The sequence below is a fragment of the Vitis vinifera genome, chromosome 5 (genome assembly GCF_030704535.1).
Source record: "Vitis vinifera cultivar Pinot Noir 40024 chromosome 5, ASM3070453v1".
NCBI classification, from domain to species: domain Eukaryota; kingdom Viridiplantae; phylum Streptophyta; class Magnoliopsida; order Vitales; family Vitaceae; genus Vitis; species Vitis vinifera.
Window position 1 is genome coordinate 12,716,792 of NC_081809.1, and position 60,948 is coordinate 12,777,739.

Below are 60,948 nucleotides of genomic sequence, written 5' to 3' on the forward strand. Positions count from 1 at the left end.
ATCAAGTACATGATGCAAGACTCCAAGAAGGGTTTGCTACCTTTTAGCTTTGGAGTTAACCTTTCTAAGGATCGATGTCCTTAGACATTTGAGGAGAAAGATTACATTTAAGCAGTACCTTATGCCTTTGAAATAATTAGCCTAATGTATGCGATGCTATGTATTAAATCAAATATTTATTTGATTGTAGGTATTGTGAGTATATCAGTCAAATCCAAGTCTAGAATATTAGACATTTGTCAAGAATATACTCTAAGTATCTTTGGAGAACGAGGGATTATGTGTTTGTGTTCCAAAGTGCTAAGATAGTTTAAAGGGGAGACGTGACAATTAGATGGATACCTTCTGTGGAGAACCCAATAGAACCCTTCACTAGGACATTAACTGAGAGAGTCTTTGTTGGTTATACAAATAGCATAGGTTTCAGATGAGTACTTAGTATTCTTTGATAGCATAATGCTTTAAGAAGTAGTATGAGAATGTTAAGATAAAGCCCTTAAAAGCATGACATGATGTAATAGATTTGGGATACATTATTCATTTAATGATATTCCAAGTTCACTTTTATCTATCCTTAATTCATGAATTATATTTTATGAGCATTTTGGCTTAGCATCTCTTGCATTTTACATGACTTGGGTGCCTTAGGAGTTGCACAAAAGATTCAAATCATGGGTTCTTTGCAAGTAGATGATTTGTTCACAACCGTTTCATGGATTTAGGCAATCTATTTGAGGTTATAGTGCACTACCTCCTAATTGGAGGAATGGTTGGTCTTAGTCATCGAGATGAGGTTCCCATGGTGAGTGCACTAGCATGTATGGTTACACGTTGGACAAGACCTACACTAAGTCATTACATAAGGCTAACGAGTTGTCATGACTTCACCAAACTGCTATATTGTATAGTCTCTCAACCTTGAGAGAATATTGAACTTGTGCAAAAGTTAGCAATGGCTTTGACTTATGAGTGAAATTTTTTTCTTTGTTGTAGTAGTCTAAGATTTACAAATTTATACTTTATTTTTGTGTTTATTGATTTTTTTAACTATTTTTATATCATTTAATATTTTTCTAAACTTGCATTTAAATCATTTCTCCTTAAATAATATCTTTTGAAGGATGTTAATATTAATTTTATGATGACTAATTGTTTGTGTTTATTTTTTCTTGAGAATTTTATAAGAAAATGACTTTTTATTTGAATAAGAGAAAACTAAAATAATTGATTTTAGTTTTTTTTTTTTTTTTTACTACATTCTAAAATTTAGAACTCTCTTATTTTTTTTAGTATTTTTCACGATTTTCTCCAAATAACAAAAATGTTTAGGAGAAAAGGTATTTTGATGTTTTTCTATTTTTATTTAGTTCATCAATATGTTACATGTTTATATCGATCTTTTTATAGGAATTTGTGTTGCTATTAATCTTCATATAAGATTTTGTGGTATATCAATGATTTATAAATAATATCAATAAGTTAACGTGATTTATTTTTATAAAATCAATTTTTTTTATTATGAGATATTTTATTTTTATAAAAAAAATGCACATAAGGCAAATAGTATATACAGATAGTAAATATTTTTACATGATTATTTGTTAATCATAACAATTCTATAGTAAACTTATATAGTATTAAATTTTCAAAGTTTGCTATAATTATATTTTTCTTTGTTTTTTGAACTTTAATTGAATCTCATCTTTTATTTATTTATTTATTTACTTTGCCTTGGAAGTATTAAAACATATTATGAATTGAGGCACAAATAGGCTAATGCTTTCTCCCTAATGAGCACTTTAGCTATGGTATCCATCTTTTCTCTTGAAAAGTCGTCAATCTTGAGTCTTGCATTCCAATAAATAAGCTTCATTCCACATTATCTTTCTTTCTTCCACGTAAAAATAAAAAATGGATGTTCCAACATATAATAAGTATTCTTTAATGCCATGTTTGGTTTACTGAAAGTATTAAGTTGAAAAATGCTGAGAAAAAAAATTATACTTTTCAAATTATTTAATTTTTATATGAAAGAGTTAAAATAAGTTAAATGAGTTTAAACTAGAATATAAAAAATTTATTAACTTCAAATATGATTTTATTTTTGTCTACTTTTTCTTTCCTTCAACTTTTCCTTTATATTTTATTTTCCTTGCATTTCATTCAAAATTTTCAAGAACTAGACATAGTGTTATGGTTTTAGTTACTTACCCTATGTTCATTTAGATTATCATAATGTATGATTTTTGAAAGAATATGATCTGTCTCTAAATCAATAAGATTCCTATAGTATCTTACAACATTTTGTATAGTAAAGAGAACTTGCCTTACAAAATGGGTGCTCCCCTTTTGATAAGTAATAGGAAAATGTGATATGTTAATTCCATAACAATTAACTTGAATATCAAGAGGTTCTTTTAGCCATTTAACATAAGGATTTCCTTTCCTATCCAAGAGTAAACAAGCAAACAAACACTGGGCAATGCATTGAATCCAAAGTTCAATACACACCACCTCTAATGTATGTATATACAAATGCATAAAGTTGGTGGAAATCTAAGAGTCCTTTTGGCATTGATTCTATGAAGTGCTTTTAATCTAAAAACTGTTTTTGAAAAAAAAAAAAAAAAAAAAAGTAGGTGTTTGACAAAATTTAGGACACTTTTAAAAATCTGAAAAATCACTTGCAATGTTTTCTAGAGAAACACTTGAGAAATACTTGATAGGTGATTATCTTAAAAACGCACTAAGAGAAAATAGTTTCATTAAAAACACTTTGAGTAGAAACGCTACTAAATGCACTCTAACTCAATTTCAACTAAACTAAAAACACAAATTTGGTATATTTAAGAACTTTAGTATAACAAAGAGAAACATTAACCACAAAGTTGAAAAAAAATTCCACCTAAATTTTGGACTTTGAATTTGATTGTAGAATCTATAGTTTTCACTTTTGCAATAAAAGTTCATCCTTCTTAATGTAAACCATCAAAAGCATGTTGTATACCACTTTATCCCATCCACTAGCTTGACCCATAAGTGTATCAAAGGTCGATATGAAATCTTTTTGTAGATCAATCAACTCCTCTTGGTTTGAAATTAGGTTATTTGACGAAAATATGAATCAATAAGCAAAACTACCATTATACTATCAAACTAACTATAATTTTTTTTTTCATTTCTATCACCACCATTATTCATCTCTCTTCATATCCTTGGCCTTCTCAACCTTCAATTTTTTACATAATGGCCTATTCATTGGTTTTATCTTATTGTAGCAATAGAAAACAGTAAGATGAGGATTTTACAAACAAAAAACTTCAAAAATGGGCTGTGAGAACAACTAATTAGCACCCTTGCAAAGAAGAAAGAAAAATGACTTCTTTTTCCATCAATTTTGTACTTTGAGGCAACCCTAACTTGGTGCCTTTCTTTATCCTAAAAAGATCTCATCTTTCTTAAATTTGCAGAACTTTTCTCTCTAAATAGCGCACACACAATTTGCCTTTATATATGCCCTCAAGTGAGTTTAAGTTACTACCCACAAGAACTACCAAAATGAGTTGAAGAGTGCATTTGACAATGTTTTCACTTGAAGTGTTTTCAATGAAAATGTTTTCTCTAAAAGTGTTTTTGAAAAAATCACTAATTAAAGTGTTTTTCCAAAAAAACATTATAAGTAATTTTTCAACACTACAAGTGATTTTTTAATTTTTTTAAAAGTGTTTCTTAAATTTTGTCAAACACCCTATTTTTCTTCAAAAACACTCTTATAGGCTAAAAATATTCTTTTAAAAATACTTCCAAATGGATTCTAAAAATAATCTCAACCCTCATGAATTGGACTATAGTTGACCTAACATTATTTAGAGGGATCATCCTTATTCCTTTAGCTGAGTTTAAAGGAAGCAAAGTCCAAGATTATTTGATGATTAATACTATAAATAAGGGGTAAGTATCGAGAAGATGAATGACTCATCAAGGTTTTCCTAATTAAATTTTTAAAGGCTTTCTCAATATTCCCATGGGCACTAAAAGGACATCGTACCTAGTCCACCAACCATGCATTTCAAAGTCTCATACTTGTAACCAAGGATTAAGGTACTCAAATTTGTCATGCTGAGTTTACGAGATTTTATATTTTATATAGAAGTTAGTATTATACTAAACAATAAGTGTATCCAAACAATACTTGAAATATTTAAAATTAAATAATTTGTATTTAATTTATATTTTGACTTGTTTCTTCTTTTATTTACTTCATCGGTTATAAAATTTTAAATTTACAATAATCCTAATCCCAAACCCTTTAGGGTGGCCCATTTTGTAGGGAACTCAATATTGTAGGCCTATATAAATAGAAGCTACACATTGTATATTACATTGACATACAACCCCAATCTTTGAACCCTTCTCTGAATTATGCCATTTTTATGCTTGTAATATTATATTACTTTTTGAATTCCACTTTTCTTATAATGTTTCATTCCAATAAAGACTATGCTAACGATACCAATAAGTAGCCCCCTTCTCGATCCCATCTTGTTTATATAAATTTATTTCCAACCTTATCCCAATTAAAATACTAAACGGATTTTCATACCCACTCAACACCATATGTTTAATTCTTTTAAATTTAAAAAAAAAATAGTCTATTTATTAAATTAAAAAAAATAATCACATTAAAAATAAATATTTCATAAATAAATAAATATTATAAATTTTACAACATATCTTTTAAGAAAAAATGATTACATTAAAAAATAAATATATTTTATAAATAAATAACTATTATAAATTTTAATAACTTATCTTTTGAAAAATAGATTTTTTTTATATTATTTTACATGTATTAAAAAGACGAAAATAAAGAGAATTAAATTACACTATTTTTAAATTTTATTATATATTTAATTGTAGTAGGATAGGGAAACATAAAGCAATACTCAAGCTTCCCATGAACTTGGCCTAGCCCTATAAAAATAAAATCAAAAATCAAAAATCAAATCCACTTCAAACTCGTTCATCCTCATCCCAAAATCATTCTCTTAGAGGTGGAGTGTAGCCAAGTATTCAAAAAAAGTCACCCCAATGTTATCCCTACTATAATATGTTAATTTGGAGGTTATTGTTTCGACTAGCAAGCCGTTGAATTCACCAATAACTACAACCTAAAGTTAGCACACCATCCAACACTTTTTTTTTTAAAAAGAATATTTTCTCAATGTTTAATAAATTTTATTAATTATTACTTGATGACTTAAATAAATTTTAAATTAAATTATTTTTAAGGTGCAAAGTCAAACCTTATTACTTGATTTTTAATTTAAATATCAAAATTGTTTAGTGAAATTAATTTAAAAATTTTCAAATTATTAGATTTACATATTTATCCTAACTAATTTTAATTAATATTTATACTCATAATGGCCTTTATTAATTTTAAATAATAAATTTTTTTATTAGGCATCCATATTAAAAATATTATACAGTTAGTGATAGTAAATAAAACTTTTAACTAAATATGGATATTTGGGATAAAAGAGATTAAAGATATGATTAAGTTAATTACTTTAACTAATTTTAAATTATTTTAACAAACACAATAAATTGATTTAATGATTAAAATTAAATGATCTTAAGTGGTTAGATTGATTTATAAAACGTACTTTTGAATCTTAACATGTTCTAAGACAATTGTACCCATTAAATATGTGTAAGATTGAATCATTAAATGTTAATATTATCACTAACCTTTTTTTCTTTTTTTAATTTTATTTTTTTCCCTAATATAAGAATAAAACTCGGAATCTTTACATCCCATCCCAAGGCCAGGAGGGAAATGCAACTCTAATCCTCTTGTATATATAAAGAAAAAAAATGTAAGTTATGTTTGGTTCCCAAAAAATGCTAAGGAAAGAAAAAAATAATAATAAGAAAAATCATTTTCATATATTTGGATGATTTTAGAAAACAAGGTGGAAAGAAAATTGGGAGGCAAACATTATGGAAAATATTAATATATTTTCCTTATTATTTTCCTCAGAAAATAGTGAGGAAAATTGTGAAGTGGGGAAAATTTCACGTGGCCTTTTTTCACAAGTTCACAAATCACCTTTTTCACCTTCATCCATAGTTCATCAATGGCTTCCAACTCACGATGGCCCTTCCAATAGCCCCAACTATATCTTTGGCTACCTTCTAATATTTCTGAAACTCCACCCTTGTTTGAATTACAACCTCCAATGGATGAACCACATTCATTGAATCAAATGAATATACTTGAGCCAATGGCTTTAGATGAGGTTTGACAACTCCCTTCTCCCAACCTTTCTTTTTTATTTATGTATTAAGTTCAACATACTGTAATTTCAAAAGAATTTTTTTTTTCATTTTTTGAAAACCTAATACCCAAGGTTTTTTAGAAGTTAATTGAAGAATTTCATGCATTTAGTTAGAAGCAAACAAGCTAGATTTATTATTATTGCTTAGGTGTTGAACTTAAACAAATGTATAAGCTCTTGTTTTTTTATTTGGACCTAGAACTCACTATTTCGACAATGGGCCTTTAATGGTTCAATACTTGTTTATTGGAGAAGGGATTATCTTGTTTTCTTGTTTTTATGGTGGTCTATGGAGAATAGATGCTTCCTACGCCTTAAGGAGGAAGAATCCATTAATCACATTCTCCTTCATTGAGACAATATAAGAGTTTTATGACATCTACTATTCTTTCTTTTTGGTGTGTCATGGGTGCCTTCCTCGGTTAGAGAGGCTTTGTTAGGATCACGGTTTTTTTTGGGTAAGAAAAAAAAAGGCGTGGCAAACTGCTCTTTTATGCTTTTTTTTTTTTTTGGACTATATAGAAGGAAATAAATAGTGAGCATTTGACAATGAAGGGCGATTAATTCAAGGGTTGATATTATCCTTCATTTGTAATATTTGGGCCCGGTGCAAGTTATACATAGTTCCTAACCCTCTTTCCTTTGTACACTTTGTGGAGTGGTTGGGTTCAGGCCAAAGTATTCAAAGGCATTTTTCAGGCACGCCTCAGGGCAAAGCATAGCCAAAATGCCTTGAAGAGTTGAAAAAAAAAATGGGAGTCCAAAAAGGCATATACCTTTCGCGGTGAAGTGTGATAGAGACAAGCTTTGATGGCACCTTTTACATGCCAAGGAATGAGACATGTGCTTCCATGGGTCTTTGTGAATGTAAATCTAAAAATCTCGTTGAGAGAGAACTAAGAATAGATATATCGTTTAGAGAGAAATGAGAATATAGAAGAAACTTGAAGAAAAACCCTAACCTTAGCTTTGTGAAACCCATACCTCACAAATTTCATGGCAAATTTAGTCTGGCGGCACCATCTCACTTCAGTGGTAGTTGATGCCTTCTCTATGACTCTGTCTCAGGTACATCCCTCTTCTCTTTCTCTATTCTTTTTTCTTTTTTCTCTTTTCCTTTTTTTTTTCTTAGTTCACAACTCCACGACCAACTTTTTGCTATTTTTTATTTATCTTTTGTTTTGTTTTTTGGAAAACCAAGAATCTTTTTTTTTTCAATTTTTTTAATACTTCTAGTCAACCATCACTTTATTTTTTGACTTGATTAAAACACTTTCTGCATAATCATAGGAAACTTCATTGCACAACTATAATACCTCCACTACACAACTATAGTGCTATAGTACCTCCACTACACAATCACAGTACCCTCTACTACACAAGCTATAGTGCTATAGTACCTTCACTAAACAATCACAGTACCCTCTACTACACAAGTATAGTACCCTCCACTTACCAAAATTTGGCTTCACTTTCTCATATTTCACCCTTTTTTTTCCTCCAAAATTTGGTTTCACTTCCTCACATTTCACATTTTTTTCTCTAATGAAAAAATGTCATTTATATTATAAAAAAAAAGTATAACTAAATCTTTGTCCAATTAGAAAAAAAAAAAGGAATATTTATATTAAATTATTAATACTTAACTATGCTAATATTTAATTTTGAAAATTTTAGAATTGAAATTTTATTCTTTTATGTTCCAAAATAATTATGTAATTTATTTAAAACTCTTTATGTAATTGAATTATTTTATTTTATTTTATTTTTAATATGAGTCTCTCATAATCGAAATTTTCAAGAAAATATTTTGTATGGAAGCATGCAATTGAAGTACCTAGAAAGATATATAAGATGCAAATTTTGTAATGAAAGATGTTTAAAAGGAATAAATAGATATAAACATCACTTGGCCGGAACTCATCATGGTATGAGACCATGTACCAAAGTTAGTGAAAATTTAACATTGGTATGCAAAGAGGCAATGAATAATTTTAAAGAACAAAAATAAAAAAGAAATGAATTGCTTGAAAAAATTGGCATGGGGCCAAATCCAATGAATAAAAGATCATTTTGTAAAACAATTGGGAGTAGAAGTGGAAATGGGAGTGTGACTGGGTAACCTATTCCTAGGGGACCTATGGATAAGTTCACCATTTCAAAACCTAGGCAAAGTACTTTGAAATCTAAATAAAAGTAAGAAGGAAGAAAGAAAGTGTGTAGGAAAATTGGTCATTTTATGTACTTAAAGAGTTTCCCATTCAATACAGTAAATGATCCATAGTGTGCTCTTATGGTTGATGTTATTGCAAACTTTGGGTCTGGGTTTAAGCTTCCATCTATGCATTAGTTGAGGACATGGAATTTTAGAGAAGAAGTGAATGATATAAATATCATGATGGAAGAACACAAAAAAGGGTGGAAACAATATCAATGCTTGATCGCTCAAATTTTGTCGTTTATTGGATCAAAACAAATTTATAACCTAATTCACTATTCTATAGCAATTTGTACCCGATCAAAAATGGTTTTAGTACAAACTGCTGTAGTATAGTGGTATTTAGGTATTGTCCACAAGGATAGATTATTCTCGGTAATTAAGGCTTGAATGAAATGATAAGAAATGATTGTTTTCAAGTGAAATTGACTTGAAATTGCATGATAAAATCTCAAGATAACAATGTATTCAAATTGAAAGGAAAATGAAGTGTAAAAAAGAAGAAAATTAATAAGATGTGAGATTCTCGGAGTTAGGATTTTCTAGAGAGCAATTTCCATGGTGAATAGGTGTTGAGATCTAATTTCCATCAAGTTAGATTGAAAACCTAAATTTTCATCTAAGCTGATTTTTTATTTAGTTTTAGGTTTAGATCTAATTTCTCTTCAAATTAGGTAATCTAATCCAAGAGATCAATTCGAATCATATATTCAATTCATCTTAAATTATCTTCCAATGATTCACACAATACAACAATTCAATCTCATCAAATCTAGCATTAAGAATTTAATGAATCTACCTAGCTTGCATTGTAGTAATCATCAAAGACAATTTGAAGAGAAAAATCCCCAAATTTCAATTAATCAATCAATTGGATCAAATTACCTTTGCAATTCAAGCTCAATTCTCTAATTCACCATAGATCTTGCCTCTAGATCCTCCCTCCTCCGAGAAAAATGAGATTTAGCCACTCATGTTTGGAGATTTGATCTCACAAGACATGTTTGGCTACCAAGAAAATGAAGAAAAGTAGAAAATTATATAGAGAGAAGAAGTCTGAAAAGTTCTACAATAAGGAAAAATCCAAAAAGTTCTTAATTGAGTCAATCACGTTTCTATTTATAAGCCAAGGTCAAGTGGACATTTGGCATCATCTAAGAGGTCTTCTAAAGGCTTCTTCATTAAGGAATCTGGAGAAAATACATTTTCGCACGAGCCCCAGCAATTTCGCATGATGGTGCGAAGTGGAAAGTCCATCAACTTCATTTTCGTCTTCCTAGAGCGGTTCGCATGACTGTGCAAAAATTTCGCATGGTCATGCGAAATCACTTTTCACATTTCCCTTGTGTACTGTAGCCAAGCCTATTCTATTTCATTTCGCATGACTGTGTGAAAATTTTGCATAGTCATGCGAAATTGAAAAACATGCTTTTTCGACTCCTCTTTGCAATTTCTCCCATTTTTTCATTTTTAATCCACCTCCACCACCTTCAATTAAGCTCCAAAACTTGGTCCAAGTGCATTTCCTTTTCCTCTTCATCCACATTGTGTACCCTCCTCCATTCCATTTTCCATTTGTCACTCCATGCTTCAAAAATCACCTTAAAATATCTCCAAAACTCAACAAAAAACCATTAGTATCTCTTGCAAGGGTAACAATGTATTACTTGGGCATATTAGGCATAATTACTACTCAAAGGGTATGAAACTCATGAAAATTAGTATTTAAAATGTGTGGTTTTTGAGTAGTAATCAATGCTCCATTGTGTTAGATAGTTGGACAAATGAAAAGAGTAAGTGACTCATAAATTTTCTTATCAATAATCCATAGCACATGGTTTTTGAAATAAATTGATGCCTTTGACATAATTAAAAATAGATAATTGATGTTCGAATATCTTAATGAGATGGTTGAAGAAATTGGAGTGGAGAATGTTGTACAAGTAATCATTGGTAATGCTTCTAATTATGTGAATGCTGGAATGAGGCTCATGGAAAAGAGAAAAAAATTGTGATGGACTTCTTGTGTTGCTCATTGCATTGATTTAATGTTAAAGGACATTGAAAGGTTAAAGGTTCATACTAATACACTTTCACAAGCTAGGCAAGTGGTGAAGTTCAATTATGGACACACTTGGGTTCTTAGTTTTATGAGAACATTTACAAAAAATCATGAATTTATTCGTCCAACAATTACACGATTTGCTACAACATTTCTCACTCTCCAAAGTCTTTATAAACAAAAACAAGCTCTCATAGCAATGTTCTCCTTCGAGAAATGGTGTTCTAGTAGTTGGGCAAAAAAGATTAAAAAGTGTAAAAGATTGAAGATGTAAAAGATTGAAGATGTAAAAGCTTGAAGCATTGTGTTATTTTATCCAAATTTTTAGCCTCATATTCAATTTTGTATAAAGGTCACTATGCCATTGGTTAGTATTTGGAGAGAGGTTGATTCAAATGAGAGACCAACCATGGGTTATATTTATGAGTTGATGGATTTGACCAAGGAGAAGATTGCATTTAATTGTGAGGGCATTGAAAAAAAATATAGGCCAATTTGGAGAAAAGTAGATGCAAAATAGACCCCATAACTTCATCAACCTTTACATGTAGCAGGTTATTCTCTTAACCCTCAATTTTTCTATAAAGATAAGTTCTCTAATGTGTATGAAGTGAGGAAGGGGTTATTTGAATGCATGGATAAAATGTTGGATTACAATAAACAATTAACAACTGAGATTCAATTAGACTTGTTTGATCAAGTAAGAGGTGAATTTGAAAGTCATGTTGCAATCGATTCTTGAAAATTAAGAAGTCCTGCAAGTTGGTGGATGCGTTTTGGGGCTTCAATACCAGAATTGTAAAAGTTTGTTATTCAAGTCCTTAGCCTTACTTGTAATGCTTTGGAATGTGAAAGAAATTGGAGCACTTTTGAATCGGTAATACTTCTAATTTTTAGTATATACATTCTATTTAAATGTTATCTAACTTGGATATTTAACATTTTAATGTTTGGATATTTCAATCTTAACATATTGATTTTTTTTCATTGGTAGATTCATACAAAAAAAAAGAAAGAAAGAAAGAAATAGACTTGAACATAAGAGATTGAATGCTTTAGCGTATGTGAGGTACAACACTAGATTGAGAGAACGGAGTTTACAAATGAGACAAAATGTTGATCCAATATTAGTGGAGGAGATTGATTCGGATGATGAATGGATTGTGGAGAAAGAAGATCCCCTTCTCCCACATGATGGTATTTGGCTTGAAGATGATGAATTATTTAATGTTGATGGTGTTAGAATTGTGCCATCAAAAGGAGAGGAGATTCAAGCACCATCAATCAACATTTGTTCTTCAAGCATCAAAAGAAAATATGATGAATTTGCAAGTAAGTATTAAAAAAGTAAAGTTATAAACTTTGTTAAATTTAATCATACATTGTAATTTTTTACACTTACTTTGTACTTTATGTTAGGTCAGAGTGGAAGCAGAAACAAAGAAAATGAAGTGAACTTGGCACTAATCGATGAAGATGAAGAATTAAATTATATGGGGGATTTGATAGTGCAAGCTTTCCTACTATAGATACATTGGATGAGGATGATAACAATGTTAGAGAGGATGATTTAAATTGATACATTTTAGTTATGTATATTTGACTTATGATGGTTTTTTTTTTTTTTTTTGTGACTTGTTATGGTTTTTTGTCCAATTATTGAACTATTTGGATAGTTGTAGACACTCAATTTTGTCCCTCGACACTGGCATTTATCCTTCGGGTGTCACATCCACCCATCGTTCGCATATGGCACCACTAGGGCCCCTTTTGGGCTTAGTCGGTGTCCGAGCCTTGTGTGGGTTTGTCTGTGGTCCATTGTGGTGCATATGTGGTTCATTTTGGAGGGTCATCATGGCCATTTTCCTAGTCGTTCACATCACGCTATAGGAAGGAAGTGGGGTCATCCCGATGTTTTAGCTTAGTTGGGGTTTATAGGGGCATGTTGAGGTTCGGAGCACTCAGGCTTGTTTTGATTGTATCTCCCTCATCCAAACTCGGAATCAAGAACCGTTTCTTTTTATGGATTCCTTATTCTTCCAGAAACATTCTGTAAAATTTTCAAAATTTTTTGCAACCAGTCGGCTGGTTGGCAGCCGGTTCATCGAGTCAGCCGGTGTAGAACACTGATTTTTGGTAATTGTTTTTATCATATCTCCCTCTTCCAAACTTGGAATCACGCACCGTTTTTTTTAATGAATTCCTTACTCTACTAGGAACATTCTGTCAAATTTTCAGAATTTTTTTCCATCAGTTCGACCAGTTGGCATCCGGTTCGGCCGGTTCAGCCGGTTCATTGAGTCAGCTGAGGTAAAACACTAATTCTAGTAATTTTGAGGCCCAAATCCTACATGGCTCAGGCCCATAAGCTCCAGATCGGTTTTGGGAAATGTTGTGGGTCCATTTTGGGCCTTGGTTTGGGTTCCTTGCAGCCCACCACGAATCCATATGGATTCTTGGTGGTGAAGCAAGCTGAAAACTGAAGGAGTGAGCTGGCCTTGTAAGTTTAAGAGAAGTAATGAGGGGTGTGGTTCCCATGCTGATGAAGGGGATTTCAGTGCTGAAGGGGAAGGAATCCAGGAGGCTCAAATGCTAAGAGGGGTATGAGTATAAAAGGTGAGAGGATAGGAGAGCAAAGGACAGGAGGGGACATTTTGGAGAGGGGAAATTTTGCTGATGAGAAAAACAAAAGGTCAGTAGCATCTTCTGAGTTGAGAGTGTGGGGGAAAGCTTCAGCATTGTGGTTTTTTGAAGAGGAGAGTGACAGCATCTCAGTTTTGGAAGTCATCATCTGCATACACGGATCATATTTGGTGGAGATTCTGAGGTAAGCATGCTGAATTTTCTTTACTTACAGTTTATCTTCCTCGTCTTCATATGCTTTTTCTCCTTCCTCATCATCTTTTCTTCCCTTTGATATGAAGATTGTATTGCTTGGGTGTGGATAATAAAGGCCACACATGATTGTTGTTGTTTGCTTTCTTAATCACTTAGGAACTTTCTGACCGAATTTGGGATTTTTTATCAACCGACTGAACCGGTTTGGAACCGGTTCAACCGGTTCAGCACCATAGCTAGCAGCCTCTGTCAGCCATGAGGAACACTTGCCTTTCTTTGTCTGGTTCTCACTCATCCGGGCTCTGAATTGAGAACCGTTTCTTTTGTTTGCTTCCTTAATCACTTAGGAACTTTCTGACCGAATTTGGGATTTTTTATCAACCGGCTGAACTGGTTGGGAACCGGTTCAACCGGTTCAGCACCATAGCTGGCAGCCTCTGTCAGTCATGAGGAACACCTGCCTTTCTTGGTCTGGTTCTCACTCATCCGGGCTCAGTATTGAGTGTCGTTTCTTTTGTTTGAATCCTCACTCATTTAGGAGTTTTCTAGAAAAATTTGGGAATTCTTCTCAATAGGTTGTACCAGTTGAGAACTAGTTCAACCTGTTCTGTTGGAGGACTTTAGGTAGCCCTCGATTTTGGCATTTTTCGAGCCCTTATCCATGGGGGCTCAAACCCATTTGCTATAGGGCACTTGTGAGCCATCTTGAAGGTTTAAGTCAGTGTTTGATTTCAGTTAGTATGGGCAATTTTTAAGTTATGGGTGGTGTGGTCTAGATGAGTCTAGTTCGATTTGTATGACATTTGGGGAGTCCCTTACCTCATTTCAACCAGCTATCTTCCTTTTTGGCACAAGCTTTGATGCTTGATTTTGAATACATGTTGCGTGACTGACTCACCCTCTGCTGCAGCGCTTGGCTAGGGACCACAGGTACGCATCGTTGGCTTTGGTTGTTGAATTCATATGCATGCATAGTGCTTAATCTTGAATGTTTGTTATGTGTTTATCTGTGTTTGGCTAACCTTTTATGCAGCGCTTGGCTAGGGACCACAAGTACGCACCCATTGTTTTGTTTGGTTGAATTCATATGCATGCCAAATACCAATTAGGATTGTGTGATTCATGACATCTATCTAGCCTAGGGTTTCATTTGACCTTTGACCCATATGCTTCCACATACCCAATTCATTAGTAGAGACCGAGTTTCGGGCCTAGAGGGGTGCTACCTCGCATGAGGTACCTTCCCAACGGGTAACCTGATCCCCGGACCCAGAATCTAGTTTTCGTAGACCGCTTTTTCCATACTGGGGTCATTAGGGGTTTTTGTTCTTACTTAATTTTCCCCATTTTAAAAAAACAAAAATAAAAAGTAAGTGGCGACTCCAAACAACACCGTTCCTCACCGGGGGCGGGTTTTTCAAAATTGGAAAACACCAACTTTTTCATTTCTTTCTTTTCTTTTAAAAGCGAGTCGCGTCGATCCGGTGGATCGGGTGAGGGTCCACAATAGTATTTCCTGCTTAAATTAACTTGTTCTGGAGGGTTTTTGTTTTTATATTTTAATTTTAGTGTTTTTATATTTATTTATTTTATTTTTACATATTTATTAATTATAAAAATAAAGGTCTCAAAAGGCTTACGCTTTAACACTTCAAGGCTCACGTCTCGCCTTATGCTTTCACATTTAAAAACTTTGGTTAGAGCTAAGGGGGTTGTTGATGGTGTTCCTCTTTGTTTTTGTATTGTCTTGAGGTGTTTCTTTGTATATATCATGTGTACTTTAGAACGCTTTTTATGGCCTTACTTTTTATAAAATGTTTTTTATTTCCTATAAAAAAAATTAATTTAATTTTCCTTTTGTGTTGGTTTAATGTCGTATAAGTTATCTGAATGGGCGTTTTTAGAGTTGTGATTGTGGAGCATTATGTTGGGAGAACCATGATTGTACTAGGCAGAGTTAGTTTTGAGCCAATATTGGAAACTGAATATGAAGAAATTAAAACGGAGGTAGAAATCTCCCCATAAATTCTACTGTCACATAGCTTCATCTTCATCCTCAATCTGATTTAGGGCCTGTTTAACACAGCTTAAGCTTCTAGGGAAGGTCTTCTCCAAAAAGATTTGCCTGCAAAATAGGCTTCTTGTTAATGCATAAAAGGATTTTAAATTCTGAAACTGCTTTTTGGATTCTCTTTTTTTAGGCCTCAATACTCTTCTCAAACACTTAGTAAAGCATTTTTAATGAATAGAAGGAACTGTTATACAATCAAGAAGCTGTGCCAAATGGGGCACTGAAGACCTGATCTATCTATATTTAACCAACATCACCATCCAACTGGAAGCAATTTTTTGTATGTGCAAATCTCAGGGTCAGCTACAAAATGTTGAGAATGAGACATTAGCTTAATAGAGTTCTTTTCATAAAAATTCACTGTCAAGTGCTACTGCAGAAATTATAGCAAATAAGTAGGATACCATTTTGGATATTAAACTTTAGTAGCTAAAATAAATGATCAAAAAGTTCACTTTCACCCTTGGAAGTTGTTAATCACAAAGACATGGTTCTATGGAGTTTGTACAATTCTGCCCACATATCTATAAGAGCGGTGGCAGGAATTTTTTGGTCTTCAGGAAATGAGCCCAAGTCCATAAAACACCCCTTCAGTATACCCTTGTCATCCAAGGCATCTAAGCTACTTTAGAGACAAAGAAGTAGATCACTGTCTGAACTAAAAATGGATTGGTCGTCTGACCATAGTGTACTTACCCATGCCTCTGCAGACTAGCAACATAGTGATTTACCAATGACTTTGAGGGCCAGAGGAAATCCCTTGCAGCCTTTCACAGACTGCAATTCAATGCCACCAAAAGGATTTTTGTTGTATATTTTGAAGGAAAGCAAAAACCAAAGAAAGTAATGCAGAATTGCACACAACCAATTGAAGGCCTAGTTTAACTCAAATGATTGTGATGTCAAAATTGCAAGGTCAATATAGGCAAATTTCCTATAGTCCTAATGATATTAAAACTAAATGATTGTCATGAATTGAGAAAGCAAAATGCTTTCAAATGAAATTTTCTTTTTCTGGCATAGTTTGTAATTTTTGTTTGAAAGCATATCAAGCTCTTACTAGTGATGTGGGTACAACTCAAACTTCCTTATTTGTCCAATTGATCGACATAAGCTTTGATTGTCGGTTAAATTTGAATTCACTTTTTTTTTTATGTCTGCTCATCATGGAGATTATTTTTATTTCTAGTTTTATTTTGATGGCTATACTTGAAGTTTTAATACCAAAACTTATAGATGATGATTGAATGTTAAGAATTGATCCATTATGTTTTCAGCCTTCTAAAGACTTCATTTTTATTCAAGAATTCTTTTATCCATTTATCTTTTCAGCCTGGTGTCAATACATTTTATTTTTGTGTTTTGATCCTTAGGTTATGTTTGGTTGCCGGAAGATATCAAGGAAAGAAAAAAAAATACAATGAAAAATGATTTTCTCATATTTGGTTTCATTATACATTTTTTTAAAGAAAATTAAATATAATTAAATTAGTTAGAAATTTTTATATTTTAAAATTATTTAATTTTTATATAATGAAAGAAATTAAGTAAAATGAATTTGAAAAAACATGTAAAAATAATTTATTAATTTTGAATCTAATTTTTATTTTTCTTCATTTTTTCTTTCCTTCTACTTTTCCTCTCTATTTTCTTTCCCTCACATTTTCCCTCAAATTTTTTAGAACCAAACATAGCCTTATAATTTAATATCATAGAATATGTCAAGTAATGTGACAAATTTTCTAAGGTAGGACTAAAACCAAAAAGAGTCTATAGTATAATCATATCATTTTGACTTCACATATAGATAATGAGTGATAAATTTCATTTGCTTTTCAATTTTATTTCGTAAATATGAATGAATCAAATCACTTAATTTTTCAAAACTCATTTAAATTATAAATTAAATTTACAAATATTTTATATTAATTATGAAATATCGATGTAGTAGGTTATTTTTTCATATTGATTTTATTTTCCTTACATTTTTCCCATCACTTTTCTATAGATAACCAAACAAAGAAAAATGAATTTCTTATCTTTTTCCTTTTAACTTTTCCATGAATAACCAAAGAAAGGAACATTTTTATATTTCTTACTTTTTTTCTTTCCTTAGCATTTTCCAGGAACTAAATATAGCTGAAGATTTCAAGTTTTCCTTTTAATTGCAGGAGCATAGTATAGACTTACAAAAACAATGGGGAAACTCAGCTTTGAAACACCAAAACACATTGACAAAGGAAAGCATTGCATCACCCACACAAAACATGATGCTGCGTTTCCAAGCGGGAAGGAAATTATGCTGACAATGTCTCAGGCATGAACCAACAGATGGGTAATCTAAAATATTCGATTCAGGGCTTAAAATCAGACCTTCCTTGTGAATCCCGCATTAAGATCATTGTAGTAGTAATCCAAAATAACTAAAAAAGCAGCCGGGGGAGCGACCATGAAGGGTCATCGATGATAATAATAATAAAAATGAACTAAAATGAAGAACTAGTCTGAGTTACAGGCCAGCCCTTTCTTATTGTCCGTTTATAAAATGACACTTCCTCCAAATCTCCGCCAGCTTTTTAGTTGCGCTGGAAGAGGGTTCAAGGAAGCGAGCGAGGATTTTATTACCACTTTACAAATTTTATGGAACTTGAATGACACAGATCATCAGCATGAACAATGAAATACGGAATTTCCGAAACATTTTGCCTTGGTTGCTATCTTCCGAACGCCCGTCTCATGGGGCAGTCTTGCATTGTGAGGAGAAACATGGATTCGTTCCATGAAGTTGATAGTCGGGGCGTCCAGAATGGCCCTAGGCATGGATAATGCCCATTGCATGCCCCAAATTGCAAGTGGCCTCATATATATTAATGATCTGAAGTGGCCGTCAATTGTCCATCCTTCTGGAGTCTGAAACCAGTATCTACAAGTGCAGTAAAGTAAAATCTGTCAATTTTTTTTTGTTTTTTAATAAAAATATCCAAATCAAGAAGGCAGCATTACTGAATAACATCATGTAACCCACCCCCCCGCCCTCCTCCCAAAAAAAAAAAAAATCTTTCCTTTAAATTCTGTATGGCAATATTCAGAGCTGAAAAATGACACAAGTGAGGATTTCTCAAGTTAGATTGATAGAGAAAGGACAGAAGCCTGGGGCGTTAACAGGTCATAAGCATGTGGGAAGAATCTCTATACAACCTCTTCTAATTTTGTATGATCTCCCAACTTTGGTGCAAGAAAAAAGTTTACTACAATAAAAATATAGAGCATTTTGGTTCTCATCACTGTTCAATCAGACATAAGTTTATTTTCTGATACATAAAATCATTCCATTAAAGAGCTTAAAGATGGCAGCACAAATCTATGTAGGCATGAAGTTACCAGCACTAACCACACAAGCGCACAAACCAGAGTGTACAAAACAATTAAGAATCTGTACTACACAGTGCATGTCATCAATGAAATCCAAAGTCCTGACAAGCATACATGCAGACCCAGAAATACAAAGCAATAGCCATCGCCCCTCGAGCATCCCTTTCAATACTCTTTCATGAGACTGGAGATTGAGTAGGTGGTAATTGTCATTTTTGTTTCCTGTACTTGCTAATACAAAGATGGAAGGATCTTTCACCCATCTCCCTCCCTCCCTCCTAGAAATTGACTTGTTAGTTATTTCTCATTCTTGTTTCTTATTCTTATTGGAATAATGGCAGGTTCTTTCACCCATCTCCCTGTTTCCCTCCTCTCCCATATACATATAAAAAAAAAAATTCATCCATGTAAAAGTAATCCAATTATACACAATTAAAGAATACATTTTATTAAAAATAAAATAAAATAATAAATAAATAAATAAAAACAGAAAGATAGCAAATTTTAGATACAAGTTCAAAATCCATTGGAATGCATCATTAACTCCTTCAAAATAGGCCTATAATTTGCACAAAGAAAAACTTTTTGTGGAACATACTCATTATATGTTAAACTATTTCCAAGCATCAAACGTCCAATTTCAGAGAAACAAAAAAGATGCTTCTGGATCCTCTCCCCTCATTAGATGGCAGATACGAGTCATAAGGGCTACTATCATTTCCTTATGAGTTCATAAACATACTCGAGGCACTGAGCAATACAATAAGAATGGAGGATCATAAAAAAATTTCAGCATATGTTTCACCAATTTTGCATCCAGGACAGTCCAATATATCAAAATATAAACGAATAATACAAGAAAAACTAGACAATACAGCAGTGCTATTAAAAGATCAACAAAATTTTTTAAGTACAGAACTTACCCATATCCCTCCTCTGACCAGCCAGCAGTGAAAATACCTTCTGCAGTAGTGAAAGCTTGTTCCTCCATACCAGAAAGGATCATGGTAGCTGCTACACCATAGGTGACTCCAGTCCATATTTCACGTGATTGCATACAAGATTCATCCACCTTTCCATTAGGATGCATTCCATTTACAGCACCCATCTTGCCTCCCTTAACTTTCATAACATTGAAATCATATATTTTATGGAGAGAACTTTTGATTTTGTAATCATCAAAAAGGGAAGGCAAGCCTGACGATGCTGTATACCATTGCCCTGCCAGCTGATCAGCTTGGATAGATTTACTGTTGCTACTTGAGCCACTGTCATAGTTAAAATAAGAACCATTCCATAATTTTTCTTCAAAAACTAATTTGGCCTTAAAAAACTTGCTTTTGCACTTTTCAGCAAAGGGCTTGTCACCTAATTGAAGGGCCATAGCAGCTGCAGCTTGAAGTGCAGCAAGCCACAAGCAGCCACAGTAAGCACTTATACCATGCACCGTCCAAGTATCATATGTTTGATCTGGAAACCCATCATTCTCAATGAGGCCATCACTGTCCCTATCAAATTGCTCCATATATTCCATGGCAGCACGCACAGCAGGCCACACATCAGCACCAAATGAAAAATCCCTTGTTGCAGCAAAATCTCTATACACCTGAAGCACGAACTTTGGGTTCAGATCTTTCCATTGACTTGTATCATGTATATTATATGCATTCATTTCATGCCATGGATCATGTGTTCCCAAATCATGAGGAACAGCACCTCTAACTTTGCGAATTCCCCAATTTCCCTCAGCAAGAAACTTCACTCTTCTTCCATCCTCTGATAAGACAGCTTTTGCAAACTCCCGCTGGATACTGAGTTCTATTTTGGGAAACAACTCAAGAAGCGCAAAAGATGCATAGAAATGGACATCATATGTGCACCACATAATATATTCCACTCCTTCCAAGTATAGAAACCGACCCACATCATCCGTCTCATCTTGTGGATCCTTCAATGTATCCTTATGTATAGAATGGTGGCTATTACTCTCCTGAGGAATCACTGGCTTCTCTTCACATGTATTTCTTGTGTGAATTTCTTCTTCATCATATTCTAACCCTTTCCTAGAAATTGCATCATAACCATCAGTTACAGAATTTTCAACAGCAGCACCTCGTCTGGAGTTCCCTTTGGCTACAGTTACATTAACATTTGTGTTCTCCACTGCTGCTGATTGATGCAAACTATTTTTTGAGCTTGTGGCAGGCAAGGAGGAGTCTGTATGAAAAATGAACAGTCATAATGCCATTACTAGTTTTACCGATGCCATGCAACCACAAGAATAAGATAAAAAGTAAACTTGCAAAATAATCTATGTATGACAGTCAAATTTTTTTATTTTTACTTTTTATATTTTATTTTTTATTTCTTATACATGTCTGAATGCATTTCTAGGACCCATACATTTGGTTTCAAAATATAAAATGCCAACTGGAAAGGAGTGGCTCAAGGATTATTTACATTGCCTAAGAACAACTTAGGATTCATCAAATTTGTGTTACTAGAAACATAGTTGTTGAAAACTTACGATACACAATAAAAACACAACGATATGAACAATGATACAATATAACATTACAATGCATTTTTTTATGGAAATCAATACACATCGTAATCTTTAATGCATTTTATGATACACATGATATATGATACAATACGTGATACAACAATACATACACCTTCAACTATTTTTTGTAATTTTTAAGAAAAATAGAATTCAAATATTAATTGTTTCAAACATATAAAAAAAAAGTAATAAATTGATCATAAAAGAGAGAGAAATGTAAAATAATATTATATGAAAAGTTATATTCATGTTATCAAAGGTCATAATGTAAGTTAAGTAAATTTATTCTTACAATGAAAATTAGAGCATTTACATTTAAATAGATTGAATGTTGACATTGAAAATAATGGTGATTGGTGAATAAAAACTTATATTAAAAATATTTATTTATTTATTTATTATTTTTTTTTTTATTATTATTATTATTTGGAATGGTGGCAATCATGAAAAGTTTGAACTTTGGAGATGAATCATAGAACAAGACATAAAGTGCATATGCCCAGTTAGAATTTGGAATTAGAAATCAAATATAAGAATTTAAGAAGTTTATTTTTGTTGATTTTGTGATGAGCCTATTCATTAAACTCTTTTTAAAATAAATAAATAAATAAATAAAATTGAACACTTTAAAACTCTAGTATTTAATGACTTCATATGGCAGGATATAGTTTAACTCTTTAACTCTTTTTAAAAAAAATAACTAAATAAAAATTTTACATTTTAAAACTCTAGTATTTGATGACTTCATATGGCATGATATAGTTCAACTCTTTAAATCCTACCATCTTTCATAAAATTGGCTATATATTACTCTATATTTTATGTTTCCAATATATAAGCAAATGTATGCATATTTTTTGTATTTCTTTTTCACTGTTTTTTATTACTCTGTACATCATGTTTCCAATATATAAGCACAGGTATGCATATTTTTTGTATTTGTTTTTCACTGTTTAAAAAAACTTACAATACATGATACAATAAAATACACAATATAGAAATATAAAAAAATACATGATATGTTTTACAAGTTAACAACCATGACAAGAAATGCAAGATGAGAGGTGGGGTGATTGCTCATATAAGATGCAATGCTAGAAGTACATTGTTTCTTTGCTACTCATCAAGATGTAAAGCAATGAAGTTAGTATAGATGAATACCAATCCAAACTGTCCCACCAGCAACCAAAAAGTAGAGTTCATTAAATAACGTGAACTTGTACCTGCACACATAACATCAACATCACACATCTACCACAATGATAAGGAAAAGGTCTAGAATATTATGTTCTGTGAATATTTCAGCTTCATCACAAGCAGAGGGCTTATATGACTGGTGTGGAAGGTTTTTCCAGATTACCAGGTCTTGTTGCCATGGAATGGGCACAAAACAAACTCTACTCAATCATACTGATGCACTTTAGGACTGATTTTTGTGAGGACAACTAAGGGGTCACTACAAATTGCTAAAAGCTGAGAACAACTAAATAGAAGCCATATAATGAGGACATATACACATGGTATTAATGCCCAAAAAGAATAAGAGGTACTTGGAACAGTAAACCTCCAAATAAACATGAGCTGATACTACCTTCAAATGATAAAAATGGGGTGCTTTGTATGCATTGATGGGTAGACTTTGCACTTCTATTAAAATGTAAAAAATAGGGTGACTAGTGTGCACCAATGATTAGATTAATATCTGTTTAAAAAATTAATAAAATGGCTGTGAGAGTTACCACTCAGGTAGCCTATCATCCCTGAGTATGGGACTTTGCCATTTCTCTATCTCTTCTTCCCACTGCTTATAGTCTGATAAAAAAAAAAATAAACAAAATAAAAAGTCAGGTTTCAACATGAAGTTGATACTGAATTAGGATCATTGCAAGGAACAACCTTTGAAGAAATTGAAACAGATGCAAATATCATTATCTAGGAAATGAATTTCAACAGGATAGCATCCAAATCAGCTATCATAAAGCATACAATGATCGATAATTCAAGAACTTATTTCCATAGACAACAAACCTAGATCAGAGCTACATACTTGTTAGTGCATCATGCACTATGTTCAAAGCTGCTCTTTCAGAAGTGCCATAGTATTTTGTGTACCTCCTGTAGAAAAAGATATAAGCTAAAAGGACATTCAGAAAAATTTTAAAAAAAGGTCCAAGAGAAACAGACACACCTTTTGGACTTAATAAATACTATCACATGTGTCATGTTTGTTTATATGGCATTCAAAGAAATTTTTAGAAGGGGAAAACCAAAATTTCTGAACTTGAATTATCATTATACTACAAAAGCATTTATAGTACATTTGCATATTTTTTCATGAACTCAAAAAGGGTAAAACTGAGTCTCTGCACCTTCCACTTCAGAAGGATACTGGAATGTAATTGCAGATATCAACATAACAGCCAAAATGGTACAATCCAACTCTTGGGTAAGTAAGCACATACTACAAACAGGTATAATCTATCTGCAAACTCTGAACATGCATAGATATGAAAAGAGTTCACAAACAACTACCTATGGTATGAGCTTCCCTTTAAAAATTTTACTTTTGGGGATGACCATGCAAGAGCAAAAGCAACTGTGCACTTCCCATGAGGCTCTACCCATGCAGAAGCTGAAACTGCAGCACAAAGTGTCTCCCCAGGTGATGAAGGCATACTTCGTCCAGAATAGCAGTTTTCCCGATCAAATTGCCCATCCTTGTCACAAACACATGAACAATGGTATCAATCTCACAGTGCCCGATATAACAGTAATAAAATAAAAAACAAACCTAATCAAATCTTATTATATTGAATAATAGGATGGACTTAAAGTCTCAAAACAATTTACTAAGTCTCCATTTAAATACACTTTGTGTTTTTTGTTTTTAAAATTAGAAACTTCTATATAAAAATTAAACATCTTGTACAGACAGTATAGATTTACCTTGTCTTTAAAAATCACTTTCAGCAATTTAAAATTTGAAGTAGAACAAATTTTTTGATAACTCAATTTGTTTTAACAGTTTTAAAAATCATTTCTTTTTCAATGCAAGGCTCAAAGAGTTTTTGTATCTTCTATAATTGCTACCATTTTTCTAATTTTAAAAACAGAAAAAAGAGTGTATCCAAACAAGCACCAAGTTTACAAGTAATTGTTTGAGGTCACTAAATTGGCAACTGATAACCCAATAGGGCAGTCCAGAAAGAATAGAGCACATATCAGAATGTCCAACATAGAAGTAAGATCAGGTTCAAGTAGGATGTGCAGAACAGGAACTCAAAAATCATATAAAAAGCACAGCAGAATTATTACCTGCACCATTTTACCCCACATATCCTTAGCTGTAATGTGACTTCCTTCAGAGAGTCCAAATGATGGCAACACAGTGACACTAACATTCTGAGTTTCACATGCAGCTATAGCAAAAGTAACAGGAGGGTTCTCTTTAGCAGTCCTACAACATTTTCTTAATCCTCAGAATGACTTGAAATTCCATAGTAACAGAGTTAATTAATTCAAACAGAAAACTTTTTTTTTTTTTTTTTGATCAGTAAGAAAATATGTGTATTGCAAAAGAAGCGCTAAAGAAGCGACTCAAATAGATACAGAGAAGAACAACTCACCCCCTTACAAAAGAACCCAATACACTAGGAAAGCACAAAAAAAACCCCCTCCCTTATCGTATACACACCCATTCAATAAAATCTATTAAGGTCGAAGGCCCATCTTTTATCCACAAATTGGTTTCCGACCAAAGTAAATACACAAAAGAAATTTTCAGCTTTTGGATGGACAGCACACCGTCCTCAAAATCCATTGAATTCCTAGTCTTCCATATAACCCAAAACAAGCATAACGGCCCCAAAAGCCACGCCACCTTCCTCTTCTTGCCCACAAAAGAGCCTCTCCAACCTATAAGAGTTTCCTTCACCGAACGCTGAAAAACCCAAGAAACTCCAAAGAAAGAGAGGAGCAAAGTCCATACCTCCCTTGTTCTTTCACAATGAGGGAGAAGGTGGTCAATTGACTCCCCACATTTTTGACAAAGAAAACACCTATTAGCCAAAACCCAACCCCTCTTTTGCAACCGATCCAAAGTCAAAACTCTACCCCACGAAGCCTCCCACGCAAAGAAGCTAATCTTGGGCTGAGCACAAGACCTCCAAATAATCTTTGAAGGGAACAAAGCTGAAGAAGCCGGCTGCATAGCCTTATACAAGGACTTTACTGAAAAAACCCTGTCCTTTGATTTCGCCCAACTCACTCTGTCCTCCTCATCCACCCTCACCACCTTCCCTTCCAAATAACAAAGTAACCTTCCCACTTCTTCCAACTCCCAATCATTAAACGGCCTATTGAAAGTAGGAGTCCAACTTCCCCTCCTATCCCCCTCGGCTGTCCAAACTTTATTTACCCAAGCCTCTAATTCAAACAGAAAACAGAACACCCATAATAAAAATGGCAGAAAAACAGGAAACTAAATTAATTTTTTTTTATCCAGTAAAGTTCCATCACAAAAAATAAATAAATAAATAAATAAATAAAAGGAAAAATGTCAAACAGAAATATCAAACTAAAAGCTCCCATTTAAAGTGTAAAACCCTGATTGAAAAGCAGGGCTTAAAATATTGTGGATCTCTATCTCTATTCATTTGGAAAGTCTAAATAGAAACAGAAGATATGAATAGATTTAACCATCTGACTACAATCTTCTTAGGTCATATCTAAAAGATCTACATACTTACAACAAAACACATAGATACACACAGATCTTCATGTGAAAGTTTTGGATGATCTAAAATCTGATTGTACCGTCAAATCTCCTCCTTTTATGAATTATCAACTACACAAGAATAATGCAAAATACATTACAGACAATTCAGGCTTACCTAGCAATGGCAATGGTATTGATATGCATATGGCATTGATCTTGTCAAACCATTGCCAGGGATTCATGTATTTAATTTTATGCCATATACTACAGTTCTGTCTGACATGATCATAGAGGAAAATCTCAACTCCATCCTACTTAGTTGTGACTGCAAGCATCTTCGCTTTTAGAATGCTTGAAAATAGAAGACCAACAGCCAATAAACAATCAGTTGACTGATAAGATCAATGATAACCACTCAGAGATTAAATGAAAATTTGACCATTTAATTGTACCATATTTCTTTGGATAATAGAAAATTTTAACCTCCAAAATTGACTACACTAGAACTACTTATAACAGTTTTCCGCAAGGCCACAACTCTCTCCTAGTTAAAAACAAGATTCCACTAGTTCTATACACTGGTAGAGCAAAGACAAGCCTAAATTTGTGTTTCCTAGTTCATTTCAGGTATGAGCTTGAATATTTAGCATTCAAGACCAATTTTCCTTGGCCAGCAAAATTTATGAAATATCGTAGTGGTAAGATAGAGCCATAACTAATTTTGAATGTTTTTTGACTTATCATGGGTAGTTACCATTGTGATGAATTTTGAAATCATGTGGATCAATCTTTAATTCCAACTGTTTGTAGTATGAAAATTTTGAAATCAAAATGGCCTTGTGCAAAGGTTAGTGGGAGAATCACAACTTTCCTTAATTATCACCTTTTAAAAATTGAGATAATCCAAAGAGAAATATGCAAACCAACCGTCATATATAGTTAATTAAGGTTTGATAACTTGCTTGTGATGCAGAAGCACGCCTGACACTCCATCTTCACCTCTACCAAAAGAAAAGAGAAACAAGTTAAAATCAATTTCTGAACACACTTACATTTAGAATAATAACACAAGCAACATGCATTCTTACATGAATGGTTCATTCACATGATCTCCTGATAGGTGTGAGATTCCTCCAATTGAATTCTGTGCAGAATGAACAATGATGACTGAATATCCAAAGGCCAATGGCATATCTCACCATTTGTATGAACAATGAAAATAAAATTTGGTTATAAAAATATGCTTACCGCCCAGGTAAAGAGAAGGCTGACTTTTGCTCTTTCCTTCCCAGTGTTCACCAACTACAACAGAAAGCAAGGTCTTCTAAGAATACAAATAAGATATAGATCCCTTCAAATCTGCTTGCAGGAAGACAATCAATGGCTCAACTAATTATCTCTGCCAAGAGTTTCATACAGGTCAACAATATTTAACCATCTATTAGGAAAAATTTTCTGAATTCCAGGGGAGGAAATCATTCTTAAGGTCATCATGTTCTAGAAACTTACTAGGGCATGATAAGTTAATAGGATAAGAGCTTGATTGCCCAATGAATATGATGAAATATTTCACACTAATAGCTCTTGCTCAACCAATCAAGTTTTTACAATTACTAAGGGAGGTTGTCAAAGATTTAGAAATTAGTAAAGAATCAGAGATTTAGGAATTAGGAAAGAAATTCGAATTCCTATTTTGAAGGGATAAGATCTGATTGTACAATTCTTCTTGTAAAGCAGAGGTTTTCTTGGGTCCTTTGATCAAGATTGTATTTCATGTGGAGGAAATCTCGTCCTTCTTATGTTTTCTTATCATTAATTAATACATCTTTTATTTATGATTTAAAAAAAAAAATGTAGCTTATAGGATTGAGAAATTACAAAGAGATTTCCTTTGGCCAGAGTTTGGTAAAAAGAAAAGAGACCATCTAGTTGGGTAAGATCTCGTGTGTAAAATGAAGAAGGATGGAGAATTGGGTTTAGGGAGAATCTCCTTAAAGAATAAAGCCCTTCTTGGAATGGTTATAGAGGTTTCCAAGAGAAAGCAATGCTTTTGGCATACGGTCATCCTTAGTATTTATGGGTTGCACTCCGATGGTTAGGATGTCAATTTAGTTGTTAGGTGGTCGCACCGTTACCCTTGCAAATCCATTTTAAGTGTCTCAAATTTTACCTAATGCTTGGCAGGAGATAGCACAAAAACTCGCCTATGGGAGGGTACTTGGCTAGGCAAGAGTCCTCTCCAGTTCCAATTTCCAAATCTATTCTGAGTCATAAGGACAATGAATATGCTTATTTTCTCTATTGTAGATTAGACCTCTACTAGTCCATATTGGAATCACAACTTTCGTCGAAACCTCTCTAATTCAAAGATTGAGGAATTAAGTAAGACTCCTCTCTTCCCTGGGTCATGTGTACTTATCACCATCCTTTATAGATGAAAGAGTTTGGTTATTGACATCTTTAGGGATTTTCACTATCGACTCATTTTGCAAAGCTCTTTCAGTTACTCCTCCTTCTCCTATCTTCATCCTTTTTGTTGTTGCTAACTTAATCTGAAACTCAAAGGCTCCACTTAAGGTTAAGGCTTTTGCTTGGCTTATGGCTAATAGTAAGATTAATACCAATGACATGCTTCAATAGAGGAGGCCTTACAAAGCTCTCATGTTAGATCATTGTGTTATGTGTTCGAACAATGGTGAATCAAACAATCATCTCTTTATTCATTGTCCCATTGCTTGGGTCATTAATAGGTAAAGAGGTTCATGGAAGTTTGAGAATTGGATACACAAAATTTTAGATGTTGTTAGTGAGCTGAATTACTCCCTCTCTTGGGTTCCCCATTCAGCCAACCAAGTTAACCAAAAAAAGAGTTAAACATCCAACCTATTTTCTCTGAGACTTTCTTACCCCTTGAGTGTGCTATATTTCTCTTCTTTGTATTTCTTGCCCCTTGTGGGCTTGACACTTGGTTACTTTATAAACCTTTTGTTCATCTATGAAGGATTGTTCATCCTTCTTAAACTTATCCCTTTACGATAAATGAAGATGGTTTTTCTATTTTTTTTTAAAAAGAACTTCAATTAGGTATTTCAATTCCAGATAAACCTCAATTTGGTTCTAGGTGAAGACAGGAAACTTGGTCATTTGCTTTTGGCTTGAAACTTACTTGAACCCAATTATATCCCAATAGAAATCCATAAATACAATGTAAAATTGAAGTTTTTGCCTCTAAAAGCAAAACATACATTTTTCTACTACCTTCAAGTATAGGATCGGGATTAAAAAAAATCAATAGTTCAATTTAAAGAGCTCCATGTGCAAATATGATAGGAGGCTCAGCTAAATGACTAAATGGTCCCATACTATTGAATGACCTAAATTTATCAAAAAGCATTAGAAAAACATTTATTAATAGTAGAAAAATATTTTGATGATATTAGGCACTGGTAATATGAGCTTTTCCATTAGTTGTTTACACTTATGTAGCTTTCCAATGCATTCTTTGCAGATACACACATTTAGGATGGGATTCAAGCTAGAACTTATGAGCAACACATTTGTTCAAATATAAAAATATGGAGACTTGATGCACAAAATATCATTTTCTAAACAACAAGAAACTAGGAGGGAATTGTTTAGAGTGAGAAATATGGTATTTCAATGATTATGAGGGTGATATACACATACACTACTTATAAGCTATACAAGGCACTAAAAAAAGGAACAAAATAATTATACAACTAACTTTCCTAATTTACAGAGTTGACTAGGCCTATATTTAAACATTAAATTCAACTGGATAATCCCTAGAGATCAACAATAAATCTCAGCCGAATATTCTCCTTTCCAACACTCCCCCAAAAGCTAGTTTGAAGATATCTTTTGTGGCCAGCTTGCCCGTCAATTTCTCAAATTGTTTCTTGCACAATCCCTTTGTAAGAACATCTGCAATCTGTTCATCAATTGGTATATAAGTCATACAAATCTGTCCGTTCTTTATTTTCTCCTTGATGAAGTGCTTGTCTACCTCAACATGTTTGGTTCTGTTATGAAGAATGGGATCATGTGCTATTGAGATTGTTGCTTTGTTATCACAGTATGCCTTTATCAGAGAGAGAATTGGGACCTTCAGTCCATCTAAAATTCTCTTAACCCACACCTCACAAATTCCATGGGCAACTAGTCTAAATTCAGCTTTAGCACTGCTTCTAGCCACCACATTTTGCTTTTTACTACGCCAAGTAACAAGGTTTCCTCCAATAAAAGTACAGTAGCCAAAGGTTGACCTTCTATCAATCATACTCCCAGTCCAATCTACATTTGTATATACTTCAATTTGTAGGTGACCGTGCTTTTCAAACAGCAAGCCCTTCCCTAGTGATCCCTTTTAAGTACCTTAGGATCCTATACACCACCTCGAAGTGTTCTGGACTTGGTGAGTGCATAAATTGGCTTACCATGTGTGGAAGAATGTAACTAGAAAAGATTATAGCTGTATATTATTGTTATTAAGGAGAGGATTAGGACAATTCCATAATCAAAGGGATTCGATAGAATTAGGCTAGGGAAGTTTCTATTTTTTGTGCTAGGAGTACTTATATAAATATATGGGTATGTACAGACTAAAATCAAGGAAGAAAATTATTCTCTTACCTTCCAATTCTTCTTCATATTTGACACCATGCTCACTAAAAAAGGCTATATCTAGGCGGGTATGTGACAAATAAATCAATCTACCAACCAACCTCTGAAATTGTTCCCTATTCTTCACATCTTTGGGTTTAGCATATTGGAGCTTCAAAATAGGTTCAATTGGTGTCTTTGCTGCCTTGCAACCAAGTAGACCTGTCTTTTCAAGAAGATCCAACACACATTTTCATTGAGAAACAAAGATGCCCTTTTTAGATCTAGCAAACTCCATTCCAAGAAAATGCTTTTAAGGCTCCCCGGTCCTTGATCTCAAAGTCATCAGCAAGAACTCTCGAGTCTTTTGAGCATAACATGATCATCACCTATTAATATTACATCATCAATATAAACAATCAAAATAGCCATCTTTCCTTCTTTTGAGTGCTTATAAAACATAGTGTGATTTGCTTGACTTTATGGATATCCATGGCCTTTTATAGCTTTCACAAATTGCTCAAACCATGCTCTAGGAGATTATCTGAAGCCATACAAGGATTTTCTTAATCTACACACTTTCCCTTCACCAAGACGTTCTTCAAAGCCCGGCGGTATGCTCATAAAGACTTCCTTTTCCAAATCCCCGTTTAAGAATGCGATTTTTTACATATAGCTGATGTAAGGGCCAATCAAGACTAACAACTAAGGATAGCAAGACACAAATTGAATTAATCTTTGCGACTAGAGCAAAAGTCTCCTGGTAATCAATACCATGTGTCTATGTAAATCCTTTTGCCACTAAACACACTTTGTACCTTTCTACACTTCCATCAGCCCTACACTTAACTATAAACACCCATTTGCAACCCACCATTTTCTTCTCCCTCAATAAGTTAACTATCTCCCAAGTCCCAATTTTTTTCAAAGCATTCATCTCTTCCAAAACTGGTAATTTCCAATCTGGATTATCTAAAGCTTCCCAAATGATTCTCAGGATAAACAAGTGGGAGATTTTTCAGGTAAAAGCTTTATGGGACTTAGCCTATGGTAAGATACATATTTAGCAATGGAATGTTTTGTACAGGTTTGAACTCCCTTTCTAAGTGCTATAGGTACATCAAGATCGAAAACAGTAAGGGTAGAATTTGACAAAGAAGAATTACAGTTACATGGAGTAGCAGATGAACCATTGCTTGAAGACGATGGTAGGTCTTGTGCTAGAGTTGTAGACAAGTCTGCAGTTTTTTTATGAGTACCCCTTCTAGTGTAAACATGGAGCTTTGAGGTAAGATTAATGTGATCCTGTCTTAGTAATTCTCCACCTATTTGGGAGTCATCAAAGTTTGGCAATGGTAGGCTAGTATTTCCCTCTTTTTTATTATTGTGACTACCAATTTCTTGACTTGTAGAGGTGGAAGGATCAAGAACAAGTATGGGAAAGAAGGTATTAGGCAAAGGAATGGTTGTTCCCCAAAACTGAGCTTCATTATTCTTTATCTCCCCTTGAAGACAGTTTTGTTCAAACTAAGGCTAACTTTCCACAAACAAGACATCCATACTCACGAAAAAAAAAATTGTTTGAGGATTATAACACTTATATCCCCTTTTATTTGGTGCATAACTGATAAATACACATTTTTTGCCCTTGGATCAAGTTTGGATCGAAGCCTACTTAGTATGTGAAAAAGCACAATGCACCCAAAAAATTTCTAGGCCAAGTCAAAGAAAAGTCAACATTTGAGGAAGAAATTTTTTAAGCACTCTAAATGTGTTCTATATTTTGAAACATGAGTAGACATTCTATTTATCAAATAAGATGTTGTCAAAATTGCATCTCCCGATAAATATTTTGGTACATGCATTGAGAACATAATGGCACATGCAACTTCAAGTAAATGTCTATTTTTTCTCTCGGCAATACCATTTTGTTGAGCAATATCACTACAAGTAGATTAATGTTGAATCCCTTTTTCCTATAAAATAATTCCCAAAACTTGATTGAAATACTCAATTCCATTATCAAAATAAAGTATTCTTATTTTTGCTTGAAATTGGTTTTCCACCATAGTATAAAAATTTTTGAACAAATTTTCAACTTCGGATTTATCATTCATAAAATATACCCAATATAGTTGAGTGTGATCATTTATGAAAGTTGTAAAATTATAGGAAGATTTAATTTGATGATTTGTCAGCAATGTTAAGGGCTAAGATTGAGGATATCTACAGCTAACAAATCATCTTTTCTTATCCCATGATTTTATGGGATTTGGTAATCTGTTACCAAATCCATTTCTGTTTTAGGTAGTTTTGATTTTTTTTTATAAGTTGTAAATATCCCTAAAATAGATGAGTATTATCATCTATATGTAAAGGGGAATGTAATCATTATAATGGATGGTGGAATGTTGAGTTTTTCCTTCCACATCGATATGGTATCAAAGCATTCTCTGAACCCTAATTCCCTCATATGACCAAATACGGCAAACATAATTCAACTGCTACTGTTTCCCAAATCACCTCCAATCAGGAAGCCATGGCTTCCAGCAATAGTAGTGCAGATAGTAACCTCATGCCCATTACAGGACACAAACTGAATGGGAACAACTATCTCCAATGGTCCCATTCCGTAATGATGTTCATATGCGGAAAGGGCAAAGACGATTATCTCAATGGAGTTGCTGCCAAACCAAACAAGACAGATGAAAAGTTCAAAGTCTGGAATGCTGAAAATAATATGGTCATGTCATGGCTCATTAATTCCATGACAAATGACATTGGAGAAAATTTTCTTCTCTATGGAACAGCAAAGGAGATTTGGGAGGCTGCCAAGGAAACGTATTCCAACAATGAGAATACATTGGAATTGTTCGAGGTGGAGAGTGTTCTCCATGACTTCCGCCAAGGAGAGTTAACGGTGACTCAGTATTTCAACACACTCAATCGCTACTGGCAGCAGCTGTCCAAGGAGCACAATTGGAGTTGTCCGGGTGATGGAATCAGGTATAAACAGATTATTGAACGGAAAAGAATATACAAATTTCTGATTGGATTAAATAAGAATCTCGATGAAGTACGAGGAAGAATCTTAGGATCCAAACCACTACTAAATATCCGGGAAGCATTTTCAGAAGTTCGGAGAGAGGAAAGTCGAAAGAGGATCATGATGGGCTCTCAAGATTCTGTGACAAATCCTGAGAGCTCAGCCCTTGCAGTTAGAGGAAATCCATTTAACAACAATGATCACAACCCGAAGAAAGGGCGACCATGGTGTGATCATTGCCGACGTCCTGGTCACACCAAGGACACCTGCTGGAAGATTCACGGCAAACCTGCAGATTGGAAGCCTTCCCAGTTTGCCAATGACAAGGAGGGACGGGGCAACCTCGTCTCCATGGATGAAAAACCATCACCCGAACCCACTCCCTTCAGCAAGGAACAGATAGAAGTCCTATAGAAATTGTTCAGCCAATCCTGGCCTGCAGCTGTCCCCACTGTGGTTGGTACTGGTTCCTTGGCACAAAAAGGTAATTTTTTGAATGCTCTAAATGTTAAAAAGGAGAAGTTAAGTCCATGGATTATAGACTCGGGAGCATCTGATCATATGACTGGAGATGAGAAGCTTTTTTCTACTTACAATCCATGCTATAAAAATTTAACTGTGAGAATAGCCGATGGTTCACTCTCAAAGGTGGCTGGTACAGGTTCTGTTAGAGTTTCAAAGAACATCACCCTTGATTCAGTTCTCCTTGTGCCAAAATTAAATTGCAATTTACTGTCCATTAGTAAACTCACTCGGGATCTCAACTGTGTTACTAAGTTTGGCTCAAATCTGTGTGAATTTCAGGTCTTGGACTCGGGGAAGACGATTGGCAGTGCTAAGATGTGTTCGGGGCTCTATCTTCTAGAGTTTAATGATCCTCCTCAAGGATCAACTCATCATTCTGATTGTTCAGTGTCCAGTAGTCCTATTTCTTTGTCTGTGAGTCAGTCTAATAATGATAGTGCAGTTATGTTGTGGCACTATAGGTTAGGTCATCCAAATTTCTTGTATCTTGAGAAGTTGTTTCCTTCATTATTCCATAATAAAAATCCAAATGAGTTTCAATGTGAGATCTGTCAATTTTCTAAACAGATTCGTAATTCTTATCCTAACCGATCCTACAAAGCATCTCAACCTTTTTCCATAATTCATAAATGTATGGGGTCCTTCTAGGATAAAAAATGTTACTGGTTCTCGCTGGTTCATTTCATTTATTGATGATCACACTAGACTCACATGGGTATTCCTCATGAAAGAAAAATCAGAGGCAAACCAGATTTTCAAAACCTTCAACACCATGATCCAAACACAATTCCAAGCAAAAATCCAAATTCTGAAAACTGACAATGCCAAAGAGTATTTCAACTCCATTCTTAATGATTATCTCTTGAGTCATGGTATAGTTCACCAAAGTTCCTGTGTCAACACTCCTCAACAAAATGGTATTGCCGAAAGAAAAAACCGACATCTTCTTGATGTTGCTCGTTCCCTAATGTTCTCTACCCATGTACCAAAATTTTTCTGGGGTGAAGCCATCCTCACTGCTGCCTATCTCATAAATAGGATGTCATCTCGTATTCTCGATTTCCAGACTCCTTGTCAAATTCTTCTTCAGTCCTTTCCCGATACTCGTCTAATCTCAACAATCCCATTCAAAGTTTTCGGGTGCTCAGCTTTTGTCCATGTCCATCAACAACACAGGGACAAACTTGATCCTAGAGCTCTTAAATGTATTTTCCTTGGGTACTCTCCAACTCAAAAAGGATATAAGTGCTACTCACTGGTCACTAAACAGTTCTATCACTCCATGGATGTCACCTTTTTTGAGCAACAATCTTATTTCTCCAAATCTGATATTCAGGGGGAGACTAACTTTATCCAGGAATACCAGCTTTGGGATATTGAAGAATCATCTCATTTCTCTCCTAATTCTGACCAACCCTACCCATCACTAGATCATGAATCCATTCCTTCTCAAAATCTCTTCCTTGAGTCTCCTTACTTCCTAGAATCTCCTTCTCAAGATCAAACCAACAATCCGCCTACTAATCCACCTCCTCAAAATCTGGACACTATTCAATCAACAAAGAATGATGAGTTGATTACCTACTCAAGAAGGAGACAAAACCAAAAGGAGATGGAACAACAAGCATCTCTTGAGCCAACCCAAGAGTCTGACCCAAGTTCTAGATCAAGTAAAGATCCATCAGGTAACTATAATCCCGAAACTAATGATGATAGTGACTTTCCTATTGCTGTGAGAAAAGGTGTAAGATCATGCACAAAACACCCTATATACACATTTGTGTCATATGAAGGACTATCACCGAAATTCAAAACATTTGTTGCCAACCTCGACAACATCCAGGTTCCTAATAATATACAAGAAGCTCTCGGCTCACCTGAGTGGAAATCAGTTGTGTATGAAGAAATTCATGCACTTGAAAAAAATGGAACCTGGGAAATCTCAGAATTACCAGCTGAAAAACGCCTAGTGGGCTGCAAATGGATCTTCACAGTCAAATATAATGAAGATGGGAGTGTTAATCGATTCAAGGCACGGCTGGTTGTAAAGGGATTCACCCAATCATACGGAATCGACTATGAGGAGACATTTGCCCCTGTAGCCAAGTTAACACAGTTTGGGTTCTACTATCTTTGGCTGCAAACCTTGACTGGCCTCTCCACCAACTAGATGTCAAGAATGCATTCCTAAATGGGGACCTAGCTGAAGAAGTTTACATGGAAATTCCTCCAGGATTTGAGACACAAACTACATGCAACAAAGTTTGTAAACTTCGGAGATCTCTATATGGGCTCAAGCAATCTCCAAGAGCCTGGTTTGAAAGATTCACAAAGGTAGTTAAGAAACATGGCTACTCTCAATGTCAGACGGACCATACTCTATTTGTTAAACACTCTCCTGCAGGAAAGCTTGCTGTCCTCATTGTATATGTGGATGACATAATTCTAACGGGAGATTATGAAGAGGAAATTCGCACCATCAAAAGTTTTCTAGCTGCAGAATTTGAGATCAAGGACCTTGGGAATCTCAAATACTTCCTAGGTATGGAGATTGCAAGGTCAAGAAAGGGAATCTTTGTCTCACAAAGAAAATACGTCCTGGATCTCTTAAAAGAGACTGGAATGCTTGGGTGTAAGCCAGCAGATACTCCTATGGATCCAACAACCAAACTAGGAGCTAAGGAAAATTGTGCACCCGTGGATAAAGGGAGATACCAAAGATTAGTAGGTAAACTAATATACCTATCTCACACACGACCTGATATTGGTTTTTCTGTCAGCATGGTAAGTCAATTCATGAATAATCCAAATGAAGAACACATGGAGGCTGTGTATAGAATCTTGAGATACCTGAAACTAACACCAGGTACAGGATTATTTTTTGAGAAGAACCAAAGAAGAGATATTGAAGTGTTCAGCGATGCAGATTGGGCAGGATCAGTACAAGACCGAAGATCAACTTCAGGGTACTGCACATATGTGTGGGGTAATCTGGTCACATGGAGAAGTAAGAAGCAATCAGTGGTGTCAAGGAGCAGTGCAGAAGCTGAATTCCGGGCAATGGCACACGGCATTTGTGAGGGAATATGGTTAAGAAGGGTGCTAAAGGAATTAAAGATTTCAGATGAAGAACCTATGAAAATGTTCTGTGATAATCAGTCAGCAATCAGCATTGCAAAAAATCCAGTACATTATGATAGAACAAAACATGTGGAAATTGATCGACATTTCATAAAGGAGAAGATAGAGGAAGAAATAATCAAGATGTTGTACGTGCCTACAAGCCTTCAAACAGCTGACATTCTTACCAAGGCTCTACCGAGAAAGGTGTTTGATGATCTGAGTTCCAAGCTGGGGTTAATAAATATTTACCGCCCAGCTTGAGAGGGAGTGTAAAATTATAGGAAGATTTAATTTGATGATTTGTCAGCAATGTTAAGGGCTAAGATTGAGGATATCTACAGCTAACAAATCATCTTTTCTTATCCCATGATTTTATGGGATTTGGTAATCTGTTACCAAATCCATTTCTGTTTTAGGTAGTTTTAATTTTTTTTGATAAGTTGTAAATATCCCTAAAATAGATGAGTATTATCATCTATATGTAAAGGGGAATGTAATCATTATAATGGATGGTGGAATGTTGAGTTTTTCCTTCCACATCGATAAAAGTTACCAACCCTTTATTTCCAAAAGGTGTGGTAATTTTCAAAGGACCCTAAACATCACCATGAATCAAGTAAAATGGTTTTGAGGCACAATATGGTTTTGAATTGTAAGTAGTTCAATGGCTCTTTGATAAATGACAACTTCCACATTGAAAGGATAAGCAATCTACATTTTTAAATAAAACAGGAAATAGATATTTCAAATAAGAAAAACTAGGATTCCTAGTCTAAGATGTCAAATCATTATTTGTTCATGAACAGAGAGAGAACTAATACTAGTACTAAAGCTTTGAGCTTGTTTAATACGAAGGAAGTTGTCATCAAAATAGTAGAGATTGTCCACCATTCTAGCACTACCAATCATCATCCTCGTGCTCAAGTCCTAAAATTCATAGTGAGAATCAAAAAAAGGTAACACGACAATTAGAATCTTTAGAGAGTTGACTCACAGATAAGAGATTACATGCAAGTTTAGGGACATGAAGGATAGATTTTAGGGTGATTTTTTCAAAAATTTTGATAGAACCTTTTCCTGCAATAAATGAAAATTTTCCATTTGCAATTCTAACTTTTTTTATCACCAGTACAAGGTGAATAAGAATTAAATACATGAGAGAGATTTTCCCTGTGATTAGAAGCACCTGAATCAAAAATCCAAGGTGTAGGACTAGAATGACAAGAGAAAGCACTAGAGTTGCTACTTGTTTGAGCCAAAGAAACATTAGGAATACCAGACTGTGGATTGGGTTTCAGCAGCTTCAGAAGATGATGCATTTGCTCTTTACTGAAGGGACCAGCATCATCCTCATTTGCACAAGCAGATCAATCTCAGGCTTGCTGCTCTTCCAATTGGTAGGTTTGCCAAGAATCTTCCAACATGTTTCACGTATATGGTGGGGTTTGTTGCAAAAATCACACCATATCCGAGGCTTGTCCTCAGCTCTGTGCTGGTTATTAAAAGTTTTGCTTGCATTTGCATCAACAAGGACTAGGGCAGAATTTTCAATTGATGCCCTAGCCCCCTTTTTCATGAGCATAACACTATGACAGTTTTCCTCCCTCCAAACATCAGCAAATACCTCTCTAAGTGAAGGAAGAGAAGCACAACCAATGATCCTGCCCCTTCATCAAATTCTACATTTAGGCCAACGAGAAATTTGTAGCTTCAATTGTTTTCCACTGTCTTCTTATGGCGATTGCAATCATCTAAAGATTCCCATTCATAGTCATTGAAAATATCTAGATCCTACCATAGCCTTTTCAAAATATTGAAGTATTTGGTGGTGATGTCTCCCCCATGTCAAATTTCTCCAAGCTGTAGTTGCAGTTCATACACTTGGGATTGATTGTTGAGGTCAAAATATATCTGGTGAATATTATCCCAAAGTTCCTTGGCAGTTGGATAGCACATATAGTTAGAGGCAATGTCCTCATCCATGGAATTAACAAGCCAGTGGCATAAGTCATATCCTTCAAATCACGCACCTTTGTACCACCAACCATGTAACCAATCTTTTCTCTCCCTCGAATACACATACACACTGATTGATGCCAGTGGAGAAAATTGTCTCCATTGAGGCGTATAGTGGTTATTTGAACAAAATGTGAATTAGAATTAGGACCACGGTTTTCAGTAGGCTTAGAAGGAGGAGGGGTGAATTTAGATGAGACTTCAAATGTCGTGAGAGGCTAGGATTTCAATTTGAGAGGAGAAAAAAAATGTGGAGTTTATTGAGGAATAAATCCTAGTAATTTTTTTCTGAATGTAGAAAAGAGTCAAATAAAGCTCCTACTCTCATACCATCTAAACAACAAGAAACTAGGAGAATTGTTTGAGTGAAAAAAAATGGTATTTCATTGATTCTAAGAATGATATACACATACACTACTTATAGGCTTACAAGGCACTAAAAAGGGAACAAAATAATTATCCATCTAACTTTCCTAATTTATAGAGTTGAATAGGCCTACATTTAAACATAAAATACAACTAGGTAATCCCTAGAGATCAACTATAAATCTCAGCCGAATATTGTCCTTTCCAACAAATCTACATTACAGAAAATCACAGTATTTGGCATAGCACTTGAAATTACATACCGTATAAACAAAAACTGCTGTAGGAAGACTACTATCTCGATAATTATGTGGTATAAATGGAGATATTTGGCGACAGGACACCTTAAGTTCAGGGTCCGGCTCACCTGCAAATTAGAATTGTACTTTCAAATGAAAATACCAGGAAAATGTTCATATATCTGTGTAATAGAAAGGATAAAATAAAATAATACCATCATATATTGTCCAGGCCCTTGGAAAGAGAGCATGATAAGTAGAATGCTGACCACTCAAATTCCAACCCCATGATGATATACCCTGATCGCCAGATTTCCTGTATCAGAATAATATCAAAGCCAAGGCAAACTCTGCACCATTAGTACTAACTCTCTACAAATTCGTAACTCTATAAAGAACATTATGCTGGGAGCATTTATTATCCTTCATAATTCAAATGACCAAATCAATCCAGGAGTTCCAAGTACCCAATCCGATATGAGGTCACCAAGATAAGCAGAGTCAACTGTTTATCATTTTGCCTTTTGATATACAAATTCTAAATAATTTAGGTTTCAAGAAATACATATAAAGGAGAACTTCATAGATGTCAAAAGCAGCCAGAACCAAGCATTTTCTGACTTGAAATGAGGCATTAATCAAGCAGGCAAGGTATTAGTTATTTTAATGCTATTGAATTCCAAAAGCCTAAAGGATGCAGAAGATCCAAAGAGTACAATATGCCAAAAATCTTTCAGAGAGTAGTCAGAGCAGTGTCCGACTTTAGGTTCTTATTGAGGATGTAAAGCAGCAACATTATTGACTATATAGCACCATATAATTTTTGGGTCAGAACTGCACTATATTATTTTTTTCACTTCACCTCAACCAATCGTCATGTGATTAGACATTTAAGAAAAGCCAGAAGGAATAAAATGAGCCAAATAAATGAAAAAAAAAACCGTAAACTAAGATCCTTTAACCAATGAGAATAAGCTTGCAAACGTCCATCAAATAAAAGTTCAAGAGTCACCATGAGCTATAGTTAAAAAGAATTATCCTCATTGTTAGATCAAGATGCATTGTTGACCAGTCATGAGGAATGTGTGTGATATAACTGTAGGGAACATGATAGCATGATTTTTCTGTAAATTAAAATACAAAGTACAAAAATAGCACATGACCACCCATAGCTGCAAGACAGTGATTGTTCAATTAAAAAGGAGAAAACATAATAGTAATGGAAGAATTTCATGCTCATGAATAGTGATTACATCAAGGCAACCAATTTTAATATCTTCTAGAATGTGAAATGGCAAGAAGCATATTATTCTTTTTAATTAGATGGGTTAAAACATCATAAAGGTTCCTCTTACCCTAAGCCTTCATGTTGGCCTGGAGCTAAAACAGAAGCATACTTTTTATTCCCTCCTTCTCGAGAAATAAAAATCTGCAGTGACAAAATAATGAATCATGCCATCAAATGGGAAAATATTTTATTTCAGGAATGTACAACCACTTTATACAATAGAAAAGCAACAGAAGTGATATTATGGATCTTTTGTATGATAACACAAAACATAAATATTCCTGGTGGTTCACGTTAAGCAGAACCACACAAGAAAGTAAGAACATAGGATTTCCTTTTTATACCAATGTAACAGCCAAAAACACAAGAAACAACCATGTTACTTAACAGATGATAGAAGCATCCCCAAAATTCTTAAATTTAAGGTTCCTATCAATCAAAGGGCTATTAGGACAATTCTTATGTACTTCATCACATCAATTTTATTTTATTTTTCATTTTTGTACTTTTCTTTTTCTTTTTCCCTTTTTAATTGTTCTTACTAACTTGTCAGTCCAATGGTTTGAAGCTTGAAAGGAATTCCACTGCAAATTCTAGCCGAATTCATTGACTTCCATTATCCCACATTTTTCATGGGCTAATACAAACTAGATCTGTTCAATTCATAATATCAAATAAGTGGAAGGGTGTATTCCTGGAAGGCATCAAATTCAATCATTCATTTATAGTTCTTCATGCATGTTTCTTCCAATGGGTTTTGGAGATGAAAATCCCTTTTTGGGCCACATTAATCTAGAGGTCTCCATAAAAGTAAGTTCCATGCCCGCCTATAAAAGAAAAAAACAATGTTCCATGCCAGTAAACTGAACCAAAGAAGGTTCTCATCCACACAGTTGATAAAGGATCAATCATTTGGTAGAGGTGTTGCCTTGCAGCCTAGATCAGTAAATTGAATAGCAGATAGCCTGGCCAAGTGAGGAGCCTTCGTGACAGAACCAAAAGTAAAAGTAGGGAATCTCCTTACTCATTGAATTATATTTTCTCTAGAATGGATTTGTTGGGTTAATGCCAAGTTTAAGTTGGGTATGATGGAGGACATCTTTTGGCATCTTACTGTAAAATTTTACTATAAGAAGGGAGGAGAATGAGAAGAAGAAGATATATATATATATATATATATATATATATAATATCTTGTTTGTATGCATTTATGACACTTAGTTTCATTTCATGTTTAACACAATTAGGATTTATGGTTTTTAATAGAGACGTAGGCAAAAGCTACTTACACCACCTAGATAAGGTGTATCATTTCCCAAAAGTTAACAGAAAAATTTTCACACTCAATCATTTTCTCAATATATTCCTTTTTGTCCTTTATTGAAACAGAATAACTTGCATCACAACCTAGTTATATGATAGTTTGTGCCACTCTTAAGTTCTTTATGCAAAAAATTATTTGTTCTAGCCAAAAGGTTACCAACCTCTCTGTTATTGGGAAGGTGATCCATTGAAAAATTGAGATTTAAAACCATCATTTTGACCGACAGACAACTCAATAAAAGCACTCATAAACAGGTAATCAAATGAAAGCACTAATAAACAATAATATCAAGTATGCACAAATAAGTGTCTGGTAACAAAGTGAAAAATGGTTCAAAGATGATAGATGGAAGGACAGAGCTTTACAGAGAACTGATTGGCCATGATAGGAGAGGCATCGCATGTACCAGGAACTATCTGCCAATGCCTGAACTCTCCTCTAAAACCTCTAGATATACTGCCACTTCTGTGAAATAAAAGATTCAACCCCTTCAGATGTGTGAAAATATTACAGTAGAGAAACAAATACAGTTTTTCATAGTTCACACACTACATACCCCATCCCTCCGAGAGGAACCCCTTGCGATGCTGATGGCTTGCAAGTTTCTCGAGTAAATGGATCAATAGGTGCTTTCTGCAAAGATTGGAAGGGAGGAATAAGTCAAATTTAAGCATCAGCTCAAATAATAGAGTAGTTTCTGAAAAAACAAAATTTACTGTTAAGAGACAACTAAATAACCATGATATAAGGAAATGAAAAATCAGCTGTAAAAAAATTACCCTTCCCTGAGAGGCCTCTTCTCTAATATAGGACCACAAGCGTATACCAAGTCGAATCTAACATGTTAAGATTCAAAACACCAACCATTAGGTGAGAACCAGGGGAGGGGAAAAAGGGAAACAAAGAAAAGAAAATGGGGCACACATGCATCAGGATATACAAGGCTCGTCTTTCAGTCCACTAAACCAATTTATGGAGAAAGGATGATTTACCATCTTTATTGCTTCTGTAAATGTAACACTGAATTCCTTAAGAATGTTAGCATGGCTGTTTAATCTCCTTCTCCAGGCTTGTTCTGGTGGGGCAGCACTATCAAAATCAAGCTACAGACAAGTACAAGAAAGAACAATCAGTTCAAGGTGGATGAAAAAATCCCTCCAGAAACTAAGGACTGCTATCAAGACAATTAGGCTAGATATATACCATTTAAGTGATGGTCCAAACTCAATGCTTGTCCTACCAACATAATGGTTTGTACACAATATTTGAATAGCTATCAAACAACTGATACTAATTTAGAACATTGGTATATCATCTATTAGATTTGTCATGCAGAGATCACCCTTCAAATGCATTTGGGTGTGTTTGATTGTCACATGGGAATTGCATAAATCCATTCATTTTCCCTAGCAATTTGAATGGAAATCCATCATTTAGAATGGGAACTTAAAGAAAAACGGAGCTGTTACCACAAATGCTGGTGCAGATTAAATATTTTACTTTCTTAAATGCCAGTATTTTACTTCTTAAGTAAAGTCTGTGCTATTATCATTTTCAAATTTGTGTTATTATCATTTTCAATTTTGTGTCACTATCATTTTCTGTACTAGCTCCACATGCCACAGTGAGTCGGCACACAAAATGATATATAAAAAGTTGCAGAGGAATTTAATTCCCAGAGGACATCCAAACATGCTACAGCTACCACCTGAGCAACATTTTTTTTTTATTGTAATTCTTTTGGTTACACAATTCAAATCTGCAACTTTCCCATGCTCATCCAATCCTGTGACAACTCGATCCAACCCCCATGGGCTAGCAACTCAGTGGCAAATGATGCCACAGCACAAAATAAAAAGCTAATGTTACAAACTAAATTTTTGCTAGCTGCAGTCTTACAAAGCATGAAGCTAAATTCACATAAGGGATGAAGCCAAAGATGGTGCATTTGACCTCATTTTCTGAAAGAAAAGAAAGGGGAATTAGTATCAGGGGAACCCAAATGCATGATTAAGCATCAACTATGATCCGCTTCCAGAAGTTAGGAGAAACAATGTGTATATCATTTCCTCAATCCAAAAGAAATGCACAAAACAAAAACCACGAGATTGAGGTGAGTGCAGTTGTGCTATATAGGTCTAGTGAATGAGCAAATAACTTACTAGGGCGGTTTTAATTATCCATCTTATTTAAACATTTCTCTTGGTAATTCCGATATCTCGGATGGTCAACTATGCGTAATTCCCATGTGTTGCTCTACTCATTTCAACCATTTTTCCTTACCTAAGTTGAGTTGTGTTATGCAAAACCTCTCATAAAACAACCGATGCTCTTTGGCTGCTGAGAAAGTGTAGGAAAAAAGGAAGGAAAATCCAGTGCGTTTTGTAAACGCATAATACCTCCACCAAACCAAACTTGACACTGTTTACCGCTTAAAGATCCTCGGCAACCAAAAAGGCCAGATTCCAACTTCCTTTTCTTTTCCTCCAATTTTCTAGGCAACCAAACAAGACATTATAAACTTGCTAGACCGAAAAGCTTACCAGGTGCAAGGTCGTCCGGTTAATATACTCCTCGGGCGGCCATGAATGCTTTCTACAGTGAAATATATTTCCGCTAACCATTTTCCAGTATTTCTCTATACAAAGCCACTCAAAATCCCTATATATACACAGAAAAATCCAAATTTCCTAAAAACAAGGAAAAAAGGGTTCTTCAACTACAAGCAACGAGCGATCAAAGTTTGCATCAAACGCCAAGCAAAGTCGACATCAAACAGTGTCTTCGATTTCAATCCAAATCGATTCAATTCTCTCTCAATCGCACTGAAGGTAATGCGAGGCCCTGAGAAGAGTATTAAGGCGATCAAGTTTCTCGGGATTCGGAGGGAGTGGATTTGATTCGTTGGATCTCGTAGTGGAAGTGATCATGCGACGTCGTTTGAAACTGGCCTGTCGTGGCAAGCGTAGAATCGGCCGCCTGTGAGAGGAGCCAGGTGTTGCGATTTGCCGTAGGCTTCGACTCAGTTTTAGTTATTTCTCTCTCCTCGATTTTTGGCGTACTTTCCCTTGAGAGAGAGAGCTTGGGAAAGCTTCGTGTCTGAATCGGGGGAAAAGAGCGGAGGTGGGTGTCGGATAGGACCTCAATGCGCCAGATGAGCGGTGCGCACAGGTGGCATTCACGCTGCGGGAGGGCCCAGGAAACGTTGGTGGTCCATACAATGGAATTTAGGACGGTGTCCGTAGAGATAAAGTTTCGTATATCTGATTGCGTAAGTCTTCTAGCTTCGGTGGTACGGAGGGTAGGCGATTTTAAGGGTGGATGATTGACGAGACTGAGCTGGAATTTCCACAATTTCCATATTCTCCTTAAAATTAAAAGTTATTTATTCCAGAGTCGATGCTTCTCTTCATCAAAATTTAGTAATTGACACACGTGTTCCACACCCCAAAAATCTTATTTCGTACTTCTCATTCCTGTCTTCCATACACAACTTCTTTATATATTCTTCCCGTCTCTTTTTCACTCAATGAAACTTAGACAAAAATCATCCTGTCCCAAACTTCTTTCTAGGTAGACAAATTCAAAAACTAATGCCAATGTATATTTTGAAATCATATGATAATGTTATATTTATTTCACATTATTATATTTTATTTGTATAATATTTGACAAACAAATAAAACATTTCGATTATGTTTGTTTCTGAAAAAATATTAAGGGAAAATTCTTGTGTTTCGTTTGAAATTTACGAAAATAAATAAAATATAATTAAAATTTAATAAAAAAATTAATTTATTATTTATATATATAGATAAATTCTTTTCACTAGAAAATAAGCTATAAATTAAGTAATATTTGATATGCTAGATTCATTAATAATTCTATTAATTTTTAAAAATAACTTAAAATTCAAATAGTAACCTAATTAATACAAAAATTGGTTTAAAACAATTATATTATTTCTCTTCTACATAGATACACATTTTTCTGATTTCATTTACTAGATAAATAAACTTCAAATAAAATAAGACTAAATGTGTTACATTTGTTAACAAGTTTAATAATTTTAAAAATAATTTAAAATTCAAATAGTGAACACATTAATATCATAAATTTATAGATAAAAATTGGTTTATAAGAATTATATTATTCATTTTCTACATATAATTATATTTTTATAAATTCTCTCATTAGAAAAATAAACTTCAAATTAAGCAAAATTTTATATTAAATTGATTAATGAATTTAATCATTTTTAAAAATAATTTAGAACTGAAACAATAAATCTGATCCTACAAAAAAAAAATCAAAACTAATATATGAGTAATGACTTCACTGTTTCTCTTATTTATTTTTTTCAATTTTATTAGAAATCAAATTAAATTAAATGAGACATAATTAATAATTTCAATTCTTTAATAAATCTTTTAATACTTAAGAATAATTGGAATTCAAAACACTAATGCGACTAATTGCATATTAAATTAAAGCATTTTTAAATTTTGTATCCATAATTGGGTAATAAATGTGTACATGTAATGAAAAATTTGGCTCATTAAAACTTTTTCAGTTTTAATAAAATTTGAATTAAATTTAATTGATATTATGTTAATTAAATTTACAATGATATTTCAAAATTAAAATAGAAAAATTATTTTTAAAAACAACTTATCCAAACAATTTTTTTTTTTAAAAAAAAAAGGCTATTTTTAGAAACAACTAAACAAACACTCTTATTTTTATAAAATACTAAAAAAAAAAATTGTACTTCAACTTAAAATAATTTTTACGTCAATAGAAATTTTTTTTTTTTTCATATCTAAATTGATTTCATCTTCTTCCAATATCTAATTTAAAAGAAATAATTTAAAAAATAATAATAACATCTAAGAACCAACAAATTATATCCTTAATTAAATGAAATACCTATTGTACCCTTTAATTTTTTGACAAAAATCTTTAAATAGGTTGAATACGCAGACACGGAAAAAATAAATAAATTAAATACCAAATTGGATGGGTGGAATGGATTGTTTTGTAAATGATAAAAGGGTAACATGGGAAAGCGACAGCCCAAGGGGAGGAAACAAGACCATTCACAATGGTTACCAAGGAACCACCTCCTTCTAGGTTGTAACTCATTTGCTTGTATCTTTTCCACCCTTTTTTTAGTTCCTTGATGAATTGGATAGAAGTAGAAAGAGCACGGCTACTTCCTTTCTAAAGAGACTTTATGCATCATCTCCGTTTGAAAAAGTTGGACATCACTTTTTAAATTTTTAATTACCATCACATGAAATGTTTGTGGAAGATATTTGTTACTTCCTAAAAGCATTTTTCCTTTGACTTTTAAAAATGAAGATTCCTTATTTTCACAACCAAATTAAAGTAAAATTCATTAATAAAAATAATTAGAATAATTATATAATATCTCACGTTGGTTATGGAAAAAGGTTTTTAACGTTATATATGTATTAAATTACTTTTAATTACGTAAACGTATTTTAAAGTTATTAGGGTAATATGGGAGGATTAGTAAAAGAAGTTTATGAGACTATGCATATAGTGAACTTCTCTTAAACTATATAAATAGTTTTAAAACCATGATAGCCTTTTTAAGTCCAAAATTGATGATATGTACATTTGAGAAAATAGGTTCTTTCAAATAAACTTTCATTATATTTATAATAAAAATATTTGTACATAGGAGGAAGTAAAAAATGTATATATATATTTTATAAGTTAGCTTAAATGAATAATTAAGGGTTTGTGTTAAGAGGGATTTTGATAAAAACACTTTTTTAACTTATAACAAATTCATTAGAGGAGTAATGTATGGTGTTTGAGTGAAATCATACAATCTTGCACTCAATTTTGGCCCAAGGTCCCACCTCTCAAAAGGTTGCCCTAACCATGCTTAGTCATGGTAGACCTAATCAAGTTTAATCCAATCCTAATAAAGTTGCTCTTATCACAACAAAACCAAGGACCTAGAGACTAAGAGTCAAGGCATGTAGAATGAATGGTCATTGCCTACTAACAAACACCATAGTCAAAATAACAACCAGGATCCTTATCTTAGTTCATGTTCCCTTTCGTGCCTATTAATCGTCCCTTACCTATCTTGCCAGAGTGGAGTTCATTGGCCAGCTAGAAATGTACATCTAAACCATGCCAAACATAATTGCCATCCTTTTTTAACCACCTTGTCTTACCTAAAATTGAGACAAACTACATGAAGAGAATCCCCAACGAAGAAAAAGGTACCTATAATGACTTTTTATCTTGGCTCTGCATTATTCTTATCTAACTTGATTATTGGAAAGGAAGCCCATCGGAACCATTGGTCTTCTTTCTTGTTGCAAGAGTTTTATTGAGCATGTGCTATTGGATCAACATGTTAATGATTGGATAGAAATCCACCTACACTAATAATTGGCATCATCTATGAGAATTTCATACAAAAGACACTAAGAATTTTGAATAAAACTTGATTGTCAAGTTAATGGTATTGAAAAAGGAAAGAAAAGAATGACATCTCTATTTAGGGAGGTTGTAAACATGTTTGCATGGAAACACATTGACATGAGCTATCTAAGTATCAACCTCACTATGGTTAATTATAGGCTAAATATCTACCTTGGCTAGTGCTTAATCTCCAAAAACTAAGAAGCTGCCAACCTGGGCATTAAAAAAATCATAGAAGAAGTAGCCTAACACTTGGAAACAAGTTAATAGGGGAATTCAAATACCTGGAGTGATTATTAAACCCACAAATTATGCTTTAATGACATAATTAGAGAGTGAATTATGTGATAAAAAGGTTTAACTCATCCCACTTAACTCAAATTATTGCTAAGATCCTAACCATGAGTCTAACGTATATCTTAAGCTAAAATTTAGGTTTAAGAGATGAAAATGATGCAAGTTGCAAGAACCTCTTTTATCCATGATAGTGAAGGACCTTAATATGCATACAAGGAGCTTTAAGAGCTTTCAAGCATGATGAGAGCTACAACAAATGAAAATAGAGCAATGCATATCATGAGAGATGAAAAATGAATATCATGGAGAGATATGTAGAGCAAGTAAAAACAAGGAAGAAGATTGGATGCCATAGCTCAAAGTTCAATATGGGAATTGACATGATTTTTGACGTACTTCCCAAGGTTAATTTTGAGCAAATTACATATCATTTCAAAGATCGAAAAGTTAGGAGTCAAAAGTCCAACGTTTTAAACAATATGCAAATCGAAGTTGAAATGAAGAAGTATGGTCATTTGAAGACAACTTGGTAGAATTAAAGAGTCATTTTCGAATTTGAAATTGTGATTTTGAAAATTTTACTTATGATTTCAAATCCATCTCAAAATTACCATAATTTCAAGATCACCCACTATCACTTTGAGTTTTTACTTTCATCACCTCGAGAATTATGTCTTATTCACTCCATTAGCCCTAAGAGGGGCCCCACATTACTAGAAATCAAGATTTCAGTATTCTTTTGTTATTTTTAGGTAATTATTTAGGAAATAAGTGGCCAATAAGAACACGTTACATGCTAGTTTTTTTATATTTCCTATAAAAACTCCAATTTTAGGTTTCAAGTAAAGAATTAATCGAAGATTTTTTTTTTTAGGAGTTAAAGAAAGAAGGAAGACATCAAAGGTTTTCCTTGGTTTGTTTTCTTTCTCATTTACATTATTGAATAAAGCATTGTTTTTTATTTCATTAAAATCAAGAATGGTTCTTTCTTATTCCTTTATGGTTTGTATATGTAAAAACACAACCATAAGAGGCCAAAAAACCATCTTGGGGTGGGAAACATAAAAACCTAAGATTAGATCCAAAAAGAAACAATGGGTGAGATTGAACTAATAATGGAATGAATGGAAGGTTAAGGCATCAATATTGAAATCAAAATTCCCTCTAAAGTACTTAATTTGACTTAGAAGATGATATAATTGCACATTCCTTGATATTAGGGATTCTTGGTAATTTTTTATTTGGAGTTATCATAGGTCTAGTCATTATTACCTACCCTAAGGAAAATCTATATAGAGTGATAAAAACCCAAAAATCTTATATTTAAACTTAGATTTCACATCCATTCATCTATTAGGTAATTCAAAATGGAATAATATAATAAAAGTTAGGATGCATATCAACTCTATGATATGGAACTCAAATTGATCTTATTAAACCATGCATTCTAAATATCATAAGATTAATTAAAATATAAACTCTTATTTTGCCTAAAGGTTTATACCCAAAGTTGAATTGTGGAACACCCCAATCTTGATTAATTGAATTAAAAATCAATAATTTCTTTGTAATTTAATTAGATTTATTTTAGTAAACTCAAATTCCATTGAATCAACTTCATACATTTTAATTTAGAGATTTAGGAAGAAAACAATTTTTTTTTTTACATAGTTTTGACAACCTTTATAGGTCAATCCTAGATAAGGATACTTGAAGTACTACGATAGTAGTAATAACTCTATCTTTGATTTTTGTTTTAAAATTTTATTTTATTTTATTTATTTATTTATTTGCTAGAGTTACTATGTAATTTAGGATTGGTAATTAGAACAATAGAGATTATTGATCAAGTGGCTAGCAAATGTTGTAGTTATTTTTAAAAGAGAGGGGAGGGAATCGAGGAAGGGGGTTAGATAATGGGTTTGTATAAATTTCATTAACCTTAATGAAGCTTGTCCCAAAGGTAGCTTTACACTTTCTTAGATAGATCAATAGTGGACACGACAACTAGAAACTACTTATTATTCTTCATAAACCATTTCTTGGATACAATTAGAATCAATGCATCCACTATGAAAAAAAAAAAGGGTTAAATACACTTTACCCATTCAACCTTTTATGTCTTCTACACTTTACCTCTTCATATTCAAAATCCAATACTTCATAAAAAGTTATTAAAAACTTGATTGAAGCTTCAAATATAAGTGGAACTCTCACTCGGTTAGGAGCTTGAAGAGAGTGGATGTAAGCAAGGAAGTGACGAACCACTATAAATCTGAGTTTGTGTTCTATATCTTTATCTCTATATATTTGTGCTTCTCGTACATAATTTTATTGTGTTTACAAATAATTTTTTTTAACTCCAATTCACCCCACCTCCTCCCTCTTGGGTGTTTTTATCCATTTAGATTAGCCTTCTATTTTCTCATGTATAAATAAATAAAATAAAATAAGATTTTTTTTTTCATAATGCTACAAAATAAAAAAAAAATAATGATTTTTGAAAAAAAAAATACTTATCATACTACTTCAAGAATAACATATTTTGTAAAAATGAATTTTTTTTTTTTTAGTATTTCTCAAATGTACTCTAAATCATTAATTACAAGTAGTTATTCAATCACTATTATCAAGCGAGAGTTTCTATACTCTTAGAAATAATAAAGTCTTGGAAATTAAAAATATAATATACTATTTTTTTTAAGCAATTCAAATAGACATTGTTTAAAATAATAATTATATTAATTAGTAAAATGTTTAAAATAATACACTATAAAGTATGTTAAATATTGGAAGGCTTATATCATAAAAAAAAATAAAATTAAATGAAATAACTCAATCGCGATTTATTATCATATAAATATATGCTCGAATAAAAAAACTTGTTAGGAAAGTCATAATAAAAAAAATTGAGATGAGAAAAGAAGAGTATTTTAGAAATTTTAAAATTTTGTTTTTTTTAAAAAAAAAAAATCCCGAATCCCCTTAAATCTTAAAATTAAAATAATTTAAATTTATTTGACTTCCCAAATTTAAGTTCTAAATGAATATTAGAACTTCCTTCGAATACAATAAAACAATTAAAATAACAAAGAAAAAAAGATTAAAAAAAAAAAACAATATATAGTTACAAAATCAACTTAGCAAAACATTGTTTCAACAAAGCCATCTTAGCTCAATCGATAGAGATGTGGTCGTGGTTCGAATCCCACGGACGGTGCCGCCCTTTTTCTTTTTTTAAATGCCTTATTAAAATATAAGTATAAAAGGCTACAAGGTTTTAGGTGCTTAATCACGAAAGATAATAAAATAATCAAGTGATAACCCATGGAGTAATAAAATAATCAAAAGATAATCATAGATGCTTATAAATAGTCAAAGAAAATATAGATAAATAGTCTCATGTATTTCTTTTGACTTGATAGAGTACATATAAATAGACAAAATTTTAAAAGTATAAAATAATTATTTACTCTTTATCAATTTTTAATTTCTTATAAACTTTTCCCATGATAAAATTTTTCACTTATTCAATTTTATTATTCATTTTCTTAATATTTAAAAATAGAAAGACATCATTTTTCATGAAAATATATCAATTCTTTGCGGTACATGATGTTTACAAAGTCATTAAATTAACTTACAAAAATGTTTTTCTACCTTTTTCATAAAAAATAAAATAAAATAAAATAAATTAAAATAAATTAAAATAAATTAAAAGGATAACCAATTGAAAATGATGAAATCATCCTGTTTTGAAAAATTAACCCTTCAACTTTTTTTAACCTAAAAAAAATACTCATTTTGGATAAAATGCTTTCATTTATTTTTTTTTTACAAAAACAACTATTTCTTTTAAAATACATATATAAATAATGAAAATGTTAAAGAGTATATACATAAAAAATGAATTACTCTTCGAGTTTAAAAATAGGAAAAAATAGTTTTATCGAAAGGTTAGTTTTAAAATGGCCAATCCTAAATTAAATATCATGAGATTTATGCATGTACCTTCATATGTGTTAGGATGACTTCTACTTTTACACCTTGAGGTCACCTTAGCATTTTCTTCCATGCTTACCGAGGTATTTTTTTTTAAAAAAAAAAAATTATAAATTAACTAAAGTTTGTGAGTTTAATTTTTCTACTTTGTTGATAGAGACTAGAAAGGTTAAATTATTAAAACATGAAAATGACACCATTTTAAACCATTTTTTCTATCTTCTTCAAACTCTTGTTTCCCAATCATTTTCACTTTCATCTCAAGCCTAAGTAGGGAAACACAAATCTTCTTTAGAAGAAAAAAAAAATCACATTTTCCAAAAATTGGGTGAAGACTATAATCCTTAAACTAGAGGAGGAAATGAAAATATCAAAACAAAATTTATTCATTTGGTCCTAAAGTTGGAATATGAATTAAGAAGATAAAATTTAAGATTTTGTTTGAGTTTTTTTAAGTAATTATTGAACGCTCGAACACAAGAATAAAAGACCAATACTAATATTTTATTAATTTTTCACTAAGTTTTTGTACGAAATTATCAATGTTAACACTCAAACACGAGCATGGAGAGTTAATATCAATATTTTATTAACTTTTTACTAAAAATTTTATATGACGTTAACGATATTTGTCAACGAACAAACAAAGAATTTACAAATAAAAATGTGATAATAAAAAATGATAATAGTTTAATGTGGCTATAATATTTAAAAACAAAGGATAAACTAGCATAATATTATTATACCTTAGGGAAGGTGTGGACCCCGCATTTCGGCTCAATGCGTTTCCCACTCGATGGCGAAACTCGATTTTGATTTGAAAAATGATTTTTATTTATTAAAAAGAAATGACTTGGAGTCGCCACTTATTTTTGTTTTATTTTTAAAGGGTAAACAAAATAAAAAAGAAAAACCCTAAGTGTGACTCCTTGTTTTGGAAAAGGTGGTCTGTGAAAACCGGATCGGGTTCGGGGGTCAGGTTACTCATCGGGAAGGTACGGTAAAGACCGTAGCACCCCTCTAAGCCCCTAAAGTCGGGTCTCTACTAATACAGTAAAACTGACGTGGCAATCAACGAGAAAGTCAATGGATATTCACCTAAATCATGCACAATATGAGAATCAAAACACGCAATAGAGATTGACTAGAAATGGAGTGGATGCATACCTCGGCCACGAGCCACAATGCGTACCTCGGCCACGAGCCACAATGCGCTCTCCCTTCTCCTCGTTTCCTCTGTTTTTTCCCCGAAAAATCTTCTATCCTCTCCTCAGCTTCCTCTCTAGAAATCCAGCTCAAAACTCCCCTTCTCCAACCAGCTTTCCCTCTAAAAATTCAGCTCCAAAACCGTCCCCCTCTCCAGCCAGCTTTTCCTTTCTTTTCTCCTCTGTTCCTCTCTTCCTCCGCAAGCCATCCCCGTACCCCGTCCCATCTGCCGCCCCAAAAGCAGCCTACTTCAGAGGCCCTCAGAAAAACAACAAAAATAATCATCCTAGCTAGCTCCAGCTCCTCGGGGGAGGGGGGTCTACAAATATGCCCCTCTTCGGTAGAGTTCACGAGTGCAAAGAATATGAATACTGGAATGAAAAGAAAGTGTGAATAGTGAGTGAAATGAAGTGAACTCTACCGAAGAACCAAGGAAACCCCCATAGGGACACCAGTGAGACACGAACTCACTCAGGCCAAGAGACAAACACAGAGGCTTTAATCCTAAAAGAAAACGAATGTATCAGAAGTATCTCTAAAGCCACACTGAAGACCCAGGCTTCCTCCAAGACATCTCCAAAAGTGACTCGAAAAACCATATCAAGAATGAGTAACGGTCGAACCACTTTGAGGTACGGGAAAGAATGTGTTAGAAGGAGACTATCCTAAATGAACTATATGAAAATGACAAGTGTAGGGTGCTCACTAACATGACCGAAATACGTATCGTGAACTCGTGAACTCAAAGGACATCGTCATAAGCAGTGAGAAGGGAGATATGAAAGGATAATGATGAATAAGCGATAAGCACAAGGTGACAATGTGAGGAAAACGAGGATAATCGCAAATCCATGAAGGCAACATGCGCAATGCCAGTGGACATGAACGCCAGGAGTTGTGACTCTAGATGACAAGGCCGACTCTAAACACTAAACTGAGAAAAACGACGGCTCTGGAAGCCAAGCCAAAAAGCTAACTCTAAACGCTAAACTAGAAGATAACAGCTCTGGAAGCCAAACCAAAAAAACTAGCTCTAAAAGCTAAACTAGAAAGTAATAGCTTTGGAAGCCAAACCAAAAAGCTAACTCTAAACGCTAGACGGAGAAAGTAATAGCTTTGGAAGCCAACAAAAAAAACTAACTCTAAAAGCTAAACTAGAAAACAACAACTCTGGAAGCCAACCACAAAAACAACTCTAAAAGCTAAACTAGAAAATAACAGCTCTGGAAGCCACTAACTCTAAAAGCTAAACTAGAAAGTAACAGCTCTGGAAGCCTAAACAAGACGACAGCGATGGCTCTGGAAACTTAAACAAGACCACAGTGATGGCTCTGGAAGCCTAAACAAGACGATAGTGATGGCTCTGGAAGCCTAAACGAGATGATAGTGATGGCTCTGGAAGCCTAAACGAGATGATAGTGATGGCTCTGGAAGCCTAAACGAGATGATAGAGATGGCTCTGGAAGCCTAAACGAGATGACAGTGATGGCTCTAGAAGCCTAAACGAGATGATAGTGATGGCTCTGGAAGCCTAAACGAGATGATAGTGATGGCTCTGGAAGCCTAAACGAGATGATAGAGATGGCTCTGGAAGCCTAAACGAGATGACAGTGATGGCTCTAGAAGCCTAAACGAGATGACAGTGATGGCTCTGGAAGCCTAAACGAGATAATAGAGATGGCTCTGGAAGCCTAAACGAGATGATAGAGATGGCTCTGGAAGCCTAAATGAGATAAACGAGATGATAGAGATGGCTCTGGAAGCCTAAACGAGATGATAGAGATGGCTCTGGAAGCCTAAACGAGATGATAGTGATGGCTCTTGAAGCCTAAACGAGATGATAGTGATGGCTTTGGAAGCCTAAACGAGATGACAGTGATGGCTCTGGAAGCCTAAACGATATGAGAGTGATGGCTCTGGAAGCCTAAACGAGATGATAGAGATGGCTCTGGAAGCCTAAACGAGATGATAGTGATGGCTTTGGAAGCCTAAACGAGATGACAGTGATGGCTCTGGAAGCCTAAACGAGATGACAGTGATGGCTCTGGAAGCCTAAACGAGATGACAGTGATGGCTCTGGAAGCCAAAACGAGATGATAGAAATGGCTCTGGAAGCCAAAACGAGATGATAGAAATGGCTCTGGAAGCCTAAACAAGATGACAATAATGGCTCTGGAAGCCAAAACAATATGATAGAAATGGCTCTGGAAGCCTAAACAAGATGACAATAATGGCTCTGGAAGCCAAAACAAGATGACGGTAATGGCTCTGGAAGCCTAAGCAAGATGATAGTGATGGCTCTGGAAGACAAAACGAGATGATAGAAATGGCTCTGAAAGCCAAAACGAGATGATAGAAATGGCTCTAGAAGCCTAAACAAGATGACAATAATGGCTCTAGAAGCCAAAACAAGATGACGGTAATGGCTCTGGAAGCCTAAGCAAGACGACAGTAATGGCTCTGGAAGCCTAAACAAGATGACAGTGATGGCTCTGGAAGCCAACCAAAAACTAACTCTAAAAGCTAAACTAGAAAATAACAGCTCTAGAAGCCAAACCAAAAACTAACTCTAAAAGCTAAACTAGAAAAATAACAGCTCTGGAAGCCAACCAAAAAAAACAACTCTAAAAGTTAAACTAGAAAATAACAGCTCTGGAATCCAAACCAAAAACTAATTCTAAAAGCTAAACTAGAAAAATAACAGCTCTGGAAGCCAATCAAAAACTAACTTTAAAAGCTAAACTAGAAAATAACAGCTCTGGAAGCCGAACCGAAAAGCTAGTTCTAAATGCTAAACTAGAAGGCCCACAGGTGAACTAACAGTAGGGGAATGCCTTAAACAAAGTAAACAAGGGGGATGCCCCAAACAAGGCGACAGGAAAAGGGGATGCCCTAAATAAACTGAAAGTAGGGGATACCTTAAACGAACTAAAGGCAGGGGGATGTCCTAAACAAAAGCGACAGTAGGGGGATGCCCTAAACAAAGTGACGATAGGGGGATGCCCCTAAACGAGCTAAAAGCAGGGGGATGCCCTAAACAAAGTAAAGGTAGGAGGATGCCCTAAACAAAGTGACAGTGGGGGGATGCCCCAAACGTAAATGACAATGGGGGGATGCCCCAAACGTAAACGACAATGGGGGGATGCCCCAAACGTAATGACAGTGGTGGGATGCCCCAAACGTAATGACAGTGGGGGGATGCCCCAAACGTAAATGACAGTGGGGGGATGCCCCAAACGTAAATGACAGTGGGGGGATGCCCCAAATGTAAATGACAGTGGGGGATGCCCCAAACGTAATGACAGTGGGGGGATGCCCCAAACGTAAATGACTGTGGGGGGTTGCCCCAATAGAAAAACGCTAAATGTGGTATGCCCCAATATGACGACTCGCAAAGACCAAGAAATGGACTGAGTAGTGAGAAAAATCTACAAAACATCTGATGAACCTGAGGATGGGGTTATGCCCCAGTGTAAAATAGTAACCAAGATAAGGCACAGAATGTCATCAAACAAGACACTCTAGGATATGCTCAATGATGATGCAATGAAAAAAACATATACGTAGCCTCAATGAACAAATGCTAAAACAAGTCCAAGCATCACTGAAATCATGCTGACAAAGCAAAACTAAAATAATGGATCAAACAAATGCTGACCAAGACTCTAAACCTGGAATATAAACAAATCAAAAAGCGATGTCAACTATCAACATGAGAATATCATCACAAATGCATCAACAAATCTGATAGGTCCTACCATCATAAGAGATGTTGAACCTAATGTCCAAAGGCATGTGAAAACTCAACCAGAAAGCTCAAAACTAGTCTACATCTTCCTCTGATCAAGAGAAAGGGATAAAGTCAGGTAAGATGATGAAATATGTAGGCTCAAAAAGATGTAAGGCTCTGATAAGATGGGTGCAAGTATAACGGTGTTCAATGTAGGATGGATGGGTGTGTAACAAAGATAAGTGAATGTCCAAATCCAACTAGGTATGCTGAGAAGACTGAACCTAAGGTGCCAACAACTCTACAATCCATCGAGAGCAACGATCATAAACAAGAAGTGGAGTCTCAATGTCAAAATCAGCAAGGTGGCTATGCCTCAGTATGAACGCATCATCTCAAAATGGTTAAGCTCTCAATGCAGAATGATCTCTGGAAAGTAAGTGTCTGGTATAAACTGTCATCTCACAAAATCATCACCAAGACGAGTGGGCTATGCCCCAGTGTAAGCGTCTCCAAATCAAACATCCATGAGAAGAATACAACCAATCATACATCATCTGATCAAAATAAACATCCGCTCATCAAAGCCATCGTGGTAATGTGAAGAGAATATCTGACCTCCCCCAAAGAAAGAGCATGTCCCAATGTGAACTGATATCTCTAAGATCAATCGCCAATGAAAGGGTTATGCCCTAGTATAGGGCAAACCCTGAAATGACTAAGCTCCACTGCATGCTCTCATAAGTGTCCGTGTCTTGATCCAGTCATCTCAAAAAATATGTCAACAATGATGAGAAGGCTATGCTCCTGTGATCACATCAAATATATCACCCAATCATATCTCGTACTCCAATGTGAAATGAATCTGAACACCTCCAAGGAACAGCCATACCTAAAACCATCCTCGACTGAAAAGGGGTATGCCCCTGTGTAAAGCACACCAGATGAAATGCGCCAATCATGTCTCATGCTCCAATGTGAAAAAGGACATCTAATATCCTCCGAGGAATGGACGTGGCTCAAAAATCCGTCATCGACTGAGAAGAACATGCCTCGACATAATGGTCATCCGATAGAAAAAAAAACTCTCTGAGATGGCTATGCCCCAGTGTAGGGTCATACCATAACTCCTGGTCCATCACAAACAAAATGTTCTCGAATCAATCCCAAGTATCGCTCACATAAGAGCTATCAAACACAATGCATGATGAGTCAAAAGAACCAGATGAGCTCAGAGCACCCGTCATCGAATGTGCGATCCAAGTCATCCACGTGTACAACTGAAGCAGACCCATAGATCAAAGGGGCGTCTCTCGGAAGGAAAGCATCATGACATCGAAGCGTCGCGAGGTGCAGGCCTAACTGGGTAACTCCCGAGAGGCTCCACGGAGGAAACATCGTGTCAATGTGTATCTCGTAAGTGGGGATGAGCGTGCAACTCTATGAAGATCCGTAAATCTCAATCGAAAAGGAAATATGCCTCAGTATGACATCAAGTGCGCGACAGGTCCGAAGGACAAATGTCATGAAATCATCTATCGTCGAGCACATGACCTCCGCGAAGATCCGTAAATCTCACCCAAAACGAAAATATGCCCCTGTATGGCATCGGATGCACGACAGGTCGGAAATCGGGCGACATAAAATCATCTATCATCGATCATGCGACATAAGCGAAGACCCATAAATCTCATCTGAAACGGAAAATATGCCCCAGTATGGGCATCAGATGCACGATAGGTCGGAAATCGGGCGACATGTAATCATCTATCATCGATCATGCAACATAGGTGAAGACCCATAAATCTCATCTGAAACGGAAAACATGCCCCAGTATGGCATCAGGTGCGCGACAGGCCCGAAGAACAACATGACATGAAGTCATCTATCGTCGAACATGTAATACTGGTCATCCGAATCCATAACTGAATCATGCGCATATATCCAAGATGACCTCTCGGATGGAGAGGCATGATGGCATCTAAGCGTCGAGAAGTGCGGAACTAGCTGGATGGATCTCAGGGGCTCCGTAAGGTAACGACCATGTCCACGTCTCAGTGAGCATCCAATAAGCGATAATGATCGTGCAAATCTGTGAGGATCCATAAACCTCCAAATGAAATGGGATATGTCCCAGTGTGGCACCAGAAGTATGATAGGTCAAAAATCAGGTGACACCAAATCAATCACCATCAAACTCACGATCCTGGTAATCCGAACACAACTGAATCAGACCTACACATCAAAAAGACGACTCCCAGAAGAAGAAGCATGGCGACATCTAAACATCAACCAGATCTCAATCACCTGTCCAAGTAGAGGCTGCCGAAGACGACATCTGATCCCATGGCCTCAGGGTGGTCTTAAGACACGGGACGTAACGTAGGCCAAGGTGATAGGGTGATAGAAATGAAAGGAAACTAGGCTCAAATACCCAATGATCAAAACTCATGCCCTCATATATGAAATGGAACATGTATAGTGAACCCCATGAGCCATGGACC

At 34.3% G+C, this 60,948-nt stretch overlaps 1 protein-coding gene across 1 annotated transcript; it reads right to left on the reverse strand.

Annotated features, from left to right (window-relative positions):
* Positions 1–17,849: 17,849 nt before the first annotated feature.
* LOC100249401 (uncharacterized) lies at positions 17,850–45,906 on the reverse strand. Its single transcript, XM_002285638.4, has 18 exons — positions 45,282–45,906; positions 43,731–43,841; positions 43,518–43,574; positions 43,295–43,371; positions 43,104–43,203; positions 41,482–41,555; positions 40,342–40,442; positions 40,151–40,254; positions 27,437–27,490; positions 27,277–27,332; positions 27,151–27,189; positions 24,787–24,928; positions 24,004–24,188; positions 23,519–23,586; positions 23,211–23,283; positions 22,633–22,694; positions 19,829–21,122; positions 17,850–18,456 (listed from the first exon to the last, which is right to left on the reverse strand). Exons 1-18 carry the CDS (start codon positions 45,360–45,362, stop codon positions 18,198–18,200), a joined length of 2,937 nt encoding a protein of 978 aa, XP_002285674.1. The 5' UTR covers positions 45,363–45,906; the 3' UTR covers positions 17,850–18,197.
* Positions 45,907–60,948: the final 15,042 nt, after the last annotated feature.

Coding starts and splice junctions, on each gene's coding strand:
- LOC100249401 (XM_002285638.4), bottom strand. CDS start 45,362: ATGGTTAGCGGAAATATATTTCACTGTAGAAAGCATTCATGGCCGCCC. Junction 43,575..43,730: donor TTACAGAAGCAATAAAGATG/GTAAATCATCCT, acceptor TTAACATGTTAG/ATTCGACTTGGTATACGCTT. Junction 23,284..23,518: donor AGTGCATGATGCACTAACAA/GTATGTAGCTCT, acceptor TTTTTTTATCAG/ACTATAAGCAGTGGGAAGAA.